Genomic DNA, 70,864 nt, shown 5'->3' with positions numbered 1-70,864 from the left:
TACATAGAGTTCTAGGTGAGCCTGTTCTACATAGAGAGTTCCAGGACAGCCAGGACCACCTAGTGAGAACCCATCTGAAAAGGAGTTGGTGGTGAATAAGGAGGAATGTGTTGATGGTGCATGTGTACAATCCTAGCTCTTGAGATGTTCACTCAAGTAAGGGCAAGCCCCCTAAAATCATGTTCAGTTACAGAATGAGTGACCTGAAGAGATGACCATGTCCCCTGAGGGGAAACCTCAAAACTATTCAATAATGTACTATAATAACTTTGTCAGTTCCTCTCTCCAAGTGGACACAATTTGCTTATCATCTCTGACAAGATGCCTGTTGGGAAACACGCATTGTATTAGAGGGCCACTATCACTGGGATCTAAAGTCTGAAGTCTCCTGCCTTTGTCAGCAGTAAATGCAAATCAGACCCCAAGAAGAGGCGCCTCCTCCCTCTCCCACATTCTCTTGAGTCACAGTAATCTTATCTCAGAACAATGCAACACAGGGGAAAGAGGAATGTTTCAGTAACTGTTAGGGACAGAATCAGAGCTCATCTACATCCAGAAATTCAGGCATCCTCACGGCCCCTATGATAGAGCTGGGTAAAATGCAGTCTTCACTAAGGTCCAACTTACCATGGTTGGATGGGTTCTTGGAAGCACCAGTTGCTATATTTGAGATTGCCATACTTGGATAATAGGCTCTTCCTTGCTTCCATCTGGTCCTGAAGGAGAAGAGCTGGGGAGTATGAAAGCAAGTTGAATCATCTGAAATAGTGACTCTACTATAGAGCAGAGGGTATGGTAGCCATGGGTGCCCCTCTTAAGTATCTAAGGGATGGAGAACTATTTAACTATTTAACCTTTCAGTGAACCTTGCAGCAACTAAGATCTCAGAGAATGACCAGGAAATAGCCGCCTATCCCCAGGCCTGAATCCTGAGGTGTGTGCCTGGCAGCTGTGGATCAGTGCAGGCTTTCTTTACTCCGGTCAGTCAGTAGTCACATAGACAACAACTGCTTACAGTACTGCCCCTGGTTCACTCACTAGTCCTCTGTGATAATCAACCCCAAAAACCAAAGTGCTTGATCAGCCCACACAGCTTGACACTAGTCCCCTAAATTAATGAGAAAGAGGTGGAGAGCATGGGAGAGATCCTGGGGCAGGGGACACGTGTTCCCGAGAGTGGGAGCTAAGGGTGCTGGCGTTGCATGCCTTTAAACCCAGCACTCAGGAGGCAGAGGCAGACGGATCTCAGAGTCTCAGGCCAGGCTGGTCTACAGAGTGAGTTCCAGGACAACCAGAATGATAAAGAAACCATGTCTTGAAAAGTCTGGGGCATGGGGAGTAAAAGAAAGAGACTAGGAAACAAACCCTTTGAAGACCTTGTCACTTGCTACTTCATCAAAATTTTCAGAGATACAGCCGGCGGTGGATCGTGACTTTTATACCAGCTCTCGAGAGGCAAAAGCACATGGACCTCTGTGAGTTCTAGGACAGCAAGGGCTGTTACACAGAGAAACTCTGTCTTGAAAAAAAATCAGAGCTACCTGCACATATACAATAGTTTAATAGGTAAAGGTCTGCTGCCCAGTCTAACTGCCTGAATTAGATGCCGACCCGTCCAGCAGGTCCAGTTATTCAGGGTCTGAAGAGGCTCTACCTGTATGAATCATGGGTGAGAGAAAAGAAGGAGACCAAGCAGATTCAGTTGTCTCCATTTATTAGGGTAATGGTTACAGCTTATATAGCCCTTGAATGAGGAACTTGGCTTGGGCTGGGGGGTAGGGGGTAGCAAAGGTCACCAGTTAGCACACCTGGTGTAAGCGGAAACATTCTTTTTGTGGTTCCCTTAACAAACAGTTCTTAAGATAGTTAGGATGTGGGGCAGGTTCAGTTAACAAACAGTTTTCAAGATAGTTGGGATGTAGGGCTCTCTGCAAACATCCTTAGGACAATGGTCCCTTCTATCAACTTTAGGACAATGGTCCCTGACAAGATGCCTGGAGAGAACCAACTTCTGCAAATTCTTCTCTGTCTCTGTCTCTCTCTGTCTCTCTCTCTCTCTCCCTCTCTCCCTCTCCCTCTCCCTCCCCCCGTAACACACACACACACACACACACACACACACACACACACACACAAATGTTAAATAGACTGCTGAGATGGCTCAGGGTGAAGAGGAGCTTGCCTTTAAGTCTGACAACATGAATCAGTCCCCGGGACCTACTTGGTGGAAGGAGAAAACTGATTCCCCTACAAGTTGTCTTCTGACCTCCATGTGTTCACACACAGGCACACACACATACATAAGAAATGTAATAAAAAATTTAAAAATTAACCAGGTGGTGGTGGTGCATGCCTTTAATCCCAGCACTTGGGAAGCCAAGGCAGGCAGATCTCAGTGAGCTCAAGGCCAGCCTGGTCTACCAAGTGAGTTCCAGGACAGCCAGGTCTGTTACACAGAGAAACCCTGTCTCAAAAAAGAACAAAAAAACCCCTGAATTCCAGTGGTTATTAGCATCCTCAGGTACATAGTACACAGCAAAGGGATGCTTCTCTCTTTCTTTCTTTCTTTCTTTCTTTCTTTCTTTCTTTCTTTCTTTCTTTCTAGGCTCAATGTCCTTTATTTACGACTAGAAACCAATTATGAGTGAGTACATCCCATGTTCATCTTTTTGTGTCTGGGTTACCTCACTCAGAGAAGATCTTCACCAACCCCGCAACAGACAAAGGTCTGATCTCCAAAATATATAAAGAACTCAAGAAACTAGACTTTAAAATGCTAATTAACCCAATTAAAAAATGGGGCACTGAACTGAACAGAGAATTCTCAACAGAAGAAGTTCAAATGGCCAAAAGACACTTAAAGTCATGCTCAACCTCCTTAGCGATCAGGGAAATGCAAATCAAAACAACTTTGAGATACCATCTATACCTGTCAGAATGGCTAAAATCAAAAACACCAATGATAGCCTTTGCTGGAGAGGTTGTGGAGTAAGGGGTACAATCATCCATTGTTGGTGGGAATGTACACTTGTGCAACCACTTTGGAAAGCAGTGTGGCAGTTTCTCAGGAAATTTGGGATCAACCTACCCCAGAACCCAACAATACCACTCTTGGGAATATACCCAAGAGATGCCCTATCATATTACAAAAGCATTTGTTCAACTATGTTCATAACAGCATTATTTGTAATAGCCAGAACCTGGAAATAACCTAGATGCCCTTCAATGGAAGAATGGATGAAATGTGGAATATATACATATTAGAGTACTACTCAGCGGTAAAAAAACAATGACATCTTGAATTTTGCATGCAAATGGATGGAAATCTAAAACACTATCCTGAGTGGGGTAACCCAGACCCAAAAAGATGAACATAGGATGTACTCTTTCTTTCTTTCTTTCTTTCTTTCTTTCTTTCTTTCTTTCTTTCTTTCTTTCTTCCTTCCTTCCTTCCTTCCTTTCTTTCTTTTTTCCTCTTTCTTTCTTTCTTTCTTTCTTTCTTTCTTTCTTTCTTTCTTTGTTTTTGTTTTTCAAGTCAGGGTTTCTCTGTGTTGCTCTGAAGCCTGTCCTGGAACCAGCTCTTATAGACCAGACTGGCCTTGAACTCACAGAGATCTGCCTGCTTCTGCATCCTGAGTGCTGGGATTAAAGGCGTGTGCCACTACTGCCCGGTTTAGGGCTGCTTTTCACTTGTGAGGGATCCAGTTTCTCACTGAGGACACAAACTGTGCACCAAGCAGCACCACTACCACCTTTAGACTCAATCTAGGTCCATGTTTTGCTGCAATAACAAAATACCTGAGATCAAAGTCATTTAGAAAGAACAGGAGTTATCATGCACACAGTTATGAGGTCCAAAAGCATCTGTCTTAGGTTTCTGTTCCTGTGGGAAAATTCTGCCAGAAAACAACTCGGGGAAGAAGGGTTTATTTTGCTTACACTGTCACATCACAGTTCCTCACTGAGGGCAGCCACAGGAAGAATTTAAGCAGGAACATGGAGGCAGGAACTGAAGCAGAGCCTTGGAAGAAAGCTGTTACTAGGCCTACTGGCTTGCCCTCCACAGTACACTTCGTTTGGGTTCTTATACAGCCCAGGACCACCTGACCAGGGGTGGCACCACCCATAGTGAGCTGGGGCTTTCTGTATCAATCACTAATCAAATATATATATATATATCCTACACACTTGCCTATAGGCAATCTGGTGGAGATATTTTCTCAATTGAGATTGTTCTTCCCAAATAACTCTGACTTGTATCAAGTTGACTGTGGTGATATCTTGTTTGTACTCTAACAAATAAAGCTTGTTGAAAGATCAGAGAGACTCTTCTTACCTTGCTAACGCCTCAGCCAAACAGGGCGGACCTCACGTCTCCTCCTGCCTTATATTCCTATCTCCACCCAGCCATATTTCTTCCTATACAGACCTTCAGGCCTCTATGGTTAACTAGTGGCTAGCTCTGCCCTCTGATCTTCAGGCAAAGAAGATATTACCACAGTTGGCAAATAAAAAAAATCAGAACATCCTAACTTGAGATCGTGTTGTGCAGCAATATTCTTCCTGAAGATATTCTACACACAACTCTACTCACCCCAGATGAGAAGCCCATGGACAACCCAAGTACAGATGAAAGACCCTAATTTCTAGGGTTTAGGGAAGGATCCCCCAGACTCAATAAGCCATACCAATGGATGCAAACAGCAAGAGGTTCTTTAATGTCAAAGGCACCAACTGGGAACTCAATACTCCAGTGAGTCTGAGCCCCCCTGGTATTCTTCCAGCAAGCATTTATAGGGTCTCTGAATTACATAATAGCAAACCATAGCAACAGCAATATCATTGGTCAACTCTAACATATGGGGGGATCAACATCAGGATGAAAACAAGTCTAACAGGATGAAAACAAGTCTAACAGGATAAAAATAAGTCTAATAGGATGAAAACAAGTCTAACAGGATAAAAACAAGTCTAACATGATAAAAAAAGTCTAACAGAATAAAAACAAGTTCATTTCCTTTTGGTAGAAATGGTCCACAGCACTAACTGGTAAAGCTATTGTACAGTAAACTGTCAGTATTCTCTGGTTCAGCATATCTTATAACCTATATTAACTGTATAGATTGTGCACTTAAAGCTGTTATGAAGTTGTCAGAACCTTAAGAACAAAAACAAGTCTAAATTAAGCCAGTTTTCAGCCAGTTTCTGCCTCCTGAGCTTTGATACACAAAGGACTGGGTGTTTTTCTCAAGACTGCTCCTGCCGCCCACAGATATCCTGTTTTGCCCCCTTGGCAGGTGCAGCTGGTCTCAAGGCTGCTTCTGCTACTCATAGGTATCCTGTTTTTCCCTAGTTGATCACAAAAACATCTTAAGATGGAGACTAGGGTTGGGGTCTTTCACAGATACCACCAATATGCAACTTGGTGAACCAGGAGTTTTGTTGGGGTTATTTACAGAAATATAGATGAGCAGAAATGACTCAAACACAGCTGCTTCACTGAATGGAAACCACAGTAGCAACTTAAGCAGGAACAAGTTAACATGAGTGAATATGGGGCACACAGCAAAGCCTACAGGCAGCTCAACAGGTTGAAGATCATCTGTTCTAAGTGACTCTGTTGGTCTAACCCTCTACTCTCAGCTCTTATTGCTTTCTCTGACAGGAAGAAGCCTACGGAATCTGGTCAATTTCAGGAACTTCCTGAAGTGATTCTGTGTTATTTATCTTCCTATTTCAGGAGCTTCCTGTTTAAAAAGCCTACAGAATCTGATCAGTTTCAAAAACTTCCTGAAGTGATTCTGTGATATTTACCTTCCTGTTTCAGGAGCTTCCTGTTTAAGAAGCCTACATCTGGTCAGTTTCATGAACTTTCTGAAGCAATTCTGTGTTATTTCCCTTCCTGTTTCAGGAGCTTCCTGTTTAAGAAGCCTACAGAATCTGATCAGTTTCAGGAACTTCCTGGAGTGTTGTTTACCTTCCTATTTAAGGAGCTTCCCTGCAGGATGAAACATACCCCTGGCAATGCAGCCCGTTTTATATTGGGTTTCATGGTCTTAGTTGATAAGGATTACTTACCAGGTCCCTTCCTCAAGGAACAGGTTCCACTGAGATGCGAACTTGGATCGCTGGATTCAGAGTCCAGAACATTAACCATTACACCACAGGAGTTGGTGCTGGATGGAATGTTTCAATCTCAGGAAACTATTATACATCAAACAGTTCTAATAAGGCAAAACAGAGCAAGTAGGCTCACACAGGTCAATGTACATGTAATGGAATTACAAATGCCATCATGGGGGTCCTTCTCCCCTCACATCATCTCACCCTATCTTTATCAAATCCCAAATAACATTGACATATGAATTTTGACACATTATTTTTTGGGATACAGATTCAAACTATAACAAACTAGGTTGGTGTTGCATGACACCTACAACAGAAAAGAACTCTGGAACAGGACAAGGCTGTGATACAAACAGCCCCTTCATTTTGAACCATATCATTTAGAATAGCTTGTAGTACTGAAGGTGCTGGGAAAAAAAACTTCATGTGAGCCGGGTAGTGGTGGCCCACGTCTATAATCCCAGCACTCGGGAGGCAGATGCAAGTGAATTTCTATGAGTTTGAGGCCAGCCTGGACTACAAGAGGTAGTTCCAGGACAGGCACCAAAGCTACAGAGAAACCTTGTCTTAAAAAAACAAAAAGACAAAACAAAAAACAAAACAAAAAAACTTCATGTGAGCTGGGCAGTGGTGGTGCACTCCTTTAATTCCAGCACTCAAGAAGCAGAGGCAGGTGAATCGCTATGAGTTTGAGGCTAGCCTGGTCTACAGAGCACCTTTCAGGACAGCCAAAGCTACACAAGGAAACCCTGTGTGTGTGTGTGTGTGTGTTGGGGGGGGATGGTAACAAGGCTTTAATCATGTCCACTGAAAGAAACTGGTATTGCCTCAGGACCCTCAAGACCAAATTTTCAGCACACAGGAGATTTATTTGCTCCAGAGGGGCAAAGGACAGGGGATAAGACAAAGAGAGGAGATAGAGGACAAAGGAAAAGGGAACAAGGGGAGGGGGAAAGCTATTTGTCCTGGGGTGGAGGGGAGGACCAAGGACTGCCTCTGGATAGACAAATGTGGCCCATAGGCCAATAGTGTTTATAAAGGTAACAATCAAAGGGGATGAGGTGTTTGGTTTTAATAGGTATGTTAATTAGGTAAGTCAAAGGGGGCTTTTGATTGCTGCACATTGATAGCCTCAGGAGGAAGAAGTAGTCAAATAAGGGACTAGAACTTGGTGGCTAGCTCCAGGAATGTAATCTAATGGTTTTTGCCAGGCAGAGGGAATGAGGGAGAAGGACGAGGCCTGATGGAGTCATGTTTTTGAGCTGGCTAGAGTCCACTTGGTGTCGCGAGCTGTTGGGTTTAGCCAAACAATCAATGTGACTTTTCTAGCTCAAGGTTCTCTTGTGAGCAGAGCTATGAGGACTCAGTGCTATTCTCTCCAGAGAGCAATGAGTAACCAGACCAAGCAAGAGAATTGTCTTTATAATGATTCTTTATTAGTAACTTCTACATCCAATGCATTAAGGGGTTCATACTTTTAGCATGCATGGGAGGACAGTGATAGGCAACACACAATTCAATATCACAGTTATTAATCCTACTAATCCTAAAACATAAATACATAAAATAAAATACATAAAATCAAGTCCTAACCTCCATTCGACTTATCAATTACCATAAAACACTTCTTAATCTTAATACAACTTATCAGTTAACATTTCCTAATCTTACCAATTATCCATAAAATATCTCTTAACATTTCACACACTAACACATGCATTAATACATCTGTGCTCTTCTAAGTATCATTAATGCATTAATCTCGTATTTACAAAGTTCCATACTCGAGTGTAAATAGCATCATACAACCTGATATCCTCTGTAAAGATTCTTCAGTCCTGAAAAGGACTGTTGGGTTTCTTCAGGCAGGATGCCCGACCGTACTGGGTGCTTGACTGCGAAGCTCAACTCTTGACCGCATAGTCTGTGTGGTCTGTAGATGTCCTGCTCTTGGGAGGCAGGGCATTCAGAGGATCTCACTATGCGGCGGCTCAGCAGCTTGTTAGGGCCATCCTGATGGTGAGATGACTGCCTTGCTTTGCCTCTCTTTTTATACCTGTTCGAACCTGTCTCCCGTCCAATCCTTCTGATAGCCAGATGTCCTAGGCTATCAGTATCGACTGGACACAGACGAGTGGGGTCCTTCTCATGTGGCAAGATTACTTTTGTTACCAAGGTTACTGGATGCAGCCTTCCCATCTGGCAGGGCCAGATAGGTGTGGCAGCCTCTAAGTGGGCAAAAATATGCTCTTAATATTTCTACTTATTAATTTTCTACTTCACACAGTTTTCTTACTTAATTTTCTATTTTCTATATTATACTTATACTATAGATTTCCTACTTTACCTACACTATAGATACCTCTTTTTATACTCATTCTGAGGGATCTGTTTCCATGCTCATTATAGTCCATCCCCTGACTCTGACATGTTGTCAACATTAAAGGAGTCACTAGGAGGCTCGCAGGCCTGAGGATTTACATAGGCTGTTGTTGTCTTCTAAATGCTTTGTAGGCCATCTGATCATTTACTGATTTTAAATTCAAATTTCCAGGTGTGCATGCTGGTATACTCTGTAGGGTGCATCCTTTTTGGCAGTTTTTTTATGCATTTTATGGGCATGAAACTAATAACCCTGCAATTCCTACTCCTCCACGTTTATATCTTTCATACCAATCCAAATAAGTGAAATATTCAAAAAGTATGTTTTCTAAAACTATTTTTGATAATGCTCTAATGCAATAACTTTCTAAGCTCTTGGGTGTACGAATTCTACCTAAGTTACTCATTTTGCTATACCAGTCTCCTTCTAATAATGCAAATGCTCCCGATCTATCATGTCTTATCATACTTCTGATTAATTCATAATGTGTATAATTTCCTTTACTTAAGAAAGCAACTGATTAAACTAGCTAAAATATGAAGCATATGATCAAACGTGTGTTTATGCCCTTTCTTTTACTTCATGTTTCATGTGCCAAATTATATGATTAAGTAAGCATGCCATCAAATCTTGTTTAATACTCATAGTTCCTAAAAACATCATATTATATTTATTCTTATAAAAATGACATCTATCTCTATTTATCCCTCTATCTATTCCCATTCTATCAAACAAGTCCACAAGTACACTCAGTGTTTATTATAATAATGCCAAATTACCCTTCTAATACCTCCTTTAGCTAGTAGGTCCAAATTCCTTTTAGAGGGTCCATTCCCATTGTGGCACCTTAAAAAGAGTAATGCAATCTTTTTTTAAAAAATTTATCTATTTATTTATTATGTATATAATATTCTGTCTGTGTGTATGTTTACAGGCCAGAAGAGGGCACCAGACCTCATTACAGATGGTTGTGAGCCACAATGTGGTTGCCGGGAATTGAACTCAGAACCTTTGGAAGAGCAGGCAATGCTCTTAACCACCGAGCCATCTCTTCAGCCCCGAGTAATGCAATCTTTATGCCTACACAGGCCATCAGTATAATCATTACTATCCATGCTGCCTCTTTGATCCTTGCCCACCATGTTGGAAATGGTGTGCATATGAAATCTAATTGTATTAATCTAGCAATATAATAAAAAACTGCACTGTTTTGTCTTTTTAATCCAATCTTTATGTATATATGTATTGGCTCTTAGTACTCCAACTATATTATGTAACTTACCATGGTTGTATGCTAGGTTGGAATCATATTTCTGCATGGTTTTATGTACGCTGTCAAATTGTTTCTGATTAAATTCAGCTATGTCCTGTATTTTCACCATTGTTTTTACATAATCACTGTAGTGATCTCTGCTTTATCATCCCATATGGATTGTCCTGTCATTACATGGTGCTCCTCATAAGATAAAGTAGTCATCTCTTGTCCTTTCTCATTTGTTACTACAGAGCAGTTATGTAGTATCCAGCATCCTCTTGTTATGTTAATCGTCTCTGTAACCTCTTCTGTTGTGTCCTCCTAGTAATTTGTGCAGTTTATTGTTGTGTCTTCATTTCAGATCAACCATGTATAATCCCCTGTGTTTGTTATTGTGTCTGTCATTATTGTTGCTGTTGCTTTAAGTCTTCTGGTTTCTATCTCATTGTTTGCTTTATGTGGTCTCCACAGGTACTTGCGTGAGTGTTTGAGTCTTTAAAATATCTAGTGAAATGAAGTGAGGGCCAGTTCTGACCTTGAGACCACCTACAGAGTCAGACTCCAAAGGTCACTGCATTAGCTTCCTTTTCTGAATTTCTTTGCAGGAATTTGATTGCTGGACACAGGTTACTTTTTTCTGCTGTGTAGTACTCCATTGGGTAAATATACCACACTTTCCTTATCCATTCTTTGATCAAGGGGCATTTAGGTTGCTTCCAGGTTCTGGCTATATCAAATAAAGCTGCTATGAACATAGTTGAGCACATGTCCTTGTGGCACGATTGAGCATCCTTTGGATATATACCCAAAAGTGGTATTACTGGGTCTTGAGGAAGGCTGTTTCCTAATTTTCTGAGAAATCTCCACACTGACATCCAAAGGGGTTGTACCAGCTTGCATTCCCACCAGCAATACAGAAGTGTTCCCTTTCCCCCACAACCTCTCCAGCATAAGTTGTCATCAGTGTTTTTGATCTTGGACATTCTTACAGGTGTTAGATGAAATCTCAGAGTTGTTTTGATTTGTATTTCTCTGATGACTAAGGATGTTGAACATTTTCTTAAGTGTCTTTCAGCCATTTTAGATTCCTCTGTTGAGAGTTCTCTGTTTAGGTCTGTACTCCATTTTTTTATTGGATTATGTGATCTTTTGGTGTCCAGTGTCTTGAGTTCTTTGTATATTTTGGAGATGAGACCTCTGTCTGATGTGGGGTTAGTGAAGATCTTTTCCCATTCTGTAGGCTGTCATTTTGTCTTGTTGACCGTGTCCTTTGCTTTACAGTTTGCTTTTCAGTTTCAGGAGGTCCTATTTATTGTTTCTCTCAGTGTCTGTGTTGCTGGGGTTATATTTAGGAAGTGGTTCCCTTTGCCAATGCATTCAGGTATACTTCCCACCTTATATTCTATAAGGTTCAGTGTGGCTGGCTTTATGTTGAGGTCTTTGATCCATTTGGACTTGAATTTTATGCATGTTGATATCTACATGCTGATATCCAGTTATGCCAGCACCATTTGTAAAATATGCTTTCTTTTTTTCATTTGATATTTTTTTGCTTCTTTATCAAAAATCAGTTGTTCGAAAGTGTGTGGATTAATATCCAGGTCTTCTATTCGGTTCCATTGGTCCTCCTCTCTGTTCTTATGCCAATACCAATCTGTTTTCAGTACTGTAGCTCTGTAGTAGAGTTTGAAGTCAGGGATTATGTGTAGGGCCCGGGTCTACCCTTGTTTCTGGGGTGCATCTTGAGGACAGTTTCTGGTCAGCTAACTAAGCATCCTGTTTGTTCCTATGCTCCCTCTGCCCCTCCTGGTGATTAGCTGTAGGGCATTGTTGACTCCATCATTGGTATGGTAATTTCCCACCTGCCTGGGCAGAAATCCTTGTGCGTCAGCGAAGTATGGTAATTTCCCACCTGTCTGGGTGGAAATCCTTGCACAGCAGCGAAGTATATAAGGATTTCCCCAAAATTAAATAAACGGCATTCGGCTGATCTCCTTTTGAATGACCCAGGTCTCTTTGTGTACGCGAATTGTACTGTACCAAAGGGGTAACACAGAATCAGGTGTTACAATTATGATGCCTCCAGAAGTTCTTTTATTGTACAGGATTTTTTTTTAAAGATTTATTTATTTATTATGTATACAACAACATTCCTTCCATGTATGCTTGCATGCCAGAAGAGGGCACCAGATCTCATTATAGGTGGCTGTGAGCCACCATGTGGTTGCTGGGAATTGAACTCAGGACCTCTGGAAGAGCAGTCAGTGCTCTTAACCTCTGAGCCATCTCTCCAGCCCCCTATTGTACAGGATTTTTTTGGCTATCCTAGGTTTTTTGTTTTTCCATATGAAGTTGAGTATTGTTCTTTCGAGGTCTATGATGAATTTTGCTGGGATTTTGATGGGCATTGCGTTGAATCTGTAGATTGCTTTTGGTAAGATTGCCCACTGGATAGTATCTTAAGCATAGGAAACCTCAAAACCTAACCGCACAGTGACATATTTCCTCCAACAAGGCCACACCTACGCTACACCTCCCTATGAGCTTATGGGGGCCAATTACACTCAAACTACTACATTCCGCTCCCTGGCTTCCTTTAGCTTGCAACAATGTCATAATGAAAAGTTCCCATAGCCTATTACTGTCTCAACAATGTTTAAAATTCCAAAGCTCAGCCAGGCAGTGGTGGCGCACGCCTTTAATCTCAGCATTCAGGAGGCAGAGGCAGGCGGATCTCAGTGAGGTTGAGCCCTGACTGTCTACAAAGTGAGTTCCAAGACATCCAGGACTATTACACAGAGAAAAGCTGTCTTGAAAAACAGAACAAACAAAAAAAAAAAACAGAGTCTTGTCTGAGATTCAAGCAATCTCTCTCTTTGTCTCTCTCTCTTTTAATTTTTCTTTTCCTTTTTGCTTTTTTGAGATTTTTTTGTGTGTGTAGTTGCATGTGCCACCATCACCCAGCCCCTCATGCAATCTTTTAGCTATAATCCTCTGTAAAATCAAAATCAAAAAGCAGATTAAATACTTCCGACGTATAATGGCACAAAATATACATTACCATTCCAAAATGTAGGAAAGTGAGCATAGTGGGGAAATACTGGACCAAAGCAAGACTGAAAACCTACTGGGCTAACTCCAAACTCAGCATCTCCATGTCTCATGTCAAATCACTCTTCAGATCTCCAATTCCTTTTATCTTCGTTGACCGCAATACACTTCTTTTTCTTGGGCCGGTTCCATCCTTGTTAGGAGCTCTCCTTGGCTGGTATCCCACAGCTCTGGCATCTCTAATATCTTGGGTCTTCAAAGCAATCCAGGCTCCAACTTCACAGCTTCCTGCCAGAGCATTCAGCTTCTGGGCCTCCATTCAAGGACATCCCTGACACATGCCTGGCCTTAGCAGCTCTCCTTAGTCTCAGGGGGCAAATTCCATACCCCGTTTCTTCTATCCTTAACTTCAGAACCACATGGCTGAAGCTGCCAAATTCTGCTGCTTACTGGGGCTGGAACATTGTCCCCCTGTTCAATTACATCTTTACCAGCTTTCTGTCCTTCACCGGCCTAAGCTTGCTTGTCCTGAAACTTGATCTGTAGATGATCATCCTAGCCTCGATCTCAGAGATCTGCCAGCCTCTGCCTTCGCAATGCTGGAATTAAAGTGTGCCTGCAACACCTGGCTTAAAACTTTTCTCTAATTTCACAAGTTTGAAACTTAGTTGGATGGGATCTTACCCTGAGGTCACTACTCCCTTTATTCCATTTCTTAATCTGTTTATCTCTTTGAACACAGGACTTAACTCCACTTCTTTTCTCCTCAAATTTTACATTTTGTTGCTCTTTTTCATTATAAATCTTCATTAGAGTTACTACTAATAACCACATGACAGTCTAGTCTGTTTTGAGAGTCCCTCTGCCAATGAAATTAATCCAAATCTCTTCACTTTAGCCTCAGCACACTCTTTGGAAAGGGCAAAAAGCAGCCACATTCTTCACCATAATATCACAAGAATAATATCTAGGCAACATATTAAAATTCTTCTCTTCTGAAACCTGTTGAGGTAGCCCCCACTGTTCATCAGATCACAGTCAGCTCCACTGTCTTCCATGCTCCCACTAGTATGGCCCATTAAAGTGCTTAACCATTCCACTGCTTTCATAATCCAAAATATCAAAGTTCAAATTGCTCTAAATAAAAGCATGGTCCGGCCTATTACAGCAATATCCCAGTTCCTGGTATCAACTTCTGTCTCAGTTAGAGTTTCCATTTCTGTGAAGAGACACCATGACAACAGCAACTTTTATAAAGGAAAACATTTAATTGGGGTGTCTCACTTATAGTTTCAGAGGTTCAGTTTATTATCAGCATGGTGGCATGGAGGTAGACATGTGCAACAGGGTGTGGTTTGTGACACTGGGGTGGTATCTTTGAAAAGTTTAGCTGGGCGGTGGTGGCGCACACCTTTAATCCCAGCACTCGGGAGGCAGAGGCAGGCGGATCTCTGTGAGTTCGAGACTAGCCTGGTCTACAAGAGCTAGTTCCAGGACAGGCTCCAAAGCTCCAAAGCTAGAGAAACTCTGTCTCGAAAAACTGAAAAAAAAATAAAAAGAAAAAAAAAGAAAGAAAGAAAGAAAGAAAGAAAGAAAGAAAGAAAGAAAGAAAGAAAAGAAAAGAAAAGAAAAGAAAAGTTTAAAATCTCTTGGTAGTAATGCCACCACCAATTTAACAAGTCAAATCAGGCCAAATTTGTAAGTCCAGGTTAAATCTGAGCAGAGCAAAGCAACTCCTAGGTGACCCTTAGGAAAGCAGGGAAGGAATCATATGACAAATTTGCCTACTAGGTCTTGTATAGTCTGTAGGCATGGTCTTGAGCATCCCCAGGGAGGGGCTGACTTTTGGTGGGTTTTCTCAGGGATGGTGTTTGGAATGGGAGGAGTGAGACCAGAACATGGGATGGGGCCCCTAGCAGGAGTTCCCCAACATTCCAACCAACTTTTTGGGTATATATGAACAGTTGTAGGGCTTCTACCTAAACAGTCTTGAGCATGAGAAACCACAAAGGCTGGCACTTCCTCTATCAATGCCACACCTATCTCTATAAAGCCACACCTCCTAATAGTGCTACTCCCTATGAGCTTATGGGGGCCCATTACTTTCAGAGTACCACATGATGCCTGGCAGCTTCAGCTTCTCCTGGATCTGCTCAACATCTTCTGAAGGTTGTAATTCTCTGCAGACTTCAACTAACAAGGCAGTGGCACTTGGGCTTCATCTATGCTGAGTAGTTTTTGGTCAACTTGACATAAATTAGGGTCATCTGGGAAGAGGAAATTTCAAATTAAAAAAAAATCTCCATCAGATTCACCTGTGGACAAATTTGTGGGGCACTTTTTCTTTTCTTTTTTTTTTTTAAGCAAATGACAAAGACCCAAATTACCAGTTTTTCTTAAACCTAAGCTTAACATTACATACTTAAACAATTTTAAGAAATGACGAATTTGCCAGCATCCATGCACAACTAGAAAACATCCTTAATTTACACTAAACCAGAAATGTATTACCATTGATGCAGTAATAGCGTTCATTACTAAATACTGAAAATAAAAATTGAAATATTTCTGCAGAAGGTTCTTGATTAATGATTGATGTGGGAGGTCCCAGCCACTTGGTCATATGGTCCTGGGTTGCATAAAAAGAACAAGCTGAGTAAGGCAGGTGTGGGACCCAGCTGTGACAAGCTCAATAGAGGCCTGGGTCTCCGCAGTTTTCCCCAAGTCAATACCTAGTTGCAAGAAAAAGAAAGACAATAAACTGAGAGTAACCAGGCACCACCTAGGAACAGACCATCCAAAGGAAATTCCTAACATTCCAACCATTGTAGATAGGATCACCTGCCAGCACACACCCATCGCTTTTCACCAGGACACCCCTAGACACATGTCAGCAATCAGGAGTCCTGAACCTTAGAAATACCTCCACCCCACTTTTGCTACTATTAAAACCCAATTCTAACTGAGCTCAGAGCTCTCCGATCACTCCAATACGTTGGACACACGGAGAGACCAAGTTTGCAAACTTGTGTAAGAATTAAGGCTCTTTGGTTTTATATGCAGGACTCGGTCTCCTGGTTGGTTTTTTTTGGGGGGGGGCGGGGAGGGGAGACACTCCGTGATCTGGACATAACACCAGTAAGCAGCATTCTAGCATGGTCTGTTTCAATTCCTTCTCTGACTTCACCTCCTGATGGGTTTTTTTTTTTTTTTTTTAAATATTTGTTTGTTTGTTTATTTATTATGTATACAATATTCTGTCTGTGTGTATGCCTGCAAACCAGAAGAGGGCACCAGATCTCATTACAGATGGTTGGGAGCCACCATGTGGTTGCTGGGAATTGAACTCAGGACCTTTGGAAGAACAGGCAGTGCTCTTAACCTCTGAGCCATCTCTCCAGCCCCTGATGGGTTTTAAGATACAAGCTAAGATAACCCTTTCCCTCCCTCAGTTGCCCCTGGTCATGGTGTGACCACAGTCATCAGGCAAACCAGGACACTGCCCGGGGCAGGACTCCTGCTCTCAGTTCAGCTCCGTGCTTTTCCTGACTTAGTCTTCATGAAAGAATGAAGTTGCTCCCTCAGACCCATTCCCTTCCTTCTCTGGCATCTCTGCTGTTCTACTCAGGATCTGCCCCTCCCCACGCACCCCTTCTTCTTCTTCCTTTTTCTCTTTTATTCTTTCCCTTCCCCATGCCATATAGCCCATGCTGTCCCAGAATTTCCTTTGTAGTCCAGGCTGACCTCAGTCTCCATCTGCCTGCTGATGTAAAAGAAACTCAAAGACATAGAATTGATGTTATAAAGGACTTACTAACAGATTTGCTTAGAAGACACAAAATCATATAAATTAAAATTTAGTCAAGGGAATGTTGCCTCTAAAATACCCCAAAGATGGGCTGGAGAGATGGCTCAGCAGTTAAGAACACTATCTGTTCTTCCAAAGGTCGTGAGTTCAATTCCCAGCAACCATATGCTGGTTTGCAACCATCTATAGTGAGATCTGGTGCCCTCTTCTGGGCACACTGTATATATAATAAATAAATCTTTAAAAAAATAAATAAACTATCTCAAAACACATTTGTTCCATGGATTAGAATTATTAGGCAACCTGGTCCTGGTTTGGAGACGGTGGGACAGAACTAATGGGAGATCACCAACTCCAGTTGGAATGGGACTGATGGATCATGCGACCAAACCCGTCTCTCTGAGTGTGGCCAACAGCGGGGGCTGACTGAGAAGCAAAGGACAATGGCTCTGGGCTCTGATTGTTCTTCATGGACGGGCTCTGTGGGAGCCTTCTCAGCTTGGTCGATCACCTTCCTGGACCTGGGGGGAGTTGGGAGGACCTTGGTCTTAGCATAGAGTGGGGAACCCTGATGGCTCCTTGGCCTTGAGAGGGAGGGAGGGGAGGTATGGGTGGAGGGGAGGGGAGGGAAGGGGGAGAAGGAGGGGAGGGAAGGGGGAGGAGGAGGGGAGGGAGGGGGGAGGAGGAGGGAAGGAGATGGAAATTTTTAAATATATATAAAAAAAATAAACCATGAGAAAAAAAAAAAAAAAAAAAAAAAAAAATTATTAGGCAAAAAGAACAGATATATAGAAGAAATAAGAGACAGAAACACAGAATAGCATTGTAAGGGACATTCAATGAATACTGAATTTGCCTCATTTAGTTTCCACACGCTTAAATACTTCACTTCAAAAGGGGAGGGGGCGAGGCAACAGACTTCATTAACGTGACACAAGGAATAGACTTAAAGTCTTCAACCTTTGGCCCACCTGGGCCAAGTGGAGCAGATCCACTTCTACACTGAAAACACTAATTAACCACACCTTTGGTCAGAGTCGCTCCTTTGTAGCCACACCTCTCGACAAACTCTTTGACCTTCAGATAAAGTAAAATGGACTCACAGCTCTCTGTACGTGTCCTGACAAATGCTGTCCAGGCCTTGTAGAGATGAGTAAAATTTAAAATGTAAATGTTTGCTGGGCCGTGGTGGCGCACACCTTTTAATCACAGCACTCGGGAAGCAGAGGCAGGCGGATTTCTTATGAGTTTGTAGTCAGCCTGGTCTACAGAGCGAGTTCCAGCAGCCAGGCTTGCAGTCTCCTATCTCTATTTAAATTGTTCAAGGTGTCACCTGAGGCTGGGAGGAGAGATTTAAGAATGCTAGTGCATGAGAAATGAATATGCCTAAGGTGTATGTAAATTAGTAAAACCTTCTATTCAAGGCCCACTTTTCCTTGGGAGTCAGCCCCAGTTGGACCTTGAAAAACAAAACAAAAAAGGCTTATTTTATATATACATATATGTGTCCTATGTGTCTGTTTGTGTGAAAGCCACTGAGAATCAAACTCTAGCTGGTCCTCTGTAAGGGCAAGAAGTACTCTTAACTGCTGGGCTATCTCCCCAACAGGACTCTTTGTTCCTTAAGCACCTTAATCTGTTTGGAGAAGAGCCACTGATTGCCTTGATGTGGGTTCTTCGAGTGTGCTGGTGCTTTCTTGGCTGTGGGTGGCTTAATGTTGTGGGTTTGGGAGACTAGGATGTCTGAAAAAAATCAATGGCCACTGAAGCCAACCAGAGGCTAGGTTTGTTATCTTTTATTTATTTATTTATTTATTATGTATACAATATTCTGTCTGTGTGCATTTCTGCAGGCCAGAAGAGGGCACCAGACCTCATTACAGATGGTTGTGAGCCACCATGTGGTTGCTGGGAATTGAACTCAGGACCTTTGGAAGAGCAGGCAATGCTCTTAACCACTGAGCCATCTCTCCAGCCCCCTAGGTTTGTTATCTTATGCTCAAGAAGAATAAGGAAATTCGGAAGGGGTGAGTAAAAGACCTTTCTTTTTTTGAGATAGGATTTCTCTGTTTAGCTTTGGAGCCCATCCTGGGACTAGCTCTTATAGATCAGGCTGGCCTCTTAGTTACAGAGATCCACCACTGCCTCTGCCTCCTGAGTGCTGGGATTAAAGGCATGTACCACCAGTAAACGATCTTTCTTAAGGAAACATGAGGAGCCCCAGAGAGACGGAAGGGCTCCCTGGAGAAGTACTTCTTCCTGCTTGCACAGTGTGGTTTCTTATGACTCTTATGACTGGATGGAGATTTCAGTCATTTTTTTTAAAAATTTTTATTTTATGTGTGTTTGCCTATTGTATTGCTTGTGGAGGCCAGAAGATGGTGTGGTTGTGAGCCACTGTAAGGGTGCTGGGAACCAAACCAAGATCTTCTGCAAGAGCAGCACATGCTCTTAACTGCTGAGCTGTCGTTCTAGCCCCCATGACTAAGGTAATCCTTTTTGGAATCTCTCATTTCTGAGGGCAAAGGGTTGAGCCAATAGGACTCCTTATTTCCTTAAGCGTGTTCCTGTCAGGAATATGTTCAGTGGTCTCAAAGAAAGAGAATACTACTCCAACTGAATGTCTGTACAAGACAAACTTGGCCTTGATCAAGAGGGTGTCCTCAGGAGAGGCAGGAAGTACACTTGGTTCTTTTCTATTTCCTTCCTTCCTTCCTTCCTTCCTTCCTTCCTTCCTTCCTTCCTTCCTTCCTTCCTTCCTTCCTTTTTTCTTTCTTTTTTGAGGCAGTCTATGTAGCCCTGGACATCCTAGGAATCTTTTTGTAGACAAGGCTGACCTCCAAATCCCAACCAACTTGCTTCTGCCCATGGAGTGCTGGGATTAAAACTGTGTGCTAGAAGCTGGGCAGTGGTGGTGCATGCCTTTAATCCCAGCACTCGGGAGGCAGAGGCAAGTGGATCTCTGTTAGTTCAAGGCCAGCCCGGTCTACAAGAGCCAGATCAGGACAGGCTCCAAAGCTACAGAGAACCCTGTCCAAACAAACAAACAAACAAATAAATAATTGTATGTGCTAGTAGCCTGGCTACTTGGGTTTTATGAGTCATCCTGTGCCCCTTAACCTCTATGCTTGGGTCCTACCTCACAGTCTTATTTGATTGTCTAGCCTTAAAGGAAACCTCGGCAAGGAAAATGAAGCAGAGGAGGAAGGGGCTTTCCACTTCAGTAACTTAAGGTCCACGAATGCAGAGGGGCTTTTGTGCAAATAAAGGTTTTATATTGGATCGGGTATTTTGATTTTTGCTTTTTAAAAAATATTCATAAAAGTCTTACAAGATAGGGGTAATAAAGATAATATTTTAATTCCTTGTCTTAAGCACAAGTTTTTGATGTATTTGATGGAAAAAACTCATCTTTAATCTTGCCTTTGCCCAGTTAGTTGCACATCCACTCACAGGAGTGACTTGCTCCTTCACAGCACCTTAGTGTCTAAGGGGGTGGGACTGCTGTTTTCAAAGCTGGGAGCAAAGGTTGTTCCTTTCGTTTCTGTGTCTTCAGAGTTACTATTGTAAGGATTACACCGAAGACCGTCAGTAAACACATTGATCTTACTTTGTTTGGTAAGAACAGTCTCTGGAAACCCGTCCGACAGAAAATAAGGCCAAGTGGATTAAAAAGATGAAAACAGAAGCGAGAGTCAACAAGTAGCCAGGGGGCCGCAGGCTGGGTTACTTTTCATACCAAGTAGCTGTTCCAGGGAGTCAGGGTGTGCGCCGCGCCCAGAGTGATTCGCATTCAAGTTTCTGGAAGAATTTGAAGGAATTTATTTCTTACTGATTTGTTTTCAAATTTTAAATTACATTTATTGGGAGAGAGGAAGGGGGGGTAGGGGGCTCAGGGGGATCAAATGTTGTATTACAGGCAAGTAATCATCATACCAAGCTATTAATATTATTTTAGTGTTTCGTGTGTGTACGCGCGCGCGCGCGCGTGCACGCAGGCACCCATGCATCTCAGGCTTACTTACATGACTCACACTCTTGCTCCTGCACCAAGTCTGCTGATTTAAAAAAAAAAAAAAAAAACCAAAAGTTTCTTTCCTACCTGATCAATGGTCCTATCCATTTATTCACTTCGAAGCACTGAATGGAAAATCCCTTTTCTTTCCCAATTTGGATCTAGTGTTTTAGGGGCCTGCAAATTAGCCAAGACTATAGATGAATCCAAGAAAGGACAATTGTCCTAAATAAAAGAAGGGGAGGGGGCGGAAGGACAGACAGGTATTTTTTTTTTTTTTTTTTTTTTTTTTTTGCATTTCATCAGGAGAGTCTGGAAGGATATATTGAACTTTTTTATGCTAATGGCCTGGAGCAGCTGAATCTTCTGGAAACTCCCTGGGGGATTAATTTCATTAGCCTTTGCTTTCCTTAGTGGAAATCTAGGAAATATTTCTTTCTGCCTCTACGGCATTTTAAAAGGTTTATCTTAAAAATCATCTTTATTCCAAGCGGGGGAGGAGGATATTTGGGGATATTCTAAGCATGCCCGATTGTGGCTTCTTGTCAGGGATGATTAAGCAGTTGACTTGGGGCCCAAAATTGGCGATTTTAGTTAGGAAGGCCAGGAACGAGGGAGAGTAACAATCACCGCTCTCTAAGAGGGGCTCGGTGGTATGTAGAAAGTGCGTAATAGTCCCAGACCTGGTGCAGCGCGATCAGGCCCCGAACAGACTTTCGAGAAACTCGGTGTCGTCCGAGCTCCACCTGTTCGTTCAAGTTATTTCCGCAAGTGCAAGTTGGGTTAATATCCGCGTCCTAGGGTGGCTGCGAGAATTGAAGACGCCAGCAGAGCGCCCAGCTTGGAGGAAGCGCTCACCAGGATCAGCTTTTTCCGGGGCTGGGTGGGGCGGACTCGAGGACGCCGCCAGTGGACCCCCCAGGATGCGTCACTCGCCTCAGGCTTATCAAAAACTCCACCCGAGCCCCAAGAACGTCTTTACTTCCTCTCTTCCTGGTAGCAGCCTCGCAGTCCCGGGCTGTGGGGATCTTACGTCTAGCCTGGACCCGAGGGTGTCGGCGCGCCTGCAGACCCACCGGCGTAGCCTCGCTTTCTTCCCATTCACTCTCCCGCGCCGGGGACTCTTAAATCTGACCCCTGGACCTTCCTGGTGAGGTTTGGCCTCGCGACGCCACTGCCAGAGCTGGAAAGCGAAACCGCTCTGCTCCTCAAACGGCACCGCCCGCGTCCGCCCCTGGGGCAGCCCGTAAGTTTCGATTCTCGGCGAAGCGGTGTCCCGCGCAGCGGCCAGAGCAGCGGCAGCCATAGCGCGCCATGGCCGACCCCGGGGTGTGCTGTTTCATCACCAAGATCTTGTGCGCCCATGGGGGCCGCATGACCCTGGAGGAACTGCTCGATGAGATCGCGCTCCCCGAGGCTCAGCTCTGCGAGCTGCTGGAGGCGGCGGGGCCGGATCGCTTCGTGCTACTGGAGATCCGAGGCCAGGCCGGGATCACTCGGTCGGTGGTGGCCACCACCCGAGCCCGCGTCTGCCGTCGCAAGTACTGCCAGAGACCCTGTGACAGCCTGCACCTCTGCAAGCTCAACCTGCTGGGCCGGTGCCACTATTCTCACTCTCAGCGGTGAGTGCACCGGGAGTGGGGGAGCCCGTCTGACCGGGGACGGTGGGGCTGCTTCCTGGGGGAGGATGTCGCTTACTCCTCTTTCCCTCTCTCCCTTTTCCTCTTTACCCCGAGGTTAGTGGTTCCCAACATTCCTAATTGTGCGACCCTTTAATGCTGTTCCTCACGTTGTGGTGACTGCTCCCCCCACCATAAAATTATTTCCGTTGCCACTTCATAACTGTAATTTTGCTAATGCCATGAATCGTGATGTAAACAACTGTGTTTCCTGATGATTTTAGGCGAGTCTTGTGAAAGGGTCGTTGACCCCCAGGTTGAGAACCGCTGCCCTGGGCTAAAGCGCTATTGCCCGGCAGAGACTAGACTGCTCCTCTACCTTTTCCATCTCCCACTAGAATCCTAATTAAAGTACTTTGGGGCCAACCAGAGTTTGGAGAAGTTGCAGGTAGATCTTTCCCTCCTTGCTATCCCGGCGTGTTGTGATCTCCCCAGGACTCCAGCGGTGCTGCGCAATCTCGCACTCTCGTGTGTCTCCGGTGCACCAACCCTGGGGCCCACTGTGGCCCGCCACTCCTAGACTCTCCACGTTCCCCCTCTTACTACCTGGCTAGAATGCCCCTCCTTGAGACTACGAAAGATGTGGTGGCCTCCACTCTTCCCTGCCTACTCTGCGTGGTGGTCCGCACAAGTAACCAACCCGTTCTTGCGACCCGTTCTCTCAAACTGCATTAAAGTGTGGTTAAAGTCTCAGGCAGCTGCTTCTGTTCATACTTGATTCCTTTTCGCTTCCTAAGTAACTGTAGGCGTTTCCAAGGCTTAAATCAAGCCTTTTTTTTTTTTTTTTTTCGGTTTTTCGAGACAGGGTTTCTCTGCAGCTTTTTTAGAGCCTGTCCTGGAACTAGCTCTTGTAGACCAGGCTGGCCTCGAAAAATCAAGCCTTTTGTTTATCTGTCTTCCGAATTTTGTCTTCCAAATTTCTCCATGAGAGGGATCACTCGCTTGGGTTCCTCTGTCGTTATCTCCTCAGACAGCTTCCAAACACACATCCCTCCCCTGCGTAGGCCTGTGCTTTGAATCCAGCGTTTCCATCTCCCGCGTCTGTCCTGGTCACATGGGCCAAACTCCCTCCAAACAGACTCTCCAACCTTACTCTCGACTTTTGTCCAGTTTATATAATTTTTCATCCCTTCTGTCCTTTCCTCTTCCGGGTCGCACTTCTGAGTGTTGCAGAGGTAATGAGCAGTTCAAATGCTATCTTTTTTCCCCAAACTTTTGTATGTGAGTGTGTTTGTGTGTGTGTGTGATGGTGGTGGTAGTACTGAAGATTGATATAGTAGGGCCTCCTGCATGCTAGGCAAGTGCCCCACCACTGAAACCTTAAAAAGTCTTTTCGAGCCAGTCTGAATTTGCCCGGGCTGGCCTCGAATTTGTTCCGTAGCCCTTGAACTTAGGTTCCTCCTGTCATACTCCCAAGAGGTTGAGATTGCAGGTCTTTCCCCTTCAGGCCCACACTTCTACTCGGTTATTTTTTTCTGGGTAGAAGATTTTGCACACTTTAAAAAAAAACTGAATGTTGCGCTGTTTTGGAAACAGCGTGATCATCAAACTTTTTATTATCCATTTACTAATCAAAACTTCAGTTACCTTCAGTGTGTGTTTATCAAAACATACAAAGGAGGAAGGTTTTCAATGGATTGAGTAATATTTTTTAAATTGTTTGGAGCAAGAATTCATTTGGCTCATTGGATATTTGAAGAGGTGCTTCAAATATTTATTTAATTTTTTATTTAAATGTTTTATGTTATGATGCAACAGTGTGAAAGCCTTTCTGACTTACAGGAAGTTAGGTTTAGCACAAAGGCATCGAAGTTGCTTGCAACTGAAGAAATCACCGAGTGAAAAGGAAGTGTTTAGAGGTAGAAAAGGAAGAACATTCTAGTACTGTGCTGAATGGCAACAGGGTTAGACCCCTTTGTGAGTCTTTTCTCTGTCCTTGCCTGTTCTGAGAATTTCTTCTGTAGTGTTGGCTTTTAGTTTTAAAAGTTTCAGTGTTTCTCTACAATTCTCAGCCTATTGATAGGTGGCACACACCTTTAATGCTGGCCTTGGGGAAGGAGATGGGGGGCAGAGGTAGGCAGACCTCAGTGAGTTTGGACAACCAGAGCTGTTACACAGAGAAACCCTGTCTCGAAAAACAAATCAAAACATAAAACCAAAATAAATAAATAAAAGAAGAGGGGAGACAGCTGAGCCAACACGTACCCATCATTTTGATTCAACAGTTTTCAAAATACGGCCTGTCTTGTATCAAGTATTCTTATCTCCATCCCCAGCTCCAGTGGTTTACATTAAAGCAAATCCCAGTGATACTTCCTAAGTATTAAGTATCTCTAACAGATGAGGACTATGTTTTATTAGTATTCTCACGGTATAATGATCACTTTTAAGAAAAAAAAGTATCTAGCATTGGTAGTGGCACGTGCCTTCAATCCCAGCATGTGGGAGGCAGAGGTAGAGGAATCTCTGTAAATTCAAGGCCAGCCTGGTCTACAAAACAAGTTCTAGGACAGCCACAACTATGTAAAGAAAACCTGTTTTGAAAAAAACAAAACGAAACAAGTCTTACTCTCCCTCCCTTAAAACAAGGTCTCATTGTGTTCCAGGCTGGTTTAGAACTCTTCCTTAGGCCAAAGATGCCTTAAACTTTTGGTCCTCATTTCTCCACATAAGCACTGGGAATGCATAGTTGGCAACCGGAGCGGGTATATGAGGTGCTGGAGACTCAACTCAGACCTTGTGCATGTTAACAAAACACTTTACCACTGCAACTACATCCTCAGCTCCCCCAACAATTATTTTATTATTATCAGGTAATTTGATACTCAAAGTCTCCCGATTGCCTTACTAGTCTAACTTGTGTTTTTTTTATAAAACACCTATATAGACATAATCTGTAATTACTTTGATACATAGCCAATATGTTTTTAGAGCCACCATTTCAGTCTGTTGCACACATGTTTAGAATTTTTAGTTTTATGAATTTTGTTTTTATTTTTCTTTTATGGGCAATAGTGTTTTGCCGTGGGTGTTAGGGTCCCTTGGGACCAGAGTTACAGGCAGTTGTGAGCGGCCATGTGGGTGCTGGGAATTGGAACCAGGTCCTGGAAGAACAGCCAGTGTTCTTCACCACTGAGCCATCTTTCCAGCCCCTTGAGTTTTGTTATTATTATTTTTGTCTGGTTTGAAACAACCACTTTAAGTTCACAGGCTGGCTCAGAGGCGGCACATTGCTGTATTTTGAAAATTATGTATATTAGAGGGATTATTTTGCCTGTTCAAGTTTGGGTAGGGATAGACTCTCCAGAGAACTTGTTATGGGGGGGGGGGGGGGGGGCAGGGTTTCTTCTTGGAACTTGCTTGTGTAGACCGGGCTGGCCTCAGGCTGACAAAGATCCATCTGCCTCTGCTTCCAGAGTATGCTGGGAATAAAGGCATGCGCCACCATACCTGGCCAGAGTGTATTTATTTATGTGTGTGGGTGTTTTGCCTGCGCACCCACCGCTTCCTGTGCCTGGTACCTTCTGAGGATGAAAGGAAGCATCAACCCCACCACCACCACCACCACCAAACTGTAGCCACAGACAGCTGTGAGCCACCATGGGGTGGCTCAGGTCCTCTGGAAGAGCAGTCAGTGCTCTCAACCACCCGGCCATTTCTCCAGGCCTAGACTCTCCTCAAAGTCTAGGCAACTTTAAAGAAAAAAAAAAACAACCACCAAGTTTGTTTTGTAGTATTTTTCCTTTAGCAACTCCTACAGAATTTTGTCTTCTAAAACCTGACATGCATTAGTGATTCTGGCTAATGGGGCCAGCTAGCCATTAATACCCACAATGATATACTATTTGTATCTTGTATTTGTATTTGTATCTTGTAGTGTAATTTGTATTTTTGCTGGTCTTAGGATACTTTCTCTGTAGTACCTTTATTTATAGATAGAAATTCTCCCAACCTGGTGTTCCTGCCTTCCCTTTTGTAGTGCTTCCGGCTATACATTTTAGTTGACAAGAGGTCTTCCCTAGGTAGGCGGTGAAGCCTTGTTTGGGCGCTCAAGTTTGGACATTTCTGTTTGCTTTGCTGACATTATATTCCCAAACCTGAAATTCAAGTCCCAGGTGTGACACAGACACTAATTATGCAAGAAGCACCGTAGAGATGGTGGCTAAATTAGTCTTCATCATAGCTCCTGAGAGGTCCGCAGACCAGGCCTGTTTTTGCCTCCAAGTGCTGGGATTAAAAGCCTGTACCACCCACCGCCCCATAAATCCTTCCCTTTTAAAAAGAATTTTTAACATTATTATTGTTTTGTATGTGTGTAGAGGTGTTCAATGTGTGTAGGGGATTATGTGTGTACCATAGAGCACACGCGAAGTTCAGCACAGTCATGTGGATTTGGTTTTCTTCCTTATTTATTTATTTTTTATAAGACAGAGCCTTACTAGGTTGTGCAAGCTGGCCTCAAACTCAAGAAAATCCCTCTGCTTCAGCGTCTTGGGTACTAGTATTACAGGCATACGTCATCACACCTTATAAATGCTATTTTGGGGCTGGAAAGGTGGCTCCGCAGTTAAAAGCACTTTCTACTCTTCTTGGGTTCTGTTTCCAGCATCAGCATGGCAGCTCAAAACCATTTGTGTCCCCAGTTTTGTGGGATCTGACACCCTCTTCTGGCTCCACGGGCACGGGGTATGCGGTATGCATGGGGTGCACATACCTACATGTAGGCAAATTATTCATAGATAAGATCAAAAGTAAATAAACCTTTTTTTTTTTTTGTTTTTTTTCGAGACAGGGTTTCCCTGTAGTTTCTAGAGCCTATCCTGGAACTAGCTCTTGTAGACCAGGCTGGCCTCGAACTCAGAGATCCGCCTGCCTCTGCCTCCCGAGTGCTGGGATTAAAGGCATGCGCCACCACCGCCCGGCCTAAAAGTAAATAAACCTAAAATGAAAACCTTACCTTCATCAGATGGAACAGGCATAGAGAAGGCCACTGTACCTTGTGGCTGGCAGAAGTGACAAGCCAACCCTGTTTGTGTGACTTCTTTAGCTTCTCCACTGTCTAGTAGCTGTATGTAGCGAGATCTTCCATTAACTCAAGTTACTCTCCTTGCAGGCGTGATTTCTGTTGAACTGGTTGGAACAGGTGATCTTAAGGTCGTCTTGTGACTCTGGTTTCTGTCAATATGGTTTTTTTTTTTTTTTTTTTTTTTTTTTTTGGGCTCTTTCCTGCTTTTAAAGTATTCAGTGCGGAAATTTAGATTAGGTGTGGAGCCTGTGAAATGGCTCATGAGGTAAAATGCTTGCCTTGCAAACCTGATGACCTGAATTCAGTTCCCAGAACCCACAGAAGGAAGAAGATCAGATCCACAAAGTCTTCCTCTTGGTTTCTACATGCATTGGCATGCTTGTGCTCCCGTCCACATTACACATTAGTGCTCACACACAATAACAAATAATTGTAGAAGGGATGTAGAATGACTGTTTCTATTTTCAAAGTTTTTGCTTGTTTCTTACCAAATGAAGAGCCCTGAGAGGCCCGAGCCTATTCATTTCCGTCCTTCAGTCCCATTCTTTTGCCTGTTTCCACGTCTACAAACCGACAGGTGATTGGGTTAGGGTATTTGTAAACTCTGAATTTGCAGATTCAGTAAGCTGCTGATGGAAAATATGCAGGGGGACAAACGGAATCATTGTCCTCCAAACAATCCCCTTAGAACAAGTATTTACATAGCATTTCCTTTGTATCGGGGATTGTGCCATCTCGGGGAGACACACGGGAGGGTGTGTGTCAGCTACATGTAAATGTTGTATCCTTTACATCAGGGAATTTAACATGGGTGTCGGCATCGAGGGGGACTTAAAAATCAACCTCTCGGGTCCCCAAAGGATGGCTCTTCCTGCTTCATTTGTTCTTGTCTGCTCAGCCTGCTTCTATTTCCTATTCTCCTTTTGCCTTGAGCTTTTATGGGTCTTGGTTCTGGTCTTTGCCAGGTTGTATCCCTACCTAGTTTTAAAAGGCCACATAGTACCAAGGACCTCAGACCCACCTCAGACCTGTAACACCGCCTTCTCCATGCCTACCCCACGCTTGGGGTCCTCGGGCCCATGGCATTCTCGCTCACGTTTCTGGAGTCTACATATGTCTCCCTGCATCTTTCTACACGGGGAAAGAAAAGGCTTATACAGTCTGATGCCTTCACTACCTCAGGCCGTCAGTTCCGTGGGTGAAGGGAGACCCTAAGGAGAGAAGTAACTGGTAGACTGGAACCGGAAAACAGGGCTGCTGTCTCCCACTCTGAGATTCTGCAGTTTGAGTATTCTAAATTCACATTCATAATAACCGCCCTGCTTATTATGGAGCAGAATTTGTCACAATGGGAGGGAAAACTCAATAGATTCTTAGCTTGACTTATGTATATATAGTAAATATATTATTTTTTTTTCTTTTTTTGGTTTTTCGAGACAGGGTTTCTCTGTAGCTTTTTTTTTTTTAAATATTTTTTTATTTTGTAAACAATATTCTGTCTGCGTGTATGCCTGCAGGCCAGAAGAGGGCACCAGACCTCATTACAGATGGTTGTGAGCCAACATGTGGTTGCTGGGAATTGAACTCAGGACCTTTGGAAGAGCAGGCAGTTCTCTTAACCTCTGAGCCACCTCTCCAGCCCCTCTCTGTAGCTTTTTTAAAGCCTGTCCTGGAATTAGCTCTTGTAGACCAGGCTGGCCTCGAACTCACAGAGATCCGCCTGCCTCTGCCTCCCGAGTGCTGGGATTAAAGGCGTGCGCCACCACCGCCCGGCTAATATATTTTTATGTGTAGGCATATGGACCTTCATTTATAGCTTTGCTGTAGACAGATTTTAGAGGGCATTTCATATGGACCTTCATTTATAGCTTTGCTGTAGACAGATTTTAGAGGGACTATTCTGCTTTATTAAGGCATAAAGCTTTCTTCCCTCATTATTAAAATGGACATTGTTTTTAATTCTTTTGCTACTAAATTGTAATCTTCGACTATTTTTTTTTTCTCATGGTTTATTTTTTTTTTTATATTTAAAAATTTCCATCTCCTTCCCTCCTCCTCCCCCCCTCCCTCCCCTCCTTCCTCCCCTTTCTCTCCCCTCCTTCTCCCCCTTCCCTCCCCTCCCCTCCACCCATACCTCCCCTCCCTCCCTCTCAAGGCCAAGGAGCCATCAGGGTTCCCCACTCTATGCTAAGACCAAGGTCCTCCCAACTCCCCCCAGGTCCAGGAAGGTGATCGACCAAGCTGAGAAGGCTCCCACAGAGCCCGTCCATGAAGAACAATCAGAGCCCAGAGCCATTGTCCTTTGCTTCTCAGTCAGCCCCCGCTGTTGGCCACACTCAGAGAGACGGGTTTGGTCGCATGATCCATCAGTCCCATTCCAACTGGAGTTGGTGATCTCCCATTAGTTCTGTCCCACCGTCTCCATGAGTGAACGCACCCCTCTCGTTCCTGACTTTCTCCCTCATGTTCTCGCTCCTTGTGCTCCTCATCGGGACCTTGGGAGCTCAGTCCAGTGCTCCAATGTGGGGCTCAGTCACCTTCCCCATCTGTCGCCAGCTGGAGGTTCCCTCACGGTCCTGACTTTCTTTCTCATGTTCTCTCTCCTTCTGCTCCTCATCAGGACCTTGGGAGCTCAGTCCGGTGCTCCAAGGTGGGGCTCTGTCATTTTCTTCATCTATCGTCAGGTGGAGGTTCCCAAAGAACGATGGATCCTCCTCTCTTCGACTATTTTGATTGTTTCTTTGTGCACATCTTCCCTATAGAACTACCTTAAGTTTTATGAGATGATGATACTAAATTTTTTTTTAAAGTTTATTTATTATGTATACGGCATTCTGCATTCTACCTGCATGTATCCCTGCAAACCAAAAGAGGGCACCAGGTCTTACTACAGATGGTTGTAAACCACCATGTGGTTGCTGGGAACTGAACTCAGGACTTCTGAAGGAGCAGCTGAAACCCTGAGCCATCTCTCCAGCTTCTGTTGCTATTTTTTTAATAGCTGAATTCCTTTTATTTTCTTTTTTGAAGCTGAGGACTGAACCCAGGGCCTTACGCTTGCCAGCAAGTGCTCTACCACTGAGCTAAACCCATATTTTTATTTCGTATCAATAAGCACATTCTTGGCTTACTTGTTTTATGGTTGCGCAACTATTACCGCTATCAAAATCCAGAACACTTATTTCATCACCCCAGAAAATGCCCTCAGGCCTGATTCTTTCCCTCCCCCATATCCCTCTGTATTCTGGCCCTTTGCTCTCAGTGGCTCACAGTGTGGCCTCTCTCTGGGGCCTGCCTTGCTCCGTTAAGGCAGAGTGTTTTCAGAGCTTGTGTTTTAGCTGAGCAAGTGGCACGTGGTTTTGGTGTACTTACTGGGGAGGAGCCTTCCTGGAGAGTTCTTTCTGTTTGTAGAGTCAGGCACGTACCTCCTCAGGCCTTCAAGGCATGTCTGCTCTTTTTCTGCAACCTGGTGACCAAGCAGAGTACACACCAGAAGAATCATTTTGGAATCTATTCTATTTCAGATTTGTTTTATGTTTTTTTTTTTTAATTTTTTAAATTTTATTTCCATCAAACTTGACATTCAGTGTTGGCAATGTTCTGCAAAAATGAACCAAGAAACTCCATATAAGTAATATTTCAATGATTAAAAAAAAATCTAAACAGTGATAAGCATTTTAATGAGCAAGTTCTGTGCACCAGCCCGTCGCTCTACTGGGGCTCCACACAGCAGTTTGGCCACACATCCTTCGTGCTTTTGTGTTACACTGAGATGGAGAAAAAGAAGAAAACACCTTCATTAAGTCTAACTTTGCTTTCTTTTCATGAATTTATTTGCTTTGTAACCCTGATGGTGTTTTCTTCCAAGCAGGAATTTGATCTTTACCTACAAGTTACTTTGGACTAGGCAAGGTCTGGAAAAGGAAAGAGAAGGAAAAGATTCTGGGAGACCAAGCATGTCAGGTCCAAGAAACAGCCCTCGGTGGGTGGTCACGTGCTGCCTGGGTTAAGAGCCATTTTCCGGGCTAGATTGTTTAGGCTGTGCCCTTCAGCCGGGGACAGTGTGGGTTAAAGCAACATTTTGTCTTGTGGATAGAAGGCAAAAGAAAAAAGGTCATTTATTGTTAAGGTTGGGGTCTGAGAGATGCCTCTGCCTCTAGAGACATGGCCGACCTTGCTCCTTTTCCAAAGTTACCCTTCATTTCTTACGACTGGAGGAGCCATTTGCTTTCTTGTGTATCTGCTCTGGTGCCAGCGCACTCTGCCAATGTTTGCATTGTCCGGGGCAATTCATGCAGGATTGTAAACAAGCTCTTTTTCAGTCTGGGCGCTGGGGGCACCTGAGGCTCTAATCAGCCCTCTCCTGCAAGAGCCATTGTCCCCTGTGAGGGAGGGAACCATGACTACTTCCAGGATCGCTTGGGAGCCAGCCATTTAGTACCTGACAAACCCTCTGACTGAGACGATTCTTTTCCGTGCTACAAGTTGAAGACTCAACCAGCAGATCTGGGATGGGACCCAGAGGTTGCATTTCTGACAGCTCCCCTGTCGACTCTGGTCGGAGGGGCACTGGACACCAGTCCCTGGCTTTCGGCTGGGTGTCAGGCTCCGGAAGTAGGGCGGAACGGTGAGAGGAAAGCCGAAGGAGGCTTGGCTCTGATTAGACCATGAGCTGCGCCTGTCTGCCCCCAGCAAACCTTCACGATCGGTGTTCACCCTGCTGCTAGGCTTTGTTCTTTATGATCTTCTCTCTCCGCTTTTATTCTGCACCCAGTTTTCCTGTTTGGAATGAGGAATGATGGCTGCAAACATCCCCACAGTTTTCATTTGTAAGCTTCTGAGCTACCTGTGTTCAGGTTTGTGGATTAGAGGACTGTTTTCCCCTCTTGGTTTTGATGGCTGAGTTCAATGACCCTGTCTTCCTCTTACCTTCCTCTTTAGTTTATTGGGCCTTAGTTGCCTACATTAGGGTTATTCTAATTGCTAAGCTCCCGGGCAGAAAACTTGTGACAGATGTTAATTTCTGTATTTCCTCAGAGAGACAGCAAGGTCAAACTGCCCCACCTTTGTGGCTGGTCAGTGTACCGAAATGAGGACCAAGATTAAACATCTGTAAGAAGGGCTGGAGTTGCTCTTCCAGAGGTCCTAAGTTCGATTCTTGGCAACTACATAGTGGCTCATTACCATCTTGTAATGAGATCTGGTGCCCTCTTCTGGCCTGCAGGCAGGTTGAACAGTATACATAATAAATAAATAATTCTTAAAAAAAAAAAAAAAAAGGCCAAAAAACCTGTAAGAAGCAGCTGAGGGAATGTCTGGAGCCTGTGGGGAAACGGAAACAGCAGGGCCTGCTGGGGTTGGGGCGCTAGCCACATCCAGACTAGACATGCAGCAGATGGAAGCCCTGTTGGAGGTGAAGACCAGAGGTTGGGGGATAGCAGTTTGCCTCAGGATGGAGACGAGAAACGAAGAGTAAAACTGGAGCTATCAGAAGGACAGCATCAAGAACAGCAGCCATCCCAACTCGACTCGTTTTTAGACATCCATTCCTTGAGTGGGCTTCCGAGCAGAGGGAACTGCCTTGTCATGCCTCTGGTCAGGATGTTTGGGCTGAACCCAAAAGAAAAGCAAGGCTTCCTTACTCTTTTTGACTTAACAGTTGTTGGTCTCTCAGAGTCAGGAGGTGGGAACCTGTCTGTCTGTGGGAGTGTCTGAGCAGGTGGCTTTACCCGCTGAGCCACTGTGCTGGCCCTGGGCAGCTAGGTTATGCTCAGATCTGTAACAGGAGCCTTAATGAGAATGGAAGGTAAGGGGGACTACTGCACCTCTGGCTGAGCTGTAACTGGGTGTGTGGGGGAGGGGCAGGCGAGGGTTTACCTTCAAAAGCTCTTCTGCTTAGCAGCCCCCTCAGATCCTCGCTGTGGCCTCAGGGAGTCTGCGATAAGGTGGAGTTTCTGCCCAGACGCTGAGGGTTCTTGGTGGGTAGAGGCCGGTGGGGGCAGTTATCTGAAACCACAGAGCAGAAGCCAAAAGTTAGCAGAGCCAGGTCACCCCTTATCAAAGAGCGCCTGAGACACCCTGGAAGCCAAGGTTAGCAGTGGGGAAACTTAGGGAAGGGTGTGTCTGGGAAAATGGCTGGGGGTGGGGGGGGGAGGGGAGGCAACACCAGCCCTTCACCTTTCTTTCCTTGAAGTAAAGTGCTTGGGAGGGCTGGCTGGAGTTCAAGGACTCAGTGGCCAACAGGGTTGTGTCTGTAAATTTTTTTTAAAGGTTTTGGTACATCTGAAGGCTTAATAACTTGGTGATAGTGACCTGTGTGTGTACACACATGCACACGCATGCTTGTGTGGGCATCATTCCTCAGGGGCCGTCTGTCCTCCTGTGTTGAGACAGGCTTTGTCAGTGCGCTGGAACTCAAGGGACTGAGTTAGCTGACTAGTGAGCCCTAGGGATGGGTCTGCCTGTGTGCAAGTCTCCGGTGCTGGAACTGCACACAAGAGGCACCATGTTGACATAAATGGAAGACGTGCATGCACTTCACTGATTGAGCTGTCTCTCTAGCCCATGTGAATGACTTTTGAAGACTAATTTTTTTCTCTCCTTCCTTCCTTCCTCCCTTCCTCCCTTCCTTCCTTCCTTCCTCCCTCCCTCCCTCCCTCCCTCCCTCCCTCCCTCCCTCCCTCCCTCCCTTCCTTTCTTTCACAGGGTTTCTCTGTGTAGCCCTGGCTGTCCTGGGACTCGCTTTGTAAACCACGCTGGCCTCAAACTCACAGAGATCCACTTGCCCCTGCCTCCCAAAATGCTGGGATTAAAGACGCGAGCACCACTGCCTGACTTGTTAGGGTTTTTGTTTGTTTTTAGTCAGGGTCTCTCTTTTTGGCCCTGGCTGGCCTGGAACTAGCTATGTAGATAGATCAGGCTAGCTTCAAGTTCTGGGTTTAAAATCATGTGCCACCCACCCTATTTTTTTTATTTTAAACTCTGAGGCAGAGACATGCAGATCACCATGAGTTTGAGACCAGCATGGTCTGTGTTTCAAGTTTCAGGCTAGTGGATGTTATATAGTGAGACCTTGATTTTGCTTTTGTTTTTTGTTTTGTTTTGTTATTTCTTTTGTTTTAAGTATATATTTGTTCGTGTGCCGTCAAACTGAGGTCATAAGGTTGCTGGCAAACCTTTATTACCTTTACCCATTGTGCCATGTGGCTGGACCAGTGTACCTTGGAAAATTGTATTTTTTTTTTCTGCAGGATTGATTATGTTAATTTCCGAAGGATACATTATTGATTTTTGCTGAGTGACACGGAGTCTTTTTTTTATAATCTAACTTACACATGCTAAACAGGTGCTCTACCACTGAAATCCACTCTTTTAAATTTTCTTTGTTGTTTCTTTTTCAAGACAGGGTTTTTCTTTTTTTTTTTGGTTTTTCGAGACAGGGTTAAGACAGGGTTTTTCTGCGCAACAACCCTGACTGCCCTGGAATTTGCTCTGTTGACCTGGCTGGCCTTGAACTGGCAGAGATCCACCTGCCTCTGCCTCCAAGTGCTAGGATTAAAGGTGTGCGTCACCACCACCTGGCAGTAATGGATTTCATTATGTCATTTTCGTATATCCATGCTGTCACGCTTCGGTCTTTCTTACTTGTTCCTTTCTCCCAATGCCCTTGACTGCCCTCACCCTCATCGTCTTGGTAATCCCTCTCTTCTCCCCCTTTGGAACTTTGGAACTCAAGATGCCTTCCTCCCTCTCCCGGCCCTCCATCCATGGCGTGTGTCTGTGGCTGCCTTCTCTTCCATTTCTTCTGTGAAGCACAGACGCTGACAGCTGTCCCCCTTTCTTCTGTGAAGCACAGACGCTGATAGCTGTTCCCTTTTCTTCCAGGAACCTTTGCAAATACTCTCATGACGTTCTCTCGGAACAGAACTTCCAGGTCCTGAAGAATCATGAACTTTCTGGGCTTAACCAGGAGGAGTTGGCAGTACTCCTGGTCCAGAGTGACCCCTTTTTCATGCCTGAGGTAGGTCCTGATTCTCATTTTAAGTTGCAGGCAAGATTAGTATGAGCAAGCCAGCCGTGGTGATGCACACCTTTAATCCCAGCAGCCTTTGGAGGCAGAGGCAGGCAGATCCATATGTGTTTTAGACTAGCTTTGTCTCTGTAAGCAAGTTCCAGTCCAGTCAAGGCTTTCTGCTGAGACCCTGTATCAACAAATTTGGGTCTGGATGCCTCCTCCCTTCGGGTGCCAGGGGTTCCACTGTGAACAGGATGGGTTGAGGACAGTCATAGTGGGATTGATTGATGCTTTACATCAGGGTTGCCTTTGGATTGCAGTTGGAAAGATAGAGGTACTTGTATTGTTATATAAGAGACTTATACCTTAAACTCAGTGATTAAGAAAACATACTTTAGGGGGCTAGAGAGATGACTCAGCGGTTAGGAGCACTGACTGCTCTTTCAGAGCACTGACTTGACGGGGTTCAATTCCCAGCACCCACATGGCGGTTCACAACTGTCTGTAAATCCAGTTCCAGGGGATCTGACACCTTCCTACCAATGCACATAAAAATAAAGTTAAATAAATCATTTAAAAATTCTTTAAAAAATGAGGAAAACCTACTTTAAGTTTTTTACCCCTTGATAGCCTCTTCAAGGGTCAGGAGGCTACAGCTCAGAGGCCAAACCTGGACTTCCACCAGTCCACAAGGAGAAGTTCCCGGAGCACAGCCATGCTGACGCATTTACAGGTGGGCTGTTGCTGCTCCCCCTCTCCGGGGGTCCCTTGAGAAGTGGCAACAGAGACTGAGTGGCCAGACGAGACTGAGGTGCTTCCTGTCTGGACTGTTGCAGAAGTGTACTGCCTCTGGGTCTTGTCCAGTTCCGGGCAGGGAGATAAGCGGCATAGTCAGGCAGAGGGTTCCACACTGTCTTCTAGGGATTCACGCTAGGAGGTTGGCTCTGTTGCCATCGGGATGTGGCGTTCCACCAGCGACAAGGGACTGGATGTAATGGGTGGGTAGCACATCTGCTCACATCTCGCCGACCAGTGCTTATCACCTCGTCATTTTAGCTGAAAGGGAGGCCGAGAAATTTAGTTGTTGGCTGAATGACCAACTGCCAAGCGCTTCTATGACTGAAGGAAAGATGGAGACAGTGTAGGTAGTCACATCTCATCTGCATAGGCCTACGGAATGGGGAGTCACTAGATGATGCTCGAGGTCTGACCTGAGAATAACCCTCGTGAGAATCCTTCCGTGTGTTCGCAATACAAAGTCAGTGCCAGCCTGGCACAGAAAGGAAGGCAAAGAAACACAAGAAGAAGGGTGGCAGAGCTGCAGAAGCTGCACAGAAGGTTGGGATCCAGATTTTTCCTATTAGACTAGACAAGTGGAGAGTCAGTCCTTGAGGATTCGACCATTTGGGGAATTTAAAACCTTGGTACAATGGGTGATTTTTTTTTTTTTTTGAGGCGGCTGCTGAAGCTCAGCATTGTGTGAGAGTGTTGCATTGCAAAAGATATGTAAGGGAAAAATAGTGATGAATTTGATAATTCTTTGGGGAGAACCTACTTCTCCCTGCCACAGCTCTAGAGTTCTTTGTAGTGCTATGCCTGCTCTACGCGCCACGCGCTACACGGTTCATGTGAGTTGGGCAAGGGGGCTGGAGATTGAAACAGACACACAGAGACATGGGTCTCCTTCTACACCCTTAATGTCAGGTAGCTGCAAGCCCCTCCCCCCCGCGCCCCAAAACCACTCCCCTGACATCAGGAATTCCTGAGGGTCTGGTGCTTAGAGCAGCTGCAAGACAAGCTTTTACTCAGGGAAACTGCAAGCTTAGGAAAACAAGTTGTTTTCCTGAGGCAGGCAGGGGGTCACAGGAAATTCGGGGTCTGGGGGTCCACAGTCCCCAACAGTTCTTTAAGTACTTAGGATGCTTTGCCCCATGTCTGTCTATTTTCTCCCTCCCCTCTTCCCTAGATAATCCCAGTCCCTTTAGCTTCATTCATCATTCTGACTCGATTGTCACCACCACGGTGACCTTGGACAGAGTTCCAGACCCTTCTGACATCGCCTCTGTGATTTAGAAGTGCCAGGCAGATTTCTGTGAATTCCAGCCTGCTCTACAAAGTGAGTTCCGGGTTAGCCAGTGATATGGGATTCCCCTCTGTATGCTGCGAACACTATTGGTTAATAAAGGAGCTGCTTTGCAGCCCAGATGGGAATTCTAGGCAGATGGAGGAGAAAGCAGGCAGATTCAGGGAGACGCTATGTAGCTACTGCAGGAGATAGACGCAGAACCCCATGGCGATGCACAGATTAATAGAAATGGGTTAATTTAAGATGTAAAAGCTAGCTAGGCATACGCAAGAGTCATTGGCCAAGCAGTGTTGCAATGAATATAGTTTTAGTGTGATTATTTCAGATCTGGGCAGTCAGGAAATGAACAAGCAGCCTCTGTCTACAAACCAGGGCTACGTAGAGAAACCTTGTCTCAAAAAACAAAAATAAAAGCAAAAACCAGCATGTATCAGGTACTCTGTTAAATACTGAATAAAGCCGGGCGGTGGTGGCGCACGCCTTTAATCCCAGCACTCGGGAGGCAGAGGCAGGCGGATCTCTGTGAGTTCGAGGCCAGCCTGGTCTACAAGAGCTAGTTCCAGGACAGGCTCTAAAAAAAGCTGCAGAGAAACCCTGTCTCGAAAAACCAAAAAAAAAAAAAAAAAATACTGAATAAAGTAGTGGACAAGACACACTTCCCTATCCTAAAAAAATTAGTTGTTGAACAGTAAGATGGTTCAATGGATAGAAAAATCTTGTCTCCAAGCCTAATGATCTGGGTTCAGTCCCTGGCATACACACAATAGAAGGAGAGTACTGACTCCCCCAAGTTGTCCTCTTTGTAGCTCAAAATGTCCTGAAACTCATTCAGCTGTCTAGCCTAGGCTAGTCTTCAACTCTTGGCTCTCACGGCTTAGCTGCTATGTGCTAGGATTATAGGCAGTGTACTATGCGCCTCTGCTCTTGGATATGTAATTTTTTGAGACAGGGTCTTAGTTTTCACTTGAGTACCTTGAACTGTCAGAGATCGACCTGCCCATGCCTCCCTAGTGCTGGGATTAAGGTGTGCACCTCACCTGGCCATTGTTTTGTTTTCTTAGAGACAAGATCGCCATATGTAGCCCAGGCTGACCTCAAACCTCCTCTCTCCACTTCTTGAGGGTTCATATTATAGACATGCTTAGTGTACCTGCTACTGGGGTTTGAACCCAGGGCCGTAGCAGGCAAGTGCCCGACCAACTGAGCTACAGCCCAGCTCCTAGACTTGCATTTCTATTGCGTGTCCAGATGCTTATGGTCCAGACAGCACACTTGGAGCGCTGTGGTCCATACTCAGAGTCTGCAGTGGTCACATGCACTCATCTGGTATTAGAGGCTACCCACGTGGCTATATTGCTGTTCCTGGAGTCAGAATCCTCCCAGAAAGCCGGGCAGAGCCGGTTTACACAGCTTCTTAGACCAAACATTTTCAACTTCCAAATGCCTGCTAGTTCAGGTTTGTCACAAATCATCCCGGGATCCTCATCCAATGGTTCGAATACTTGCCTTAACAAGACAGCCTTGTATTTTGTTACTTACTCTGCTTCACTGTGGAAAAGCAAACAAACTAGAGGATTGCTGGGTCTCTGAGGTTGCTCTGCTGCGAGGTCGCCTGGCTTCTTCTTGAAGGGCCGCCCCCTCAGCCCTGCAGCCATTGGCCATTGGCCTGGTTTCGGTTGCAGCATCTCCGTCTTTAGTGGCAACTCCATCCCATAGAGCTGTGTGCACAAATGCATATAGAGCAGTGGTTCTCAGCCTTCTAATGCTGCGACCCTTTAATACGGTTCCTCATGTCGAGGTGACCCCTAACCATAAAATTATTTCATTGCTACTACAGAAATGTAATTTTGCTGCTGTAATGAATGGGAAAGGGTGTGTGCACCTTTAATCCCAGGACCTGGCAGGCAGAGGCAGGTGAACCTCTTAAGAGTTTGAGGCCAGCCTGGTGTACATAGAAAGTTCCAGGCCAACTAGGGCTACATAGTGAGGCCCCGCCTCCATCTCCTCTGTCTGCCTCTCTTCTCCCTCCTCCTCCTGCTGTCTCTACACCCACTCCGTCGCATATTTGAAAAGATCTTCCTCTGGCTATCAGAGACCAAATGACAGAATCCCAAAGTCGCAGGTAAGACACACATGTCTTTTCAACCATAGAAGTCAGAATCCAAACTAGACTTCCTCCTTTGGAAGGACGTCCTTTATGATGTCCTGTGCATAGCTTGCCATTTGAGTTTGATTCCTCCAAGAATTATCAAATTCATCACTATTTTTCCCTTATAGTTCTTTTTTTTTCTTTTTTTGGGGGGTGGTGGTGGTGGTTTTTTTTCTCTGTAGCTTTGGAGCCTGTCCTGAAACTAGCTCTGTAGACCAGACTGGCCTTGAACTCACAGAGAGATCCGCCTGCCTCTGCCTCCTGAGTGCTGGGATTAAAAGCATGCGCCACCACCGCCAGGTTTATATTTCTTTTAAATGCAATATTTTGCATTGACTTGGTAATCCTCCTTGTCCCAACCTCCTGAGAGCTGGGCTACAGGTATGTACCACCATGCACGCTGTCATCTGTTAGCTAGCCTGCCTGCGGATCTCTCCTGTCCTCAAATATGTCACCAGTTGAACCCATCTCATCAAAGAGGTGGGCTGTGTGGCCACTGTTTTTCTGCTTTTTACTGAAAGGGGGCTTGTGCATTTAACATGTGTGGCAGATGCGAGGTGTTCTTGCTCATTGTTCTTCTCCCCATGTAGATATGCAAAAGTTACAAAGGAGAGGGCCGGAAACAGATCTGCGGGCAGCCGCAACCATGCGAGAGACTCCACGTCTGTGAGCACTTCACCCGGGGCAACTGCAGTTACCTCAACTGCCTCAGGTCTCATAACCTGATGGACAGGAAGGTGCTGGCCGTCATGAAGGAGCACGGGCTGAGTTCGGATGTGGTCCAGAACATCCAGGACATCTGCAACAACAAGCACTCTCGGAGGAACCCCCCCGCCATGAGAGGTGTGCCCTTTGCCTTTCCCAACTGCGCAAACTTTATTCAAATAAACAGAGCTTACAAGGAAAGAGAGCTACCTGTAAGATCTCAGCTTCACCGCACAAAAACCTCCTTCTTTTCCCTTCCACACCTTTCCCATACGCACGCACCACTTTAATACAATTGATAATGATTTACACGTAGCTGTTACAGCCCCTGATTTTAAATAAGTTATTATTGTCAGGCACACGTGTGTGTCTGTGTTTTGTTTGTGTTTATGTGTATGTGTGTGCACTCCCACACACTTACATGTTCTTTAATGCCAGCACTTGGGAGGCAGGGACAAGCAGATCTTTGAGTTCGAGGCCGGCCTGGTCTACCTAGAGTCCCAGGACAGCCAGGAGTGTAGAGCTAAGCCGCTAGTTAACCATAGAGGCCAGGCGGTGATGGCACACACCTTTAATCCCAGCACTCAGAAGACAGAGGCAGATGGATCTCTGTGAGTTCAAGGTGACCCTGGGCTATACTAAATTAATCCAGTCTAAAAGAGAAACAGAGCCAAATCCCAGTACTTGGGAGGTGGAGACAGGAAGGAATATATATACTTCACTGGGCGGACAGAGGAGTATAAGGAGGGGAGGAGACAGGAGCTCAGTGCAGTCAGTCTGAGCAGTCAGTCTGAGGAGACAGTCTGAGGACAGGATCGCCCTTTTGCTCTGAGCATTGCTTGAGGTAAGAACTCTAGTGGCTGCCGCTCTGCTTCTCTGATCCTTCAACTTTCGTCCCCCGATAGCTGACTCCAAGTAGACCAGTTAGAATTCGTGCTACAGGCTTTAGCTTTTTCCTGTTCTTTTTTCTTCAATATACATAATGTGCGGTAGGCTGGCTGAGAACTTGCTATGTAGCCTCGGCTGGACTCCCACCCACCTCAGCCTCCCAAGCACTGGGATTATAGGCACGAGCCACCATGTCTGCCTTCAATTTTGACTATAGATAAGTTTAGGGAAACCTAGAGAAAGAAGCCTGGAATGTTTGTAGCTTAGATGAAACCGTAACTTAAGTCTGTGGTCCCTTTTCTGTTTGGTTTCAATGTTAGGAACGCTCATTCAGGTATTCACAATGAATGGAATCTCTGTGCCTTATAGAAATTCTTCTCTAATTTGCTCCAGTCTAGCTTTCATTCACTGTAGTAATGAAATTTAACTGAGGACTAGGGTCTGGAGACAGGCTCGTGGGGAAATGGGGGACTCATTGAGTCCAGGAGAGACTGTAAGAGTGTGGGGCTCCTCTTAGCCACAGACTCCTGTTCTACCAGGATTCCAGCTTCTGGATTGTAGCCTCCAGTTAGGAAACTCAGCTCACAAGTCTGGACGAGCAAAAAGGAACCTCAAGGTAGGACCTGAGCTTCAACTTCTCTTTGGGTTCTTTCTCTTTCCAGCTCCTCATTCCCATCGCAGAGGCGGGGCCAGAGGCGGGGCCAGAGGTGGGGCCAGAGGTGGGGCCAGAGGCAGAAGCAAAAGCAGAGACCGGTTCTTTCGGAACAGTCTAGAACTTATCCCACCTGTCTCGCCTCCGGAGTCTGGTCCACCTAGCCCAGATGTCACCAGCTGTAAGGACTCCCTGGAGGATGTGTCTGCAGATGTCACTCAGAAGTTCAAGTTCCTGGGAACTCACGACTGTGCCCAGCTTTCAGCCATTTCGTCTAAGACTCCCGGTCTCAGAGGATCCGATCAAATGGCAGCAAGCCTGAAGTTTTCAGAGAATGGGGACCCGAATGGCTTCTTTTCTAGGAATCGTGCTGATTCATCCCCAAGTCAAGCTGCCGGCGGCTTCCGTCTTGATGTGACACAAACACGTGAAGCCATGGCCGTGAAATCGAGCAAGCCTTCTGGACCCCACAAGGATGTCAAGGGCAAGAGTGAGGCTCAAGACATCCAGAAGGTCCCTTTCTTGGGTAGTTATGCTGGCGGAGCGGCTGTGGAAGGAATTCTAGGTGACAGGGGCACAGTCAACGGTCTGGGAGAAGTAACATTACCTAGCAACCATCAGAAGAGTACAGCCTCAGGATCCCGCACCACTGGCAGAATTGCCGACAGTGGTCAAGACATGGCATTCCTGGGTGGTAAATATGGAGGAAACACACCCTGGCCCATTAAATCGACCCATAATGTACCAAATGGCTCTAGTCAAATTCTGAATGAAACGCCTAACAACTCTGAAAGCAGCGCCACCGCCCCTGGAGTGCAGAGTCTGAGAAACCAGATCCCGGCTATGGCCGAGGAGATCACCGTCCCTGGAGTGCAGAGTCTGAGAAGCCAGATCCTGGCTTTGCCCGAGGAGATCACCGTCCCTGCACAGGCCAGCAGGCTGCCTCTGTCATCCCCGCTTTCCTCAAGCCACAAAATTGAGATCCCTGGTAAGAACTCTGCTCATGCCTCTGTGAGCCCAGTCAGTGAGCCCTCAAGGATGACCTCAGACTCCTGAGTGCAAGTCACAGAGGGAAGAGACTCCTGAGGCTTGAGGGCGCAGGGAAGGACAAACACAATACCGTGGCATTGAGTCTCCGGCCTCAGAATTGCAATCACTTCCTAGCCAGGAGTCCCTAGGGCCCTAGTGTTTATGCGGCATTCTGCAGAGCATCTATGCAGACTCCTAGGGGCAGCCCGAGAATCCAGGGTGGATGTGAATATGGACCCCATTTTCTCACAGAGAGGCCAGGTATCCTCATTTTTGGCATCCACGCATCGTCTTTTGTTTTGCAGATGACTTGGCCTTCATCACAAGTGCTGCATCGCCTACTGATGATCGTGGCCCAAAGGAAATCTGTCAGGACCACCTGTATAAGGGCTGCCAGCAGAGTGAGTGTGGTCCCTGAAAGATCCTTTAGTCCTGCTGGGAGTGTGGCACACACCAGGACTTGCCCAAGTGAGGGGACGATGGGGAAATGCCTGGCTGGGAGGACAGGCCGGCGTTGACAGGAAGTCAGCAGTCAACTTGGAGCTGAACAGTGAAGTTGAATTGGTTAGAAACCCCAACCCTTCTCTGTTAACCCTTCTCTGTCATTGTAGGCAACTGCAACAAGAGCCACTTCCATCTGCCCTACCGGTGGCAGGTATTCGTAGATAATTATTGGATTGACTTCCGGGTCATGGAGGACATCGAGAAAGCCTATTGTGATCCCCAAAATGAAATGTAAGTTGGTGGTTGTCTGCTGGCTGACGGGTTCTACAACTCGGACCGAGGGAAGCTTCAAGCTCAGCCTGTGGTACACCACGCTGCCTGATGCTGGAGACTCCAGGAATAGTTAGTAACTCGAGTGACATCAACAGTGACGTGAGGGCTGGAGAGATGGCTCAGAGGTTAAGAGCACTGTCTGCTCTTCCAAAGGTTCTGAGTTCAATTCCCAGCAACCACATGGTGGCTCACAACCATCTGTAATGAGGTCTGGTGCCCTCTTCTGGCCTACAGGCACACAAGCAGACAGAATACTGTATAAATATTAAATAAATAAGCAAATAAATAAATATTTAAAACAAAACAAAACCAAAAAAACCCAGTGACATGATTGGTTGATCTGTAGGTGTATCCTGTACAGAGGTCAGTCATTTTTCTTCTCCTTTTTCTTTTTTTGCCCCGAGACAGGGTTTCTCTCTGTGTAACAGCTCTGGCTGTCCTGGAATTTGCTTTGTAGACCAGGCTAACTTCGAATTCACAGAGATCTGCCTCTGCCTTCTGAGTGCTGGGATTAAAGGTGTGCATCACCACCGCTTAGTTCATGGCAGCTCTTATAAAGGAAAAAAAAATTATAAAAAAAGGCCAGGTGGTGGTACAAATACGTCCCCACGTGTGTTTAATTCCACGTGTTCTAGCACAGAAGTTTGTTGTGTGCCTATGGTTTTTGTGTGCCATCTCTGTATTCTAGAGACTTACAAGAGGGTTGCTTATATTACTGCATTTGCTAGGATTGGCAGGGGGATGGGGTGATAGCCACATAACCACATTTACTTTTGATGTGCAAGAGGGAAGGGTACTTTTCATTCAGTATGGAATTTAGAAGCTTTTGGTAGGTGTCCTGTGTTTCCGCATTCTGCCACTAGAGGGCGAAACTCGCTGTTCTCATATGTAGATGAGACATTTCTTTCTCCCCTCCCCCAGGTAAGACATTTTCCCCCCTCTATGTAAACTCAAGTTTCTCAATCTTGAAACTATTGATGTTTAAGAATAGAGTTGTTGAGGGCAGTGTTCGTGGTCCTGTTTTCCCTGCTTCCCTTGGCCCCGTGGTGACCACACATAGACATTCTCCTTTACCTAAGGTTCCACTGATCTTTCCTGATCAAGGACCTGAGAGCTCTTTCACAGGACGTCAATTCTCAGTCTTCCATCTCAGCAACACTAGCACTCTTGAAATAGATCGAGGATCTGTGTGTGTGAATTACAGCTATCAGTACATCGTATGAAAAATAATACCCAGGGCGGGAAGATGGGTAAAAGTGCTTGCCACGTCAGTGGGATGAACTAAGTTCAACCCCCAGGATCCACTGTGAAAGGAGAGAACTATTTCTAAGTGTTGCCCCGACCTCCATGCATGTTTGCATGTGCCTTCGTGCACACAGCATACACACACACACATTATACACAGTCACATCCTATACATACATGCACATCATATGCACATGCACATACTCACATGATACGTATATTCACAGTATACCCACAAAACATCACACATACACACTAATAAAAATTAAATGTTTTGAAGTTGTGTATTACGTAGCCTTCAGAAATCTGTCTTCACCCCCTGGAAAGCTATCTTATACATAGGAAAACAGAAAAGCAAAAAAGCCAGATAGTATATTATTTCTTTCTTGTGTGGGTTTTGTTTTGTTGGTGGTGATATTCCTTTTTTGGAGACGGGGTTTCTCCTCTATGTAGCTCTGAATGACCTGGAACTTTCTCTGTAGATCAGGCTGGCCTCAAACTCAAGAGATCTGTCTGCTTCTGCCTCCCAAATGCTGAGATTAAAGGCATGCCACTAAGCCTGTTTTTTTTCTTTTTAAAGATGTTTTAATATTACTGTGATAACTTTGGCCTTGTCAATCCTCTTATGGTTTCCATATTATTATTCAAACTATTTGTACTGCAATAAATTTATTTTTGTTTTTAATTTAAAAATGAGTTTTAATTAAAGAAATGAGTTCCAAGCTAGGTGTGCTGAATTCCAGCAGGACAGCCAAGGCAACATAGATAAACCCTGCCTCGAAAACCAAAATAAATAAATAAATAAGATTCCTATCACTTAGCCTATTGTTTTATGGATAATTCTGTTTTTTTATGGGGAGAATCACTTTACATTTTCCCTTTATATAAATTTTTTCCATTTTATGAGTTTTTGCCTGCATGTGTGGATTCCCTGAAGTGGAGTTACCAATGGTTGAGAGTAGCCATATGAGTGCAGAAAATTGAACCCAAGTCATCTGTAAGAGCAATAAATGCTCTTAACCCCAGTGAGCCTTTGTACTAGCCCACTGGGGATTTTTCTTTTGGGGGTGGGGAGAATGAATAACTTTGGATTTTTTAATTAATTAGTTATTAATTGTTTGAGCCAGGCCTTCACTAGGTAGACCAGGATGGCCTCAAACTCAGAGTGATCCTTCTGCCTCAGCTTCTGGTGTGCCGGGATTAAAGTCTATCACCATGCCAAGGAGGAATGCAGCTTCTGGAAACCATTCCATATGTCGTGCAGACAAGTTACCTGTCTGTATTTCCGTTTTTCTCGTATGTGTAAGGCCAGAAGCTGTACAGAGGAAATCTAGGCTCCATCCCTTGTACCGTTTAGAATGAAAGAGACAGAGATAGAGAAAGAACATTTAAAGATCCGTTGCAGTCCTACAATTTAAATTCCGTGTTCATGGTGGGGATGACCAGAATGTTGGAGGCAGAGGTCATGGGAGTGTTTACTTAATTTTTTCCTCTTGCTTTCAGCATTTTGATAGGACCCCATCAGATGGATTTCCAGAAGATGACCTGTGGTCCCTATCTCATCCGACGCCTGTCCACTCCTTCATTTGTGGCACAGTCAGAGAATTCTGTGTTCAGCACCACGTGGCTCTGGTACTGGAAGAATGAATTTAACAGATATGTACAGTATGGGGATGAGGTGAGCACCACTTTCCCCTTAGGGGTGTCTCAGCGTTTCTGATGCTAGGAAGAGACACATGGCAACTCTTAGAAAGGAAAGCATTTAAGTGGGGTGGCTGGTACCTCAGAGGTTCAGTCGTTGGCATGCAGGCAGATATAGTGCTCGAGATGTGGAACTGGGAGTTCTGTATCTGGATTGGCAGACAACAGGAGTCTGTGTCTACACTGGACATAGTTTGAGCATAGGAGACCTCAAAGCCCACCCCCACAGTGACACACTTCCTCCAATCATGCCTTTTCCTATGAGATTATGGGGGACAGTTACATTAAAACTACCACAAGAGGGGAAAAAGCCAAAACACTATTAACAGAATGTTTGAACGCAACAATCCTATCCTTGGAGAGAGGGTATAAAAGATAAACCTGTGTGTGTGTGTGTGTGTGTGTGTGTGTGTGTGGTGTTTTGTGGTAGGGGGACGGGCGGGAGTGGAGATAGCACAAGGGTGGAGTGTTCCAGTTCCAGTATACTCTAGGAGAACTGAGAATCACAAATATGTTATTTTTCAGGACACTTGGGAGACACAGTTCAATCATGTCCCTTTTCCTCGTTCTTTTTTTAAAATTTAATTTATTTATACTTTATGTATGAGTGATCTACGTGCACATGTTTATTCCAGAAGAGGGCATCAGATCCCATTATAGATGATTGTGGTTGCTAGGAACCGAACTCAGACCTCGAGAAAGAGCAGCCATTCTAAAAGATGGCCTGGACCTGTGAACCAGCTTTGTGTGTGTCAGTTCCAAATGCACGGCCAGCATAGACAGCGGCAGTGGGGAGTTAGGAGAGCGATGGAGGTGTCTCAGCGATCGTCGCACCAGCAGAATGTCTTTTTTAAAATTGATTTTATTGAGCTCTACATTTTTCTCTGCTACCTTCCCTTCTCCCCTCCTCTTCAGCCCTCTCCCATGGTCCCCATGCTCCCAGTTTATTCAGGAGATCTTGTCTTTTTCCAATGTAGATTAGGTCCATGTATGTCTCTTAGGGTCCTCATTATTGTCTAGGTTCTCTGGGGTTGTGATTTGTAGGCTGGTTTTTCTTTGCTTTATGTCTAAAAGCCACTTATGAGTGAGTACATATGATATCTGTCTTTCTGGGTCTGGGTTACTTCACTCAATATGATATTTTTTAGATCCATCCATTTGCCTGCAAATTTCAAGATGTGATTTTTTCTGCTGTATAGTACTCCGTTGTGTAAATGTACCACCTTTTCCTTATCCTTTCTTTAGTCATGGGGCATTTAGGTTGTTGCCAGGTTCTGACTATGACAAACAATGCTGCTATGAGCATAGTTGAGTGCATGTCTTTATGGTATGATTGAACATCCTTTGGGTATATACTCAAAAGTAGTATTGCTGGGTTTTGAGGAAGGTTGTTTCCTAATTTTCTGAGAAATCGCCAAACTGACATCCAAAGGGGCTGTACCAGCTTGCGTTCCCACCAGCAATACAGAAGTGTTCCCTTTCCCCCCACAACCTCTCCAGCATAAGTTGTCATCAGTGTTTTTGATCTTGGCCATTCTTACAGGTGTAAGATGGAATCTCGGAGTTGTTTTGATTTGCATTTCTCTGATGATTAAGGATGGTGAACATTTCCTTAAGTGTATTTCAGCCATTTTAGATTCCTCTGTTGAGAGTTCTCTGTTTAGATCTGTACTCCATTTTTTACTTGATTATTTGTTCTTTTGATGACTATTTCTTGAGTTCTTTTTTTATTTTGGAGATCAGGCCTCTGTCTGATGTGGGGTTGGTGAAGATCTTTTCCCATTCTGTAGGCTGTCATTTTGTCTTGTTGACCATGTCCTTTGCTTTACAGAAGCTTTTCAGTTTCAGGAGGTCCCATTTATTAATTGTTCTCTCAGTGTCTGTGCTGCTGGGGTTATATTTAGGACCATACGAACCAAATTTGGTCACTGACGTTCAGAGTTTGGATTTACACGAACTTGAAGGGTTGGACTAGAAAGATTCTAGGCTGACCCACCGTGGGGACATACCAAAGAGGAACAGAAGTCTGGATACACTGAGCATCTGTCCTTTTGTGTAAAAATGTCTCTTCCTTTGCTTCAGAGGTTTATAAAATCAGGTTGGGGTAGGAAGAAGGAGACAAAGAGAGAAAGGTCTTCCAATCAAAGTGACATTGAAAGAAATGAATGAAGCTGAGAGTATAATATTCTAGGGCCGGGATTAAAGGAGTGCACCGCCACCATTAAAGACATGCACCACCCAGTTTCTATGGCAACTGGTGTTAAAGGCGTATGTCATTATGGCTACTGAGATTAAAGGTGTGTGTTACCGTAATCTGGTCTGTAAGGCTGCCCAGTGGGACTGTTTTCCTCTCAGGTCTTCAGGCAGTCTTCATTTATTAAACTACAGTTGAGGTATCACTACACAAGAGTAAAGGAAGGACAAGAAATGGCAATGTGAGCTTTCGTGTTGTTAGAAGTGAGGGGCAATGGAGCTGCTAAAGCAAAGAAAGAAAATCCCCACCACCTCTGTGGGGAGGCGCAGGTATGCCTCAGCAGACACCAGTGTTTCTGCTAAATGTTAATGTCCCCCATGGAAAGGACAAGTGTGCTGCGGGAAGGGGCCCTCTGTTCAGCAGCACAAAGGGTGTTCGCAGCACACACATTTTATCAACGAATCCCTCAAGGAACCTAAATGAGCAGAGAGGAGCAGGCAGAGTTGCCTTTTTGAAATGGGCTAAACACCAGACTCGATGTCTTGGTCCCCTTGTCAATCTGCTCTTTCCCACGGCCTGTGGAGCGTCCTTGCAGCAGAGTTCTCGTCACACCGGATGCAGATTCTTTTTATGTTCAAGCCAAGTATGACATCAAAGTACAGTCGCATAGACAAGCATGTAGGCCCTTGGCCCTAGGACATTTTCCTCAGGTGCTTCTATTCCAGTGCCCTCTCCTGATGGACATTCAGTAGGCCTTTCCTTAGGGACGGGGGGAAGGAAGGAAAGGCTTATTAGAAAACTGAGTATCACTAAAGGAATCATGAGCCCTCCCCATGTAGGTGGCCGGCAGGATTCCTGTCTTCAGCCCCTATGCTCTGGTTTTCAAGGAACCCCTTGAGATGTAGGATTTTACATCCTGTCTTGCTCCTACTGCAGAACCAATGCAGCAGAATGGCGGCTTGGTTTTTTGTCTGTTCGTTTGTTTTGTTGGGATTTATTTATTATCTATACAGTGTTTGACTACATGTACGCCTGCATGTCAGAAGACAGCACCAGATCTCATTACAGATGGTTGTGAGCCACCATGTGGTTGCTGGGAATTGAACTCAGGACCTTTGGAAGAACAGTCAGTGCTCTTAACCTCTGAGTCATCTCTCCAGCCCCAGCAACTTAGTTTTTTTTTTTTTTTTTTGGTTTTTTCGAGACAGGGTTTCCCTGTAGCTTCTAAAGCCTGTCCTGGTGGAACTAGCTCTTGTAGACCAGGCTGGCCTCGAACACAGAGATCCGCCTGCCTCTGCTTCCCGAGTGCTGGGATTAAAGGCGTGCCCCACCACTGCCCGGCCAGCGACTTAGTTTTGACACATGTCTTTCCCCTCTCATCCTGAGGCTTGCATTCTTCCTAGATGCCTCAAAGCCAGAGATGAGGTCTACGTTTCTTGAGTATCCAAGCCCCTTTAAACACAGCCTCAGTGGGTGGCAAACCCAATGCATCTGAGGGCCTGCTTGCGCTACTTACCGGGGCTGAAGGCAGAAGAGAGAGCCAGGTCATTTGTGTCTGAGCATCAGCAGCATCCCTGTTGGCACCTAGAACTTACAGGAGTATTGGAAAGGCTTCTTTACTACAACTGCAAACTGCCCGTGATGTCCTGACTCACACAAGACTATCAATTCTGTCCCAGTGGCTGCAGATGATTTTGTATTGTCTAAGTGGTGTGAAAAGAAAATCTCAGTCATGGTCTTCAGGCAGACCCCAAAGCATCATCCATTTCTACAGACGGTGCTCTCTCCAGCTCTGCGACTTGGTGTCCTGTGGGAAGTTCTTCAGCCTGGCTCGGGAGAGAGCATGCCTCCCTAATCCCATCGCCAAAAGCAAACTGTCTAAGATAGAACAGTAGAGATTTCTGTCCCGAAAACCTACCCTCACGTCTTTACCTGTGTGTTCTTCACTTTTCCTGCATATAGAGCAAATGCCATCCCTGCTCCAATATCAGCTCTCCGTACCTGGAGTCTTTGTTCCGGTCCTGTCCCAGGGGAGTTGTGCCGTTTCAGGCCGGTTCACAAAGCTACGAATTGAGCTTCCAAGGTGAGTTCCTGTCTTTAGTAGTGCGGAATGTCTGTGGAATCTGGCACTGAGCACACGAGTAGACAGTCCACACGCGTTGCCACACCCAGGGTCAAGGGTCTTTTTTAGCTGGGAACTTTGTCTGAGAGTGGCAGCTGGTGGCTGTCGGATCCATGTTCTGACTCTTTCTGCCACCTCTCCCTTGGGAGATCAGAAGTTTGGACAAGAAGTCTCTAGGGGTTCTTCAGCTCTGTCAGAGTATGTTTCTGATTTTGGGGGTGTGCTTTGTGAGTATTTAGTTGCCGACGACGACAATGGAGTCTTGATCCTCTGGGTACCCTTAGGCTTCTAGAAACTTGCTCTTGGCTTCATGCCCTGCCTGTTGATCAGTGATTTCATTTATCACCTCCACTCAGGCACGTGGGCTGCCACCACATTTTGTGTTCTGCCACGGTGTTCATTTGAACCTCTGTAGGAAGGTGTTGGTAGCTTCTACCAGTCTGCCTGCCATGTTGAGAGAGGAAGAAATGAGGGCTGGAACCAACTTCCCTTTAAAAGTGCTTTGGTGCGCTGTGCCTCAGGGACAGGCCTGAATGTGGTCAGACACTCACAGAGCCAGGCAGGAAGAACTGATCCTTTCTCAAGTCCTTGGCTCTCCTGGGTGGTCTCTGAGATCTGAGTCCCTTTATTGAGCCGCAAACAATGTAACTTTAGGGATTATATTATGCCAACGATTTTGGAAATCAGCCTGGCATTCAGACCAAGACAGGCTGAAAAGTGCCCACTGCTTCATTTCCTCTATATCCGCTAGAAAAAAAAAAATGAATAAATAAAGAGGAGTAGATGTCAGTGGGATGTTAGGGCAATGGTCCTAGTTTGTATCTCTGTTATGATAAACACCATGACCAAAAACAACTTGGGGAGTAAGGGTTTAGAGAAGCCAGGGCAGGAGTGTGAAGCAAAACCGTGGATGAGTGCTGCCTACTGCCTTGCTCCCCCTGGCTTGCTCAGCTGTCTTTCATACATATTAGTTCCCTCTGCCTGAGCATGGCACTCCCCACAGTGGGCTAGGCCCTCTCGCGAAATTAGCAATTTAAAAAATACCTCCCAGGGTTGCAGAGGCCGCTGTGAGTTTGCTGCCAGTCTGGTCTACAGAGCAAGTTCCAGGACAACCGGGAATACACAGAGAAACCTCCATCTCAAATAAGCAAAACAAAAAAGAAAATGCCCCAGACTTGTCCACATGTTAATCTGATGGAGACAGTTCTCTCTTCCCAGATGTGTCTAGGTTTGGGTCAAGTTGCCAGAACATGCCATGGCTATTGTTAGAAATTACGATTATAAAAACTAGGTATTAAAAACTAATTGGGGCCAGGCGGTGGTGGTACAGGCCTTCAATCTCAGCACTTGGGAGGCAGAGGCAGGTGGATCTCTGAGTTCAAGGCCAGCCTAGTCTACAGAGTGAGTTCCAGCCAAGGCTGTACAAATCCTGTCTCAAACAAAAACAAAAAAAGAAAGAAAGAAGTGGAAGGGGGCTACCTAGGGCATGTCTTTAATCCCTTCACTTGAGAGTCAGAGGCAGGAGAATCTCCGTGAGTTCCATGGCCAGTAGTGAGACCCTATGCCAATACAAAATAATCCCCTCAAAGTAAAACTAAAAAAGACATAGCTATTGTATTTCAAATTTATTTTCTGGTTTGTATGTTTCATTTAAAGTGTGAATTTATTTTTAGTGTGGATGCTGCAAAAACAGCAAGCACTGTCAGCCCCTGAGCCATCTCTGAAGTCCTTGGTTTAAAAAAATATTTTTAAGTGTATATATGTATGGATATTTTATGTAATAAAATGGTGCACCATATTTGTGCCTGGTGCCCATGGAGGCCAGGAGAGGGTACTGGAATGCCCAGAACTGGAGTCAGACGCTTATGAGCTACCGTGTAGGTGAGGGGAGTCAGAGGCATAGGAAGGGTTTGAGAAGCATTGCTTCAAGATCCAATTTACCCTCTCATGTTGTTTATTTTGTTGTATCACTGTTGCTGAGTCTTAGTTGTCACAGTAAAATGAATCCATTTCACTTGTGCGGTCGGTTGGTGGTCGATGAGTAACTTCACGCAACGACCACACTGACTGAGACACACAACATTTCCGTCTGTCTGGAAAGTTTGTCCTGCCTCTTTTACAACCTCTGGCCCCATCTTTTACTCCATGACGAGCAATGGCTGGTTTGCTATAAGTTCCTATAGGTCAGTTCTACTGTTTCTAAAACGTCATATTAATAGAGTATGCATTTTGCATATTGCTGGCTTCTTTCACTTAAAATAATTGCTTTTAGAATTATTTATGTTGCTGCAAATGTAGTTCTTTACCTTTACTTGCTGAATAATATTCCATAATAAACACATGCCATGGTTTGTCCTTTCATCCATTGGTGGACATCGGGCTTGCTTTCCAGTATTTGCCTATGAACATTTATATGCTGGTCTATGTAGGGCAATTCTTCAGGTGGGGTTTATGGATATGTTTGGCTTTGTGATAAGTTGTGTAATTTCCATTATTTACCCTCTAACAATACATGTTAATTTGCTTTTTGAAAAAGGTCATTCTTGGAATTTAGAGCCAGGTCTACAATTGAAAACAACATTTCATAGTGTGTGGGTTTTTTTTGTTGTTTTTGTTGTTGTTGTTGCTTTTTCTTTCCTTTTTTAAAAAAAATCTAAAACCACTCTCTTTTTGTGCATTTAAGATTCAGCCGTGAATGTTAGCTGTACAAATGACTTCTGGAGGAAAAAAGAGTCATTTCCTAGGATTAAGTCTTGACTTATTCTTTTCTGTCCACAGGGATGATTCAGACAAACATCGCTTCCAAGACTCAACGGTGTGTTGTCAGAAGGCCGGCGTTTGTGTCGTGGAAGGATGTGGAGCAGAGAAGAAGAGGTCCAGAGTAAGTGTTGGGCAGCTGTCTAGCTGGCAGGTGTCTGAGATGCATGCTTGGGCCCTGACCTCGCCACGCCGCCACCGTGCGCCACGCTTCTGGAGTGTTCTCGGGAAGTTCCTACTTCTGTTTCCTTGTTAAGCAACATACTGTGAGTGAGAGGCTCAGACCAGGGGTCAGGAGAGCAGGCCCTCCATTAAGCTTTTTATTTATTTATTTATTTTTAGGTCTTGGGTTTTGGGTGTAGGGTGGGAGGGATCCAATACCAGGAAACCAGCATTTGCCCCCCTATCTCACAGGGGCTTTTCGGCAGGTCTCACCCACACTCTGTTTTCAGCTGTGACTGGATCAACGGGTGTGCCTACCAAGTACTGAATACCCTGGGTTTCTGTTTTGCTGTGGGTTTTCTGCTATATGGTTTATAGAGGCAGGGAGGCTGAGAAAAGGGCTTGAGCTGGCAGCCTGGTTTAAGACTTTGGAGAAAGATAAAGTTGGCTAAAGGCACTGGTTTGAGTTTTAATTGACTTATAATCATTGTATACTATTGGGGCATTTCAAGGCGGGTTTTGCTGTGGGGAATTCATTGTAACTTGCCTGTCTGCTGTGAAACTCAGTAAAATCTCATTGTTCACAAACCTTGCGGTTGAATTTTTTCTCCCCGGGGGATGTGTGATGATATGAACCTGGTTTCAAGGCAGGTATAAAATCAAGCTGTTTGTAGATTCTTGTGGTTGTAAGGGTCTGAGGCAGGTTACCATGAGGCAACATGGGAAATAACATCTAGAAAGAGCTCAAACATGGGATGGGCAGAGAGTGGTATCCAGAAGGCATGTGGGTGTCAGTGCTGCAGGATGGAACAGCCTGGTGCAGGTCCTCCACTGCGGCCAGGTCCCTAAGTTCACACCCTTAGCCTCTGGGATTTGGGCACACAGCCCTCACCAGCCACACTGTGCTCATTGCTGAGACCCATCTTCAGACCCTGGGAACAGTGGCTGGTGGGACGGGTGCTCAGTAATGACAGCTTCTGGTTTGTTCATCTTGGTGTTTAGACAACACGTGTACATCTAACAAAACTAACAACGAAATGTCATAAAGTAATACCCATTTCACGTTCCCTTTTCCCATGCTGTTGGTAATGACCTTTTATAGTTGATCTATTGCCTATCACAGCCAGACAAGGTCTGCAAATGGCATTTAGCTGGTTTATTCCTTTAATCCCTCAGGAGCAGAGGCAGGTGAACCTCTGAGTTCAAGGCCAACCTGGTCTACAGGGCAAGTTCCAGGACAGGTTCCAAAGCAACACAGAGAAACTCTGTCTTGAAAAACAAACAAACAAACAAACAAAAACCAAAAAGAAAATAACAAAAAAAGTTTCTTTGTGTGTGTGCACACACATGCGTGTGACTGTGTGGTCTCACCCATTCTGGTACGGGTAGAAGGCAGAAATTGACAGTGGTATGTTTTCCTCAGTCACTTTATCTTGAGACACAGCTACTCACTGAAACTAGAACTTGGGTTGTCTCCACCTTCCTGCCTGTGCTGTGTGGCAGGGAGGGTGCTGCCATGTACAGGTTTTTATGTGGGTGCAGGGGATCCAAACTCAGGTCCTCACTTTCCCCAGTGAGCCATCTCCCCAGTCCACCCCCACATTCTCTCTCTCTCTCTCTCTCTCTCTCTCTCTTATGTTTTTGAGATATGTAGTCTTAGCTGGCCTTGATTTCAATATGTAGACCAGGCTGGCTCCAAACTCACAGAGTTCTGCATGATTCTGCCTCCTGAGTGCTAAGATTAAAGGTATGCACCTCCAATCCGATTTCTCTCTGTTTTTAAAATGTGGGTTAAAAAAAAATCAAAATGGGTGGTATATTCTAATGGGGTCATTTTATGGATGGCTTCTGTAGGCAGTTTACGAGATTTTGAAAATTTGGGTTTCTTTTTTTGTTTTTCGAGATAAGGTTTCTCTTTGTAGCCCTGGCTGTCTTGGAACTCACTTTGTAGACCAGGCTGGCCTCAAACTCACAGAAATCTGCCTGCCTCTACCTTCTGAATGCTGGGATCAAAGGCACGCACTACCACACCTGGTGATTTTTGAGGACTAGTGGGGTCCAGACTGGGTTTTTGGTCAAGAATGCAGCACAAGGGCTGTTCTTATTAAGATATGTAACATCTTACTGCCCTGTCTGCTGATATTAGGGGATGTCTGCAGTTATTCTAGTGTTTCTGCTGATTATTATTCTGGTCTTCCCACCCTGATATTCAGTGTCTATGGAAAGGAAGATCTTCTCCGCTATGTCTTTCTATATCTGTCTATCACATGGTAAGGAAGTTACAATGCATATATGCGTGTGCAAGGAAGTTCATACATATACACACCACACACACACACACACACCACACACACACACACACACACACACACACACGGTCGGGACAAACCCTGAAGAGTCAGTTCTCCTCTAACCTGGAAGGATCCAGCAATCAGACTCAGATTATCAGTCCTGCATGCAAGCAACCGTACCAACAGAGCCATCTCGCCTGCCCAGTGCCTTTACAGTATAAAACGGTGGGAAAGAGCATTTATATTACTTAATTACACCTTTTTTAAAAGCTGTGGTTACTGGAACCAGGAATTTCCAGGGGTGGTCCAGAGGAAATACAGAAGTCAACAACGTGTTTCCAGGAAGCCCTGGCTTTCTGGCTGCCTGTTGCAGGCAGAAAGAAAGGGAACCTAGTGATTCTTCCTTCTGTCTTTATAGCCGGCAGCCAGTGATGCCCCAGGCAGAGGCTCTGATCCTGGATGTTCTTCCCCAGAGGAACATTAGCAAGTTTCCTTCCAACAGATACGAGGTACTTGGTTCTCCTTGTTTTAAAGGTGGGGAAATGCTTTGCATTATTAAGTCTATGGGTTTGTTATCGGAACGAAGGAGTTGCTTCTGCATCAGGTCCAGATTCAAAGGCAGGTGTCTCTATGATTGTGATACTTTCCCAGGAAACGGTCGCTCTCCAGGGCATCTCACTGTGTTCAGGATGCAGTGTTACTTATAGGTTCTTATAGTAACCCCGTGAGATCACAGCAACACTGATAAGAAAGCAGAAACTCGAAGAATGTGCCTCGCTCTGTCACCAGCCTGTGTGGCCTTCATAACCGCTCCAGTCTGGTTGTGCTCCATAGGTTCCTCCGATCGCTCTGTCACTGGTTGGTTTTGGAGTTTGGGCTTCCTGAGTCTCCTAACTAAGTCATACCCCATATAAGTTGGCCTGAATGGACAGATTTATGGATACTTTAAGCCAGCCTCTTTCTCTCCTGAGAACAGCAGTGGTGGTCATGGCACAGGGCGGCCACATGTGCGGATATAGCATGTTTTCAGAATTTCCTAATTAACATTTAAACATCTAAATTTTCCCTCAGTTGTTGGAACTCAATAGCCACGACGAGGAGTATGTCAAAATAAGTGAACTTTTTAAAGCGTCCATGAAATATCACAAGATTGCAAAGATAAAGAGGATTTGGAATGAACAACTCTTCCAGGCTTTTGAAAGGTGACATAATCAGACCTTGTTTGGGGCCATGTTATTTATTTTATTTTTGCATTTATTTATTTGGGGCGAGGGTGTGGGGCATGCATGCATGCCATAAGACTACTTGCTGGAGTCATTGCGCCCTCCCCCACCCCCCCAGTCCAGGTGATTGAACTCAGGTTCTCACACTCAGCGGTGGCCCTCTTGCCAGCCCAATGTTCCTGGTACTGAATCTCACACTTCTCCTTATTAGGAAAGCGTTAATGATGAAGAAGAATAAAACTGAGATGCACCTGTTTCACGCAACAAGCCGTGTTCATGTGGATTATATCTGTCAGAATAACTTCGAGTGGTTTCTATATGGAAGTTTGGAGAACAGATATGGAAAAGGTTTGTGCTGGAGAATGAGCCATGATTCCAGCTCCTCACATACTTTTGTTGAGATGTTCTTGGCATTCTTCTGTAAGCCTGCACGTCTGGACTTCAGTGGCCTTGGGAGAAAATGAGCTGGGTTACCTGCAGCCTGTGTTGGGCTGTGGGTACTAGGCCTTGGCCCTAGGTCTTCTGTCTTGTTCTTTTTCTCTGGGAACAACACAAGGGCTTCACACCTGTAAACTGCTCCATCTTCTGGCTATGTTGTCTGCCGTTAGGACTTAGAGGAGATGCTTCTTCTTGCCTGGTGTCTGTGCTTGCAGAGCCTTTCAAACTAGCTTTGTATCGACACCGCTGGATTCCAGTTAGGAATGGGGAAAGGAGCCTGGCAGTGGTGGCATGTGTTTTTAATTCCAGCACTCGGGAGACAGTGGCAGGAGAATCTCTATTCACTCGACGTTAGTTAGCCTGGTCTACAGAGTGAATTCCAGGACAGTCAAGACCCTGTCTTGAAAAACATAAAACAAAAGACCCCAGAGAAGAGGCCCCTCCTTATCTCAGCTACGCTGGGTTTTCAGGGGTTTGCCCACACCCAAAATATTACTTCTCTTTTTGTTGACGAATCATTCAATGTTGGTGGATATTTAAGAAATATGATATAGTCAGGCCTGGCAGCACAGCATAGTATAGAAATTTGTAGTGGGGACCAGATCTATCACAGTGAAAAATGATACAGAATAGCTGGATATGGTCGAATATGCTTTTAGTCTCAGCACTTGGGAAGCAGGGGCAGGAAGACCTCTGAGTTTGAGTTTAGCCTGATTCACAATAGAGAGTTCCAGGACAACATAGTGAGACCTTGTGTATAAAGTAAAGCAATAATAAAATACAGAAGGCGTGCCACCCCTTCTGTGAGTCAGAGGCTCGCTGGATCACTGAAACAGAGCTGTAGTTAGCAATCCAGTAAAAGTGAGGGGCTGGGAACAGCTAGGAAGGAGGGCAGCAGTGACAGCCAGAGTCAGCGGTCACAGACACTTAGATTTGTGTGTATGTTTGGTCACTTTCTAGTTCCTGACTAACTTTGTAAGTCTACAGAGGGATCCTGGATGGACCAATTCTCTTGAAAAAGAGTTTGTTCTTTTGCATTCCCCCCTCCCCCAGACAGGGTTTCTCTCTGTAGCTTTGGAGCCTGCCCTGGAATTTGCTCTTTAGACCAGGCTGGCCTTGAATTTACAGAATCCGCCTGCCTCTGCCTCCTGAGTGCTGCAATTAAAGACACGCACCGCCCGGCTGCAAATCAGTTTGTTTTGAGATCATGAATGACACAGTGGGAGGTGGGGGAAGACACAGCAGAGCAGTTCAGGCTCCGTTGCAGGACCTGAGTTTGAGCCTCATAACTCAAGTGAAAAAAAAAAATCAAGGCATAATGGCATATGCTTGTGATCTCAGTGCTGGGGAGGCAGCCAGGTAGAGTGCTGACTCTCACTGACTGGACAATGAGAGATCTATACTCAATCAATCAATAGATGTGGATGGCACCTGAACACCTGCGCCCCAGGTTGTCCTCTGACTTACACACACGCGCATGCAGACACACACACACACACACACACAGTAGCAGTCTGGGCTATCTCAAAACTCCACAACAGGGCTGGGGATGTCGCTCAGTTAGTAGGCTGCTTCTCTGGTGAGTTTGCATCATTGCACCCTGCAGCCTCCAGAGGGCGCCTTCCCTCAAAGCATTTTTCCTCTTGTCCCTTGGGTCGGGTTTATGACAGCAACAGCCCTACTTTTGACATCAGTTTTCTGCCTCTGTGGCTTATCTTGTAACCGTGACTAAGGTGTGTGTGCGTTTGTGCGTGTGCGTGTGTGTGTGTGTGTGTGTGTGTGCGCGCACGTGCGTGAGCAAGCATGTTTGAGTACTAGTGCATATCTGTTTTTTTTTCTTTTCCTTTTCCACCCAGTCTTGAGTTTCCAGCCCTTGGAATGACATCACCTACATTTAAGATGAGTTATTAAACCTCTCTGGAAATGTTATCATGTGTGGAGGAATGCCTCCCACCAGACTGGGAATGCAGTTAAATGAACGATGAGGATTAACTATGTCACTAAGGCGTTACTGGCAGGTGTTTCGTCCACACCAGCATCTGATTCTCTGTGTCCTGTTTTAACCGGTGCTCATTGATAACAATTCTCTACCTTTCTCTGATTATTTCCAGGAAATTACTTTACAAAAGAAGCCATCTCTTCCCACAAAAATTGTCCATACGAGGCCAGAAACAGTGTTATGTTTGTGGCCCGAGTCCTGGTTGGAGATTTCATTGAAGGACACATGACGTACAATAGCCCTCCCGCGCACTACGACAGCTGTGTGGATAGCAGGTTGAATCCCTCCGTCTTTGTCATCTTCCAGAAAGAGCAGATTTACCCAGAGTATGTGATTGAGTACATGGAGCCAGAAAGAGACAAAACCTGCATAATTAGTTAGAGATGACGTATACCGCGCCGAAACCATTCTGCTGACATCTAGGACCAAATCATCCCCAGACGGTAGTTAGACTTTCGCGTTTCCTTGCTACATTACCGATTGTCTTAAATCAGCCATTCTCAAACTTTTCTCCCTCCAAATTCAGTCCCGGGCTGTACCCCTACAAGAGCTAGGCAGTGTGCTCTTTGTTAAAACTCTCTCCGTGATGCCAGCATTTTGAAAAGATTGTGTTGTCTTAACGTTACCAGTCAGGCTGACTTCCGAATTGTCTGGAATCGACTTCGCTCTTTCTCTTCTCCTCTTTGTTTTTCCTGTTTATGTAGGACTGCTTTAGTTTCACTTAAATTGAATTGGATATTAGTTTGGGAAATCTGAGAGTAATGTAATCATGTTGATTGAAATAGGGACATAAGACATTGCATTTATGGGCAGAAAGCCTGCTGAGGGAAAAGAGTCTCAAAGTTCAATTTAAATGTGATTGAGACACAAAAGCGGCAGCAATACTATTATGCGACGAAACGGATCCGAGGGGCACGTTGCTCTAGCTCTGCATTCGCTGGAAAGACAGGCTCCGTGGAGCTGACGTTGACACACATGTGAAGAGCCCCCACGTATAGTTCAGAAGCAGCTCACTGGAGTCAGCTGTCCACTTAGGCTCTTGGTGTCCATGTTCTGATTCATGTGATTCCAGGGGACACTTCTTGCAGGTCAGACTTTCGTGGGATCATCTGGATTTTAGTAAGATGAAGTTGCAGTACTGGTAAACCCGAGTGCTATTGGCATTTGCAGGCAGAGATAGAAAAGGGACACCAGAAACCAGGAAAGGCCGTCCCTGTTTGAAGGTCGGGCTCGCAAGTCTGGTTTGCTGGTGAGCACTAAAGCAGTACACAGAAAACGGTGTCCCACATAGCCCTTCCCTTGCTAGCCGCATCTGTTTGGAAAACATAGCAGACGTGTGTCCTAAGAGCATTTAGGATGCCTGGACCAATATTTTCTTCCTTACAAAGTATGGATCGAATCTTCCTTCAATCCCCCTTTCTCAACGTTTTATAAACAGTTCCTACAGTTTCCTGTCCTGTGTTGTTAGTGGGCATTTGGTCAGATGCTTTACTTTGATGGTCTCCACCATTAACGCTGGATAGATCATTTTTTACAGCAGGGCTCTTTTCTGGGGTGCATGCCACAATTTTTTTAAAACTGATTTTTCTTTTTTTCTTTCTTTTTTTTTTTTTTTCTTTTTCTCATGTGGAATCTCCTACTTTGGAATACCCCTCCTCTGACCTAGACCATGCTGTAGACATGTAGTGTATCCAACTACCCAGTAAGCTAACTTCTAGTTGGATATTTACCAGTCGTCTCTGGTTCAACAGGTCCAAAATGGAGCCTTTCTGTTTGCCTCTTTCAAAGGGGTCAGTTCCTGGTGTGTTTGTGCCCCTCCCCCCCCGCCACACACCCCAAGCCTTAAATAGTGTCACTTGCTCCCTGCTCCCAGGCTCCTAGCTTCCCCTAACCTCTTACACATCATAGTTATTTCCAAGTTCATTTTTCACCCCCCCCCCCACAAGCCCTTCTGTAGTCCTTGCAGTTCTTAATAGGGTTTCTCTCTAGCCTTGGAGCCTGCCCTGGAACTCACTCTGTCGACCAGGCTGGCCTCGAACTCAGAGATCCACCTGCCTCTGCCTTCCAAGTGCTGGGACTAAAGGTTGCGCTACCACTGGCCTGCTTCCTTGTGGTTTTTGATGACTTTTGCACCTGATTCTATTCAGTGGTTCTCAGTGAACTGTTCCCCCCAGCTCCCCGCAACTAGGCAATATCTTTTTCAATCTCCAAAGTGCGATTCAGACACAGCTTCTCCACATAATTCTATTAATTAAAAAAAAATCAAAGTTGATATCATTTAAGAGGGAAATAAAAGGTCATAACTCCGGCACGACTTTACAGTACTAAGGCATAATGGAGTCGTCAGATGCCTACATTTACCATGAATCAGTGTGAGCTTGGAAGAAAGGAATTGGAGGGACACGTATGGACATTAGAGTAAAAACTAATGATGCAAGTCATTTGCAAATGTCAGCTCTATCTGTTCACGGTAAGAACGAAATACCTTCATTGAAATAAAGATACTGTACAAAAGAGCTTATGGATTATCCAGACAGAGAATGAAGAGATATATTCTTACAGATCGAGCTCTGGGTCATACATGAATGTCTGATGAGACATTCAAAACTCGAATAGGGCGCAGAATAATTTCTTATTGTGAGGAACCGCCTAATGTATCGAAAGATAGGTAGTTGGCTCTCACTCGCTAGCTAAATCCCAGTAGTGCCCTCCCCCGCCCGCAGTCATGGCAACCATAGACCCTACTAGACCCGTTCATCCTTTTAAAGGTAGATCTTTTTTTATAACATCTTTTGCCATCTTGAGGTGATTTATAGGTAATACAGTCTACACATGAGCTTATTAAAACTTAATTTAGCGCCCTACCTGTGTTGTAATGGGGAAGAAACATAAAGATGGAAACTTTGTAATGAACATACACCTCAGTGTGTACGTGTGTAAGGGCTCAGGCATGACTGTGTTCTACGCTTTGAAAGAGGCGTTAACTCTATGAATAGGTTTGGACTTAAGAGTCCAGCCGGGGCAACTACTTGAAATGGGTGAAGAACGGGAAAGTGAGAAATAGAGGAATAGGTGACACAAACCAGACAGCATTAGGGCACAGCGAAGCAGACCACGCCCCTTATCTGTCTATGGTGAAGGGAAGGGCGGGATCAATCACTTTAATTTAATGATCATAAGACAGGACAAGTTACAGTTTGTCTCGGAGAAGCCAAGTGTTGTGTCTCTCAGACAAACTGTAGGTCCTGCGTAAATGTCCGACAGGACATTAGACAGTCGCAAAGGTGCAGAAGAGTTTGTGTGTGGGACTGACCCATTCACACACAGCAGGACGCTTGTTCTGCCTCAGGCTGCATCTACTCATTGCCGGTAATAACCTTCAGATAGAAAGCCGACCGCCATCACTCTCGGCACGCTACCGTGAGAACCACGGGGCCTTGTTAGTGGCAGCGCTCTTGGATTCATTCAGCCGTTACTTCTATTCTGTTTTACTAGAGCGTAAGCCAGAGCCTTGCTTCAACCCCCCCCCCTTCCCCCTGTTTTTAAACCACTTTGTGCCTTGGTTACGTCTATCTGTATCAGCCTTGTTTGCACAATAAAAAGAAAAAAAAAAGGAACTTGTTCCATTTGCCTTTATTTGCTCTGTTTACGGCTACCTCAAAACAAAACAAGAAAACCCCAACTATAGACACCAGGCTGGAAGGCAAAGTAGACACAGTAATAGATAGGTAAGGCCACAGGTGATTGCCACAGCTGCGGACTATAAACGTAGAGAGAGAGGGAAGTGATGGAAGCCACAAATGTTCTTTTCCTCCTCTGACCCCAAGGGTAGTAGCAGGGCTAGGTTGAGACACGAAGGTGCATATATTTATAAGCAGAATTATCCTGTTGGCCAATCCTCAAAAGATGGTCTCTAAATCTGGACATGGTAGCAAATACCTTAGGAGAGGCAGGTGAATCTCTGAGTTCTAGGCCATCCTGATTAGTCTACATTATAGTGAGTTCTAGGCCAGCCAGGGCTATATAGTATGACCCTGTCTTCAAAACAAAGCCATTGTCTACACAAAGCCTTGGGTTCAATTCGCCAGCACTACATAAGATCAGGGGTGGCGGTGCTTGCCTGTAATCTCAGCACTTGGGAGATGAAGTTCAAGGCCAGTTGGGAATAAATGAGTCTCTTTCTGCTTGTTATTTTGGTTTTAAAGATGGGTATAATTTTCTATTCATCCTTTTTCCCGTTACAAACCTATGGCTGCTGGAGAGAGGCTGAGAGCAGTGTGCATGGTAGAGCACATTTGACAAAGGGAGGCCAGAGCTGCCATGAATCGGGCTTCAGTAAGGCATAAAATCGGGTCAGCAAGGCATAAAACCCTCATTATTAAAGCATCCATACCCGAACACATAAATGCTATCAAACCAAACGTGAGCAGATAGTCATGGGGCTTGATTATAAAAAGTTTCATATGCTCTAGCGTGTGCATAGGCACCAGAGGGCATTCTGGGTAAGTTGGTGCTCTCCTCCCACCATGCAGATCTCAAGTCTTGTCAGCCAGTGCCTTTGCCCTCTGAGGCATCTTTCTCTTTCAGTTGTATCTTAGGTGGCTTCTCTCAGAGGCAAACAGATAAGGATTAACTGAGGGCAGTTCCTTTAATAGGAAATCCCAAGAAACACTCTCTCAGTTCAGGTCTTAGGCTGGGGTCCATTTCCATTAAGGAACCTTAGGGAGACCATTGAATATCTATTTCCAAGTCATTCCGTAGAGGAATAGTAAGCTAGGGTATTTGTCCCCTGTTAGAGAGGAAAATCCTCTTAGGTTTAGTGAGTGTGTATGTATATTGCTACCAATTTGACTATAGGAAAAGTTTATATGAATGCACAAAAGAAGTAACTCCTTGCGGGGCGGCAGTGGCACACGCCTTTAATCCCAGCACTCGGGAGGCAGAGGCAGGCGGATCTCTGTGAGTTCAAGACCAGCCTGGTCTATAAGAGCTAGTTCCAGGACAGGCTCCAAAGCTACAGAGAAACCCTGTCTCGAAAAACCAAAAAAAAAAAAAAAAAAAAAAAGAAGAAGTAACTCCTTCAGCAGTGTAGATAAAGACATATATAAATGTAGCTGAACAGACAGGAGAGCTGGGCATGCTGACACACGCCTGTTATTCCAGCGTTTGGGAGGCAGAGAGGTTGCCTGAGACAAATAAGACTCATGGAGTAAAATGACTCCTGGGAGAACAGATGAATATTAGGGGAACAAAATGGAGATAAAAAAAAATTGTGGGGCCGGGTGGTGGCAGTGCACGCCTTTAATCCCAGCACTTGGGAGGCAGAGGTAGGTGAGTTCTGTGAGTTCGAGGCCAGCGTGGTCTATAGAGGGAGTTCCAGGATAGGTTCCAAAGCTACATAGAGAAACCTTGTCTCGAAAAACAAACAAATAAAAGAACAAGTTTGTTATTCTTGTTTGTTTAGGTATGTCCTCTCCTCATTGTCTTTTTTGAAACTTTTATTTGTATATCCTGTATATGGGTGTTTTGCCAGCACACCACATCCATGCCTGCTGTCCTCAGAGGCCAGAAGATGTTCTGAGCTGCCATATGGGTGCTCGGAATCAAACCAGGGTCCCTGCGCTCTTAATTCGCCAAGCCATCTTCCCGACTCCTCCATTTTGTTTTTGAAGACAGTCCCACACTATAGCCCAGGACAGCCTTGAACTAAACATTCCTCTGGCCTCAGCCTTCCAAGGGTTAGGGCTACAGTTGTGAGCCACCCCTCCAGGGGGTCTCTTTTTTTCTTTATTTCTATAAACAACCCCAGAGAGGAGGGTCGTGCGGTGCCCCTTTTAGAAGCTCGTTTTCAGTGAGAGAACATCATTTTGCATGTCTTTGTAATAATCCCTCCGATCAGTCCTCTGGGTGAGAGCTGTAGGCATCAGCCCATTGGGTATTCCAGCCTTTCTCTCTCGCGGCCGGCAAGCTCACTCCCTCTGCCGAAGAAGACCTTAGGTAGAGAGTTCAGGTACAGATGCTAGTACCAAAGAGACAGGGGCCACTGCTACTTTCTGGTTTTTATCTTTCTCCACCCAAGTCTTTACTACCGATCCTCACCCATCCATGTTTCTCTCAGTAGACACTTTTAGGAGCTGAGGATAGCGACCAAGAGCACAGAGAAGATCCCTGCTTGCGTGAACTTGAACTCTACCAACAAACACAGAAACGAGAGAAAAAAAATGTCAGCTGTATGGCTCCATGCAGAGACAGGGACAGGGAGCCTACTTTATACTGGTTGTCACAATGAGGGATAACCTGGAACTGCTTGACACAGAGACACTCGGGCCGAGGGATTCTGTCACTCCCCAGCTGAAAACTGTTTAGTGGCTTCTTTGCATTTACATGAAATCAATTCTTTCAGGCTGAAAAGGTTAGCGGCTCGGCTGACTGAGTCCCTCATCTGCCGTTTTCATTTTTGTATCCTGTCACCTCGTTAGCAGGCGATCAATAAACGTCCGCTAGATGAATGGTGCATTGAGCAAAATGGAGAGATATTTAACAAATGTACAGGTTTGGATTGGTACCCACCCAACAGAAGTATAAAGCGAGTCGAATACGGAATTTTCTCTTAGGTAGATTAGGAGAGTAAATGAGGAGGCTGAGGAGGTGGCTCAGCTGTTAAGGAGCTGATGTCCCAGAGCACAGGGTTTGGTTCTGAGCATTCATGTCAGGTAGCTCACAACTCTAACTCCAGGGGATCTGTCACCCTCTTCTGGCTTACATGGGGCACATGGGGCACACATACATTTAAAAAACCTTTAAGAAGGAGAAGAAAATTAAACAGAATCGTCCCAAGACTTTGTTACTGAAATATATCACAAACAGTATTTGCCTTTTTCAAATCATGTACTTTATTTATTTAATTTTACCTTAATGGATTCTTTGTGGACTTCACATCATATGTTCTGACCCCACTCATCTCCCTGTCCCCTCACATCCGCCTTCTGCTCTTGCAACCTCCCCCAAAACAAAACCAAATTTAAAAGAAAAACCAAACAAAACCAAAAGCAACAGCAAAGAAAAGGAAGAATCTTGTGGAAGCTGTAGTGTGGCCCAGTGAGTCACAGTATACCCTTTGGTCCGTCCATCTTTACTTGTAAGTGTTCATTGCTATGAGCCGTTGGTCTGGTTCAAGGCCTCTGGCTACTGCTACATCACCAGTAACGGGCTCTCACTGGGCTCCTCTCGGATATCCTGTTGTTAACCTGTGTCACGGAGATCCTGCTGTTTTGGGTCTGTAAGTTCATCCCCTTCACATACTCCAACAGTTCATTGATTCGGTGGATGTTGGGATGGGCCAACTCAGCCCTGGTTCCAGGCTTGGGTTGGTCAGCTCGCTGGCTTGCAATCATCCTTACCACGGGATGAGTTCTCTAGCACTGCCTAGGCTAGCTCACCCACTGTAGCCTACAGCAAGGAGCAGGGCCAGTTCTCCTGCTCTCTGCCCTCAGATCTGGGTCCCCCTCACTCATATCTCCAGGGCCAGCTGGACTGTTTTGCCCAGGCAAGGTGCAGGGCCCTCTCTCCTGATGGTTGTAGGGGGCATTCAAGGGAGGTGGTGTGGAGTCAATGCTTCTGCTTTCATGCCCTCAGGGCTGGCTCACCTGCACCCCAACAATAGGGTCAGCTCTACTATGCTGCCCAGACAGGAAGCCAAGGCTGTTTTCTCAGGCTGCAGCCAGTGAGGGTCAGGGCTAGCTCTTCTACTCTTGTGCCTCCAAGGCTGGCTCTCTCACCTGCCACAGGTGGTAATGGGTAAGGTGAGGGAGGGCAGATGAGGGCAGGCAGGGTCAACTCTCCTGCTCTCATATCGTCAGGGATGACTCCCCAGTGTCCCCGACCACAGGGTCAGCTCTGGTGTACTTCCCAGGCAAGGTACACTGATGAGGGGTGGGGTTATCTTTCCTGAGTGTGTGTGGGGGGGTGAGCTCTCCCCTTAGGGGTAGGGCCAGCTCTCCTGCTGCAATATCCAGGGAAGGGCAGGATCAACCATCCCAGGGCCATTGAAGGGCTGAGCTAGCTCAGCACAGCATGGTTCCAATGACCCCCTGTGCTAATATGGGCCAGGGACATCATCACAGACCCCTGCTGCAGCAGGATCATGGACCCAGACATGGCCCTCGGCAGAAGCTCAGGCCCAGAGGCCACCATGATCTCTAAGATCAGCATGGCCCCTGGGGCATCAATATGATCCCAGGTGGCTGGCCTGACCCCGGACATATGCAGAGCCCTTGGGGGCAACTGGAGCCATGGACACCACCCCAACCCCGGCCTCCAAAGGACCACGGACCCAGACACAACAGCAACCTGTACCAGGAAGTCTCTATGTGCTCCATGTGACAGCACCCGCCATCCAGTTCATCATGGCCCCGGGGGTGGCACAGTTCTCAGACACTGACAAGGTCCAAGGTAGCCGACCAGTTCCTAGTCCTCCACATGGCTCTTGGTGACAACAGAAACCCTGGATGTCAACTCAGACCCTGGCTGCTGTAGGGCAACAGACCCATACATGGCCCTCTGCAGCAGTCCTGGCCTGGATGACACCATGCTTTCAAGTGAGTGTGCAGGCCACTCAGATCAGGATGTCCCTGGTGACAGCATGGTCTTTGGAACCCCTCATAGTCACAGGCTGTGACCCAGAGACCCCAGGCCATCAATACAGACCTTGGCTGTGGTAAGACCACAGACTTAGTCAGGGTCCTAGGGCAGCAGCCTGGGCCTGGATATCACCGTGGTCCTAGGTGGCAGTGCAGGCCATCTGGAAGGGCATGGCCCCAAACCAGCATGACCCTTAGATACCAACATGGCCCCAGGTGGCAGCCTTGATCCCTGGCATCAGCACAGTCTTCAGTGGTCTCAGGAACCATAGATATCAACACAGACCCTGGATGAGCAGGCTCACAGACCCAAACATGGCCCTCCGCTGCAGCCCAGGTTGTCACTCTGGCTCCCGGTGGCCAGGCAAGCCACCCAAATTGGTACAGCCCCCAAGGCAGCATGGCCCTTGGACACTGATGTGGCCCCACTACAGGTCCCTGTACAATTCCCAGTGACACAGGAGCTATAGTCATAAAGGCTTCTGGTTGATTGTGACCCCTGCAGACCCAGACATCTGTGTGTGTGTGTGGGGGGGGGGGGAACTGTCTGTGTCCATCGCCGATTCTACAGTAATCACTTTAAAATAAGATTCATTAATTTTATTGTTTTATGGGTATGAGTATTTTGTCTGTATATGCATGATGTGTGTGTGCCTGGTTCCCTTGAAAGTCTGAAAAGGATATTGTGTTCCCCTGGACCCTAACCCTTGTCTTCTGTAAGAGCAACTCTTACTGCTGAGCCAGGTCTCCAGCCATGCTTTTGAGTCATATAAAATTGAGATTGTCTTTGAGATAGGGTCTCATGTAGAGCAAGGTGTCCTCAAACTAGATATATTGTGGAGGATGATCTTGAACTCCTGATGTTCCAGGGTCAACCTGCCCAGTGCTAAGATCACAGGCAAGACCACCAGACCCAGGGTATGTCGTCTACAGAGCTATAGCCCTAGCCCCCAAGCTGAGATTCTTTCTCTCCCATTTTAAATCTAGTGTGTGTTTTACATCTCAGTTTGGACTGACCACATTTCAAAAGCAATCAGCAGCCACAGATGGCTAGTGGTTACCTCTTCGGAGAGGTCCTCCATCGACACCAGACATCTCCTTACCACTTTACTAGCTTTCAGAAAAATCTTTAAATTTTATCTTTTATGCTTGTGCACAGTGTGTCAGCATCTATGTATAACGTGTGTGTGTTAGTACAGATCTGCACATGAGGAGGCCAGAGAACAGCTTTCCGGACTTGATTCTCTCTTTCCGCCATAGGTTCCGAAGACCAAAGGCAGGTAGGGGCCTTTTACCCCCTGAGTCGTCACTAGGTTTTTTGAGTCAGGGTGTCATGTAGCCACGGCTAGCCTCCAACTCCTATCTAACCGACAGCCGGTCTTGACCTCTGGTTCTTCCAACCTCCACCTTCCAGGCGCTGGCATTACAGGCCTGTGTCACCCGGCTGGGTCCACCACTTTCCCGGTTTGTAGTCTTTGCAATCCTCCCGGGTATCTGCATCAGACCCAGGAGCCTGGATGGCTGGGGCTTCTCAGGCCCAGCCTCGTGAGGCCCGGCCCCCGACAGCTCACAAGCTCCAGTGGCGGTCGTGGCGGGGAGGAGCCTACAGGCCCCGGGCTGGCGGGGACGCGCGGCGCGATCTCCGCGGACCATGGCGGACCTCACGGTGTGCGCGTTCCTCACCAAGGTGCTGTGTGCTCACGGCGGCCGCATGTTCCTGCAGGACCTGCGCGGCCACGTGGAGCTGTCGGAGGCGAAGCTGCGGGCGGTGCTGCGGCGCGCGGGCCCCGAGCGCTTCCTGCTGCAGGAGGTGGAGCTGCGCGACGGCCCGTGGGACCCGGAGGCCGAGGTGGCGGTGGGCGCGGGCTCGGGCTCGGGCGGCGGCGCCACGGCCTGCAGGGTGGTGGCCGTGTCCTCCGCCCGCCTCTGTGCCCGCTATCAACGCGGGGAGTGCCAGGCCTGCGACCAGCTGCACTTGTGTCGCCGTCACATGCTGGGCAAGTGCCCCCACCGCGACTGCTGGTGAGCGGTGGAGTCCTCAGTCCCCACTGGGGCGGTGGGTGCGGGCGCCCTCCGGATGCTGCTGGGCTAGCCGCGGGCGGGCGGGATGGGACAAAGGCCTTCGGCGCAGGCCGCTCCTGTGCTGCTTTTCTTGGTCGGGTTTGACATGGAAGGTCCTCTTCACTGAGGTTTATTAATCACCCCCCCTCCAAAAAAATTGCTGTCCCAACCCCCCCTCTCCCGCTTGCTAGGATGCGCCACAGCAACAACCAAGTTAAGTCCGTTGTTGCGACTTTTGAATTCACTTATGTCAAGTAACCACATTGAGAGACATCTGAGGGCTAAGAATTGGACCACCAGCCCCTTGCCTCTTCTTGGCCTGGGCTTCTGACTGCTCTGAACTCTCTAGGTCTACCTGCGCTCTGTCCCATGATATCCACACTCCTGTC

The 70,864-nt window shown here is 45.7% G+C and overlaps 2 protein-coding genes and 1 long non-coding RNA gene across 4 annotated transcripts in view; 2 read left to right on the top strand and 1 right to left on the bottom strand.

Annotated features, from left to right (window-relative positions):
• Positions 1–14,510: 14,510 nt before the first annotated feature.
• Positions 14,511–20,871, bottom strand: LOC119806601. Its single transcript, XR_005284244.1, has 3 exons — positions 20,726–20,871; positions 20,363–20,424; positions 14,511–15,082 (listed from the first exon to the last, which is right to left on the bottom strand). It is a non-coding gene; the product is annotated as an uncharacterized LOC119806601 (long non-coding RNA).
• Positions 20,872–21,526: 655 nt separating this feature from the next.
• On the top strand, positions 21,527–63,392 carry Zc3hav1 (zinc finger CCCH-type containing, antiviral 1). Of its 2 annotated transcripts, XM_038318390.2 has the most exons (14): positions 21,527–22,260; positions 35,228–35,363; positions 40,183–40,435; positions 41,848–42,643; positions 42,701–42,825; positions 43,172–43,267; positions 43,478–43,601; positions 46,392–46,566; positions 50,746–50,866; positions 53,684–53,786; positions 56,534–56,624; positions 57,187–57,317; positions 57,550–57,686; positions 59,888–63,392. In XM_038318390.2, exons 1-14 carry the CDS (start codon positions 21,953–21,955, stop codon positions 60,154–60,156), a joined length of 2,865 nt encoding a protein of 954 aa, XP_038174318.1. In that variant the 5' UTR covers positions 21,527–21,952; the 3' UTR covers positions 60,157–63,392. The 2 variants fall into 2 exon arrangements, with proteins under 2 accessions (XP_038174318.1, XP_038174317.1); XM_038318389.2 differs by having other exon boundaries at positions 41,848–42,825.
• Positions 63,393–70,065: 6,673 nt separating this feature from the next.
• Zc3hav1l (zinc finger CCCH-type containing, antiviral 1 like) overlaps positions 70,066–70,864 on the top strand; it is a 5,581-nt gene continuing 4,782 nt past the window's right edge. The window contains exons 1-2 of the mRNA XM_038317903.1: positions 70,066–70,436; positions 70,825–70,864. The exon at positions 70,825–70,864 is cut by the window's right edge and continues 96 nt beyond it. Coding sequence (XP_038173831.1) covers positions 70,066–70,436; positions 70,825–70,864 — 411 coding nt within the window. The remainder of the gene's footprint in view (positions 70,437–70,824) is intronic.

This window comes from Arvicola amphibius, chromosome 2 (assembly GCF_903992535.2).
Source record: "Arvicola amphibius chromosome 2, mArvAmp1.2, whole genome shotgun sequence".
Lineage (NCBI taxonomy): Eukaryota > Metazoa > Chordata > Mammalia > Rodentia > Cricetidae > Arvicola > Arvicola amphibius.
This window is presented reverse-complemented; position numbering and strand designations above follow the sequence as displayed.

What these genes read in the sequence shown, in the direction of transcription:
- Zc3hav1 (XM_038318389.2), top strand. Translation starts at nt 21,953, where the DNA reads ATGGCCGACCCCGGGGTGTGCTGTTTCATCACCAAGATCTTGTGCGCC. An exon ending in ACCCCTTTTTCATGCCTGAG is followed by an intron (nt 35,364 to 40,182) that starts GTAGGTCCTGAT and finishes CTCCCCATGTAG; the next exon opens with ATATGCAAAAGTTACAAAGG. An exon ending in CTACGAATTGAGCTTCCAAG is followed by an intron (nt 50,867 to 53,683) that starts GTGAGTTCCTGT and finishes TTCTGTCCACAG; the next exon opens with GGATGATTCAGACAAACATC.